Source organism: Oenanthe melanoleuca, chromosome 4 (assembly GCF_029582105.1).
Source record: "Oenanthe melanoleuca isolate GR-GAL-2019-014 chromosome 4, OMel1.0, whole genome shotgun sequence".
In the NCBI taxonomy this organism is placed as follows: domain Eukaryota; kingdom Metazoa; phylum Chordata; class Aves; order Passeriformes; family Muscicapidae; genus Oenanthe; species Oenanthe melanoleuca.
The window spans coordinates 28,872,693-28,944,781 of record NC_079337.1 but is presented as its reverse complement, the minus strand read 5'-3'; the positions used below and the strand labels follow the sequence as shown (position 1 = coordinate 28,944,781).

The 72,089-nt window shown below is 37.9% G+C and overlaps 1 protein-coding gene across 1 annotated transcript; it reads left to right on the top strand.

Moving 5' to 3' along the window:
- The first annotated feature begins 36,921 nt into the window (after positions 1 to 36,921).
- MAP9 (microtubule associated protein 9) lies at positions 36,922 to 53,786 on the top strand. Its single transcript, XM_056490268.1, is given in 12 exon segments — positions 36,922 to 37,101; positions 37,104 to 37,268; positions 38,129 to 38,237; positions 39,483 to 39,881; positions 41,680 to 41,876; positions 42,725 to 42,783; positions 43,244 to 43,403; positions 44,489 to 44,578; positions 45,254 to 45,415; positions 45,862 to 46,007; positions 46,715 to 46,847; positions 52,149 to 53,786. Coding segments are annotated over 12 exon segments (1,923 nt in total). The 3' UTR covers positions 52,272 to 53,786.
- The last annotated feature ends 18,303 nt before the right edge of the window (positions 53,787 to 72,089 follow it).

Genomic DNA, 72,089 nt, shown 5'->3' with positions numbered 1-72,089 from the left:
TAAAAAGTTTTGATTATCTACAACTTCAAGAAACTAAAAACATTGAACATTACCTTGCAGGAAAAAGAAATAAACCTAGAGAAAACATTTTCTTAATATAAAGACACTTACTTTAAAGCAAAAAGCTGAGATATGTAGAAGGATTATAGAAATCTACTTGCAAAAGCCTGCAAAATTATTCAAAATTAAATATACTATTGAACTTGTAGTCTTCATTATGATTTTTGAGACTATAGTGCCCACAAGGAAAAGGACCAACTATAAGCCCCATGTTTCTGAAAAAAAGAAGCCTTAAAATAGTACTTGGCAATTCCCAGTTTATTGCACTGAATGTTAATGCACATTGGGAATTCATAAACACAGAGAAATTATTTAGACTTTCCTTTCCTGTATAACAAACATAGAAGGATGGAGAGGTGAAAAAAGTGGTATATTATTTAAAGCCAAGATCCTATTTTAACCTCAGCTAGCTTCTTGCTCATGCGATGCCTAGGTTCAGCCTCTGAGGAGAGGCTGAGCGAGGCACATTTAGGTCAGCTTTAGTTCAGCTTGTTTGGGCACTGTCATGCATAGCCCTGTGTGCAGACAACACTTGATGAAGATGAGTCCATGGACCCCAGCCCTGGCATGTGGTTGCCTGCTGTGGTCAGCCTCGCAGACCACTTATAACCAGTGCCAATTAATGCCCTCTCAGGGAATAGGCTGGGGGCAGCAAAGGCCAATGATGGCTCCCAGTTGGCACTAAAGGCCTCTCTATTTTGGGAAACAAAGAGAATATGGCTGTGTAGACGTGAGCTGTGTTGAGACACCTGCCCTTGGGGCCAGCATATAGGCTCGGCTTGTTCTGCATTGGCATTGGCATAGCCCACATAACCCAGTTTTAGCTACGTGAACAAGCCCACGGGGGGTCTGGTGGGCTCTCTTCAAAGCCCACACTTGCTGTATTCCCTGCATTAGTAGCATAATTACTGCTGTTGACATTGAGGTAAATCTGTGCGCTGCGGCCTGCCCAGTTAATTCCAGCAGAGCCTACAGCAGCAGTATGAGGAACAATGAACTCAGTGATGAAGCTATTGGCCATGTTAGGTGCTTTATTCTGAGATGGTTAAAAGGGGTAAGTTGATAAAACATGCTCTGCCTTTCATCAAACTGGACTCTTCATTTTCTATAGAAAGGATGTGTGACTGATATCCTCTGTGTATTTGACAGTGCTAATCCCCAAGTTGACTCACTCTGACAAAGCTGCCATGGATCATCTTGACAGCATTTTCCAGTGAAATGCAAAAATTATTTCATGAAAAAAATTCTGGGTGTATACACACACACATACACACGTATGTGCATATACAATACATATATATATATATATATACGTATATATATATATATATATATATATAGTTCCTGATTATTCCTGCATTTTTTTTGTTTCTGTTCCAGGGTTAGATAATATTCCCCCTCGTTAGTTTTATGAATTTGTTTTAAAGAAACATCACCCAAAAACACTGTTGGAGGAGTTAACTTGACATTAGTTCCCTTCTCCTTTCATTTGACATAGAATTTTTGGAAAAAGATTAGACCAGATATTTTTCCATACTGAAAACCTGCGGTTCTGCCTAATTAAAAAAATACCTGTACATTGAATTGTTTTCATGTCATTCTAGTTGACTTAAATAATTTGAAAAACATTCTGACAGATGGGATGAAAAGCTGAAATATAAAGGGACACTCATTCAAATTAAAAATATACTCTCTGCTATCTGTCTGGCTGGTTATATGAAGTTCAGTCAAGTGAATGAAAGTCCTGCATGAAAGATCTGCCCCACATCTTCTACTTCACAGACAGATAAGCAGAAAAATATCCTTCTATCACAGCTTAAATTATGCATCTTTAATCAAGGAACCCCAGGTAATGTCAAGGACTTGGCAGAAGTGGTGTTACATAGCTCTAAAAATTTTGTTTTCTGTAACAGAACATCATGAAAATGCTGATTACGTTTATAGAACATCCTGCAGTGCCATCCAAAAAGATCCATCCCTGGAAGGTTAGAAAAGCATCTGAGCCAACCAGCTCTGCTGAACTGCAAGTAGTGTTAGCAGGAGCAAAAAGTCCCAGCAGTGTGACTGCTGCTTCCCAAGATGAACAGTTCTGCATGATACAGCCTGGCATCCCTAAGATAAATCTTCAGCCTTGTATAAAGGCCAGACTTATTCCAGTTAACATCATCTGAAGATTTGAATTGTATTTTGTGATTAGGAGTTGCTTATTTGTCTGAAGTGGAAAATGAAACATAAACATCCAGTGAATTCTCCAGATTCCTATACTGCAAACCTTGCCAGGTCCATCTTGCTTGGATTCTTACACGTATTTTCAGTGGATTTAGCATTTAGAAACAGTACTTACATTTTTAAATTATTGAATCAGCATGGATTTTTTACTATACAAAAGACTGAATGCATTAAAAAACATGAGAGAACAAAGATTATCTCTCTATTTAATATTATTCTTCCATATAATATTTTAAAGTACTTTTAAACAAATAATTTAAAGTCAAGTAATCCAGCAACCATGATGCTACACTCAAGCAGTGCATAGGATTACATATTTGTACTATTTTTTTACTGCTTTCCCTGATTTTAAATTGGCACCTAGAAGCAGTGGGAAAAACGTCCATGGTGTTTGCTTCACTGGGGCAAGGCCTAGGCCTAGGAGATAATGAAGAAGCTTTTGAAAACACATTTGAAACTTGAGACATGGAACTCAAAGCTTTCCATTGATCTGTATAAATAGGAAACTGAGAACTGCCCAGTCTTATGACAAATGGAAATCCAAAAATGCTACTGCCAACTAAACAGTAGGCATATACAGGACAGTAAACTATGGAATACCCTAGTCACAGGATTAGATATCCCTGTGAGTAGAAAATTCTATATGGTTTCAGTAGAAAAAAAAATTGGTTTTTGAAAAATTCGTGACTTGAAGGAAAAAAAGCATATTCTATTAAAAAAGTCTACCTGTGATGTCTGGTATGTTTTCCTTATTTCAGCATTAATAAATCCCAGAATCAGAAAAATAAGAAATGTCCTCTCTTTCCTTCTCTCTATCATTGCTTTGATTATATAATTTATCTTACCCTGTGTAATGTAATATATCATTAAAGTGGATCAGAGTCCATAGTCCATCACTTGCAAGCAATATCCTTTTATGTATGCTTTTCAGACTCCTAGTGCAAATAATTGTCCTCCCTACTGAATAAGGGACATGAAACAACCATAATTGTCCTCCCTACTGAATAAGGGCCATGAAACAACAGCGACTGCTGCTAGGTATGCTCAAAAGAATTTAGTTTTTATTGTGGTTATATCTTCTGCCTCCTATTTTCTATATGAAAGACTTATTATTAGTTTGGGTTAATGATGTAGCTTCTCCTACAAACCTGTTCTCTTCTTTCCACTAGAAAATGGGATAGTCTTCTAGGGATATAAAGTGTGATTCAGCCCCATCACCACACATCTTTTTCTCATGGTCCTTTACTGTCTCCCACTGTATCAGTAAAGGAATGAGTTTTGCTTCTTACTGACCACCTACAGCATTCTGAATAGCAAAAACTTTCTCTGAACACTGCTCTAAAAACTGTGAAATTATTATCTATGTAAAACAATGTTAGGATAATGTTAAACCCATGTCATGCTATACCCCTTCAGGGATTAGCAAAGATTTAACAGTCCTGTCCTTCCCTAACTTGGTTGCAAAATTGATTTCTTGTGTGTGGTGGCAGGGGTAAAATTGCAACACTGCCTATGAGGAGCAAATAAAACTAGGACAATTTCACCATATTGCTTAATCTACTTTAAACTTGAATTTTTAACACAGCCTCAAACAAGTAACTTAACCAAAGGAAACTCACTTGCATTTATTCTTGCAGGTGTTTGAGGGGTTTTATTCATACATTGCAAGAGAAAAGAAAACAATGTTTAAAAAAATCGACAAGACATACAGCTCTATGAAATTCTTCAGGGTTTAAAACTTTAGGTAAAGTCTCACTCATTTCATGTATGATACAAAGTTGTACAGAAAAATTCTATATCTAAACCAGACTAATTCAACTCTGTAAAACCTCAGCAATAGCATTTCTTGAATTTGCCATCCATACATATTCCTGGTTTTATTTGCCATTTTAGTATTCATTTGAATTCTCTTTTTCTAAGGACTTAAAAAATATTTTAAAAGAGCATTTCTGCAAAACAAAAGTAAAATAAATATATCAGTCTAACAGGATATAGCAAGTCATAAACCAGCATTCTACATACAATTTCATTTTCAGTTTATTGAAATAGAAATCATTAATTTTTAAATAAATATAGAGCTTGTAAATTTCCCCTTGCTTAAATACTTTGAAAGTTCCTTTATGCACTTTAACTTAGAAGGGCTTTTAAAAATAACTTCATCATTGAAAATAAAAAAGATGGCAGGGATTGGAATTTTTACCACTTTTTGCCTGTATTTATTTGTCTGTGTATGTAGTAGCCTGCAGATTATATTTAGTGCTTTTTATCCTCAGGGAAAGAACTCCAAATTAATTCATGTACATTTCTTTTCAAGTTTTGCGTACTTTTCTGACACATGATCATTCTGTGACAGAGAAAAATGTGAGTCTCTCCTCTATCACTTTTCTATAATTTAAATGATTATCTGAATAAAGCATTCAAATTATGGCTTTCACCTCTCTCAGTTAAATCATGCTAATTTAGCTACTGGCAGAGAATTTCAAATAAAATTAGTGTCTCGTTCTGAGACATGATGTTAATAAAAGTATTAATTACTTCTTAGAAGGCATATCTTTTTCTCCAGACTTTTAATTTTGCCAGGAGAAAATCTCTGCTGTATTTTTCCCTCTTCTCCCCAGCACAGAATTTCTCTCACAGTCATAAAAAAGCAAACAAACAAACAAACAAACAAGAGAGAGAGAGAGAAAAAAAAAGGGAAAACAAACCAAACACCACCCAACAAAAAAATCCCCAAAGCAACCAAACAAAAAAAACCCCCTTTTTTTCCTTCTTACTGGAAACCTTTCAATCCATTTCTTCTGTATCCTCACAGGCTACTCGAGCTATCTCTCTTTTTAGGGGATACACTTACTTTGAAAGTTCATCTTTCTACCTTTGAAAGCATACATCTCTGGTGTCTTATCAAACCAAATGCACAACACAGCCTATATTCTAAACTGTTACCTTTCTATGAGAAAGGAAATTTTTTTCTTGTTCAGTTCCATATACTATACCATGGTCATAAACCAGGCAGCTTTGACTAAAATCATAATAGAAAAAGTGCATGCAACAAAAATTAATGAGAAGTGCTGAATGCATGTCAAAGGTTTTGCACAGCATGAACTGTTCACTATTTAGGAAGAAAGCCTCTCCAGATATATTTACCCGCTTGTCAGTATATCTGGGAAACAGAACTATTAAGTCTCTAATCTCCACCTCAGGGATAATGATCATTCCTCTCTTCTATCTGACCACTTAAAAAAAACAAAACAAACAACCCTGTAAGCTTTCAATGCATTACCAATGTTCTTTTCTAGAACAATGTTTTACAATGGGGACATAAATATCTGGTTTAGATTGATATTGAAATAATTGGCAGTGGAAGACATTTTTTGGAAGGCTAACTTTTTTCTTTTAACCTCTGCATTCAGAGGAACATAGATAATAGACTATTTGATTGCAGATACTGTAACAATGCAAGAGGATTTATCATGGACTGGTTCTGTAACAATAAAGCACAATAATAGATAAAAGTAATGTACCATTTAAAATAGTTTGGCTAAGAGATTCAAACTAAAAAAGAAGCAGATACATAGTGTTTTCTGATGCTGGAGAAAGTTATTAGAAAATTGAAGTAGAACACAGATGTACCAGGCACAGAAGTACCAGACGCTGAAAACATAAAAGAATCTGTCATTTTACCTTCATTGTTTTCCAACATTAAAGCATGATCTGTAGACCTCTTGTTTGCTTGGTCACCATTTAATCTCTGCATTTCACTTATTAATACTCCTTCTAAGCAAAACAGGCACTGGGCTATACAGAAGCTTTCATTTATGTTGCCCTGATTTGTGACAGTTTTAACCTTTCTTCACAGTACATTGCTGTACCTCTGTCCAAAAGCAGCAAAACCTTTAGCCATTACCTTCACCCTTTTAAAAAAACATCACATAATATTCTGTAAGGTGGTATGAACTCAATGTGCAAGTGATACATGTGTTATTATTCCATAAGGTTTGTGCATTCATTGTAGACATACCTTGGATTTCCCCTGGAGTGAGAACTAACCGTCCTCTGGCTGTGCCAGGACACTGCAAACAATGTGCAATTGTTGGTGCACATGCAATCCTTGCAATGGAGCTTGGTGCAGGTGCCAGCAGCCTCACTTCTTGTGGGGCATCCACAGTTTCTCTGGGTAACCTAGTCCAGTGCCTCACCACCCTCATAGCAAAGAATTTCTTCCTTAAATCTGATCTACACCTACTGTCTTTCCATTTAAACCCATTACCCCTGGCCTATCATTACATGTCTTGTAACCCTGTAGTTTGTGTCTATTGCTGACTTCCTTAAAAACTGATTATTGTCTTGACTTTTACCCTTCAGAACAATCTTAATTTCTCAGTTACACTTAGCTTTCTTCATGTTTTTTCCAGATTAGGAACATTAAGTCCTGAAACTAACACTGGGCCTACCTGCACTAAATAATAAAACAAGAGTTAAAAGGAATGGGTAAGTCATATCATTGTACTTTATCCTGACAGCAACAGCACTGAGGCCAAAAAAAAGCATGCAGAGTCCTTCTCCAGTTCAAGTGATGTTTATTGGCACTTCATGTTAATTTTAATTTAAATTATCTGTTAATTGTAATTTTAATTCCTTTTAACTTCCTAAATTGTTTAAGAGTCACAAGTAAAAAAGAAAGGATGCCCTGTATGCTTAATCATTATACAGAGATAAAGGCTCATGCATGTGTCCACATACAAGAAAACAGATTCAGACACTGAGAGGAAGGCAGAAGTAAACTTCACTGTTAACAGTTTGGTAGAAAGTTAAGACCAGATTTTATTAAGCTAAACTCAAATATTTATTTTAGAGGGAACATAATACAAAGACTAAACTTATATGATGAGTATATATAAGAATACGAGAAATAATTTTTAAGTAGCTGAATTTTTGCTAGTATTTTTAATTTACAGGGCACCTCACATGCATGCATAGGAGCACTCAACATGGAAAATATGGGAGAACTATCTAGTGAAAGAACATCAGCCATTAATTAACCCAAGCATCACAAAACTGGGAAATGCACAGAGAAGGAATTCAGCAGCCTTAGGTAACCTCTGGGAAGAAATGGAGCCGACACCCTACACGTACTGCACAAAACAGTACTTTAAAGTAAGCAATTTTTCTGATAATGAGTGAATCTATATGTCAGATGTGTCAGTGGTGAAAAGACAAGCCTGTGAGATGAACACAAGATCTCATTGCCTGTAAAATGCAATGCTCTTTTAAAACAAATCAAATCCTCTCCTAGACAGAATGCCAAACAAAAGTGGGAGCTCCAAACGGAAAGCAGCAAGTACATTTCAGTATTAGAAGATCTATTTTTAATCTTCTTTCTGACCACATTTTATAAATACACTAAAAGCCAGTGCAGAGGAATGGAAAAAATTCCAAATTCTTTGGACCAACAGCAGTGATGTAATTAAAAACAAGTATGAATTGCCCCCAGGGACAGGCTGGGAAAGCTGTTAACTGTATCCTAATTTCTAAGTTGCTAGTGTCTCCAGCAGAACTGAGACACCAAATTTTAAAGATTTACTTAGTCCTTTCAGATCTCTGGCCTTACAGATTTTTTTTTTGCCTTGGTGGCCACTCTTTTTATCCATCTGCCAACACGTGGTACTGTGTTTTGATTATTTCTTTTTGTTTTTCACTCCCATTCCTGTGTCTGGCATCTCCATGTATTGCAAAACTCTCAAAAGTTTTTCATTTTTAATTCATGTTCAGAATATTGTTCTACATTTCCCACAGAAGCACCTTTCTACTCGACAGAGCAAATTCCAAATGGGAGGCAATGTGAGTAATTTTTGGATGTTTTCTTACTGCCAGCACTCTCAGCTTTACCATGGAAGCTAAACAACCAAAAAATTCAACATTTCATCCCAGGTATTTAGAAATACCAAATGTAGGTGCTAGGGGTCAAATCAGTAGAACCCTCACCCTCATCCCAATTATAACATGTTAATATGGATTAACTCCATTGCTATGGGTTTGTTCCATGGATTGTACAGATTTTCTCTATTAGCATAAATGAGACAGTATCTTCACAAGAACTCTCTTTTTCTTTTCATATATTCATTTCCATTCTTGGTCAGATGAAATGATAGCTCTGAAATCAGGCTGTCACTTATATAATTTGAAAACCTACTTACTATAGAGCTTGAAACCATACTCCTCCTACACTCATGCACTCCTTTTCGAATTAACCTTCAAGTCAATGAATATTTAATTTTTACATTATTTTCAGCATCTCATCCCTCCACAGTACGTGTTTACTGGATAACAACATAGCTGATATGGTGCTAAATTATTTGAAGCACAAGAGATGAAGTAAAAAGGGCTACAGACCAACTAAATACTCCCGAATACAGAAAGTCCAAGTCCAAAGATTAAAATTCTTTGTCAGGTGTTGAAATCTAGGCAGAAGTTAGGGACAGAGAAACTCAGGAAAGATATAAAACACCCTTTCCAACCTTGACAGCAGCCCTAAAAATGGGCTATTAAGGAAATTAAATTACTGGAGGCCACTACGATACATTAGAAACAAATCAACAGCTCACAATGCCACATGTATCTTCTTTCCAATATTTTTAATAGCTAAACACTGTATCAAGAGGTACAGAGCTATGAGAAATAAACTGATCACTTGGTCTAATGCTATAAACCTAAAAGCAACAAAAACAAAAGTCAAGCAAAGAGATATTACTTATGTTTTAAATAAGCTAAAGACTTTCTTTAAAAGCAGACAAACAAAACAAAGCAAAATCAAACCCAACACAACCCATACCAAACCAAAGAAAGAAATTAACCTAGAAAAAAAATCTGTGTTAAAATTCCTGTTCCAGCCATCTCAGAGCATTTTACAGAAATCTATTGGTCAGATAAAAAAATTCACTTGTACAGTGAATCCACTTCCAGGTTCAAATTTTGACAAGAGCATATTCTACTCCTTAGAGTTAGTCCATGTTCCTATGAACCTCTATTAAGTTCCAATTATTTATTTGTATCAGGCAGAGGAGCAGTTTGACACTGTGTCATTTCTCTGCTGACTGCCCTACTCATTTCTTGGTTACATGGCTTTGGGGCTCTCCCATCTTCCTCCATGGCCTCCAAATGGAGTTGGCTCCAAAACTAAAAACTAAAAACTAAAAAACAAACAAACAATCAAAAAAACCAAAACTCCATTATCAAATTGATATTTTCTAAATGATCCAACTGCAGCTTGAATACCATGAGCAAACTCATAGATTAAATATAAACTGGTGTTTTCACTTATTTGATGTAAAAATGTTTAAGGGAGAATAAAACCAGCAATAACTATAACAGGGAGCAACAGGATGTTCCTGCATTGCTGGGATTAGTTGTGTCATGTTAATTTCCCTATTGAAAGTATTCATTGTGTTTTTTTAAAAGATTATGAACTGCAGTATGCAAATAAGAAGAAAAGAGTACCTCTGTTTCCATCTGATACCAACAGTTGACTTACAAACTCATGAATCCCTAAGAAAAGCAAGTCTTGCAAATTACTGGTGTATTTAACAGATTTCTAAAAGGATTTAGAAAATAGATTTTCATTAGGCAGCTAGGGTTTGTGTTTATTTTTATGTCTGCTTAGGGAAGAGAGTTATTTATACTTTTCTTTTGAATCTATTATTTATGCATTAATTCTCCTTGACATGAATAGCATCTCAGGGAAGGGCTGATCCTGGGTCTAAAGAAGATATGCAAAGCTAAATATCCATGTGTGCAGAAATCTGATTGTTGGGATTTATAGTTATAGCATCTTTCCTTACTAAATGTTTTCGATGAATCTTTAATTTCATGTTATTGCACAGGACAGCAAGAGAAATCCTTTAAAATGCAGAAATCAACATTGAGCAACTGTTAAAATGAGCAGCAATTACACCAAAAATAGTGGTTGGGTAAAGCCAGACTAATCTTCTGTGGCTTCACATGTAACCCAAGACTGAAATTGATATCAACTATTTCTACGTTTACAGAAACAAAGCAGAGAGTATGTGTTCTTTAAAAAGACTACAGTTTGATTTCTATTGAATTCTTCTTTTTTTCTCCAGACATACACTGCCTACCCACAAGGCTACAGGATTATGTTGGAGAGGGTATTCCCTGATGTTACAGATTACATAAAAGGACAATGTTCCGCCTTCCATTCTCCCTTTAGCTATCCAGGGCAGCCATATTTTGTATGGTATAGAGCAAGAATACTGAAAGCATGATAAAAGCAGTCGCTTCTGACTTTCAAGAGAAAATTGTTCTAGTCAGGAAAACCAGCTCCCAGCACCACTCTAAAAGATTGTAGTAAGAAAGTGAGACTCAACACGATCTTAAAACACAATATGTTCCTCTCAGTAAGAAAGTAAAAAGATATCATTTTACATTGAATTCCCTAAATAATCTTGCTGATGGTATTTTTTCAGGATTTTGTTGCTTGTTTGAGTTTTTTTAAGCGGGATTTCAGTTCTACATGCCAAAGGAGATGGGCTGCTGATTAAAGTTGTTTGATCCTACACCAGCAGACTGAAGACCTCCCACTGCCTGCTTAAACTGCTCCCTCACTTTCTCAAATGCATGTCTTCATTATTTTAACTTCATCTGTAGCTTTGTGTAATAAAAAACAAAGTCATTTGTCTGGTATGTATTTACATCACTCTGATACCAGTCCTCTGTTTTCATAAATAGATTTTCAGTGTGTCATTTCCGCGTATGTTACCCTATTGCATATTCCCAAGTTACACCAAAATTATTATGAGGACATGCTCATCCTAATATAGACCTGAAACAGCACTCCTATCGTGGAGGTCCTTTTCAATATATTTTCTGTGAAAAAATTTCTTTGAAAACAGTAATACAGCAAAGTATTTGGCTGGTACTTTATTAATGCTATGTACAATGTCTGTCCACAAGAAAAATTCATGTCAGAATAATTAACAATACATGTCACAACTCATTAGAATCAGCACAGGAAACTATTGCTGCTGGCAACACAAGTGATGCACACAAGTCAGCTAGTGGCAAAGACATGTCAGTTTCTAATCACAGGAGGGAGGGACATGATATCTCTTCTGATCAAAAAGTACTTTCTCCATTTAAATTTAGTACTCATGTTGATGAAACAGTTTTTCACTTCAATCTATTTTAATCAGATAAAAAGATTTTTTTTTTAATTTTTTTTTTTTGTGCCATGTACATGAGGCAGTACCTATAACTCACGGTAAACTTAACAGAATGCAGAATACAGGAAGAAGTTATGTTTGAAAACCAGAAAGCTTTGTAATAAACTACATAATGAAATAGTATCATATATTTATCATAAATAATAAAAGCAGCATGAATATGTGATACCTTTCTATTAAATGGTCAGTGTTACTAAAGTCAGAGAAAAACTACCCCTTTCTTGAGGAGGAAAGTAAGATAGAAATAAAAAGGTAAATGTAGCTTCCTCAAAAAATGTCATAATATAACATGCAAGAAAGCATGATTATAGCTTTTCAAAGTAGATTATGGTTTCTGTACATGCACAGTTCTAGGGATTGTATGAACAGTCAGATCACATCTAACTGGTTATTCAGTCTCACATGCTTGTATGGTTGCAGGAGAGATTTTTGCACACATAGTTCTGTTGCACAAATATTAGCCTGTGCTTCCTGCTGTAAAGGACTGAGGTCATGTCTAAAACAGAAAGTTCGTCTGGCAGAATTCTGACCTGATTACAACTTGACATTGCACTGGAAGGAGAGATACATACTTGCTGAACTGCCTTTGCCAGTGCTAAATATCCTCCATTTAAAGGTCCGTTTTGGAAAAAAACATGAGATATACTCACTTTCTATTGACCCTAACCCCTCTGCTGAGGAGTTCCTCAGGGACATCTTGAAGCATGTTCTGACATGTCCACAAGGAGATGAGGTTCAAATTCTCGCAATTCCCTTTTTTCTAGCCCACTGTGTTTTTTCCCATTCTTTCACATCCACATTTCTGTTGCAGATTTCCAGGATACCTTTACATGTATCTGTTCAGTCACTCAACCAGAAATAGGGCCCCAGAGACCTAAACTCCACAGTAGAGCCTGCTCTCATATGAAACCTCCCACAGGCTCTGCTCCCAAGGTAGCCAGTGGAGTTGTGCTGGACACAAGGTGTAGTAGCTGACGATGGCCATGAATGAAAAAGGCAAGATGTTCTAGACATTTGATGCTCAGCATGGCTCAACAAAACAGCAGGAAGCTAGTGCTAAAGAATGTGCCATGTTATACTGCCCTACAAACCTGGGAAAATCACCAGTGATTCCAAATTTCACGAAGGTTGAAATGTCCTCTGGCATAGAGACACTGGTGACAGCAAATGGAGGTTGTTCATTTTGCAGCCCACAGCCCAGATGTTGATTCACTTGGGACAAGAAAGACCAGGAAGTGTACAGTGAATATAATCTTCCCACAGCACTGCTACATGGGCTCAATCTGCCCTGATACAGCACAGTATCCTCACAGCCATATGGAGGCACACCCACCCTCTTCTTTCATATCTAAACTTTGGCTGTCTGTCCAAGACAGTTACCTAAGGCTGATAGTGGGATGGATAAACCCAGCATGGGAACAGATTGTCAGTCAGGTGTGCCTGACCAGACTGTGGCAGTCAGTCAGGACTGTGGCAACAGGAACAACAGGGAGACTTGAAATAATTTTGGAAGGCACAAAAGTGTGTTGTGTAACCCAGCCCAGCTCACCACATTGTGCCTCTAAGCACACAGGGACAGAAGAACAGTTATGCTGGCCCAGACAAAAGGTCTAACTAGACTCGTACTTTTCTGACAGTGGTCAGCAATAGATGCTGAGAGAAGAGTACAAAAGTAGAGCAGGCAAGTGGTGGCACTTATCCTGAACATCCTTCCAGCCTCAGGACTTCCTAAGTCAGAGGCTTTCACATTGTATTTCATTGTCTTTGATTAATTGCTTTTCCAGTAATTTGTGCTGGTTTTTTTTGAAACTGTGTAAAATTTTAGTATCCACAACAAGTTTTGTTAAGAAATTCTACACATTTTTGGGAAGTTTCCAAGGAACTAAATTAATGAGTTTACTTTGAAGAGTTAAATAATTCAACCTGATGTTCATTATATTTTATACCAAAGGAAATAGCAAAAAATTGCTCAGTATTTCTAGTTTCATGACCATGTGAGATCTCATTGTCTTAGAATCATAGAATCATAGAATTGTTTATGTTGTAAAAGACCTCTAAGATCATCAGGGCCATTAATGCAGGACCACCATATTCACTTGTCCCCAGGTGCCCCACCCACAGGCCTTTTGAACACTTCCAGATGATGATTTCACCACTTCCTTGAGCAATAATTAACTTGGCTTTGAATTTTTTGAAACTCTCAAATGCCTCTTATGAACAGAGTAGATGGTAAAAGCCTGCATATATATATAAATAGGAATGTGATACTCATTAGGTCATTCATGATTTGAAAGTGAAGTTAAATTGTGATAAACAATGTGCAAGCAGCAGTACCCTTCAGAGCTCATGAACTTGAATATTAATACTTCAGTTTAACACCAATGCGTGTGTGAAGTGTTTTCTAACACAGCCTCTATTTTGTCCCACAGGCCAGTGTATGTTTCCTTCTAGTTATTTGTCTTATTCATGAAAGGCCTGTTACACACTTCCGAGACCTCCTACAGCTTCTGCCATTCTACTATTTGTCTTGTACTTTCTGCTTTTTTTCAGCCATGTTGTGCATTAATCCTTTGTGCTTCTTCTTGGACTCAAGCACCCTCAGACATCATTTCATGAACCCTCACCTTCCACTAATTATACTTGAGAAGCAGAAGTGATGTAAACTACCCTGCTTCTTCTGATTTTCTAATCAAGGTCTATTAGTAGGGGACTCTGACTTTGAAAAAGGCAAATATGCACTTTGAATAAAATATCAAGGGAGGAAAAATAAAATTATCTTGGTGAAAATTTGAGAAGTAGTATATTTGCTTTGGGGCTGTTCCACAATTTGAGACATCACAAACATGAAGGCACTCATGAGAGTCCCTGGGAAAGGTGTTTGTGAGAAGAGAAAGAACTGTCAGAGTGAAACCAAATTATTGAAAGGCAAGTAGGTGATGAGCACTGGCTGCTGACTGTTGTTAGCCTGCTCATGACTTGAATGTGGGTTCTTGCCATGAATTCTATGTACCAGCCCGGATCTCTCTGATTTTAAATCCTACTGGTTATCTGAAAGATCCCTTTTCCTCTCCTGCATAAATTCATCATTACTGGGTGCTGCCAGTGTCCTTCTTTTCAATCTGAAATGGTGTCCTCTCTCATTCCATCAGTGGCAACCTGACAAGGTTGGAACTTTTTTGGTAGCCAGAACAGGTAAGTTTTGGAGAGAAGCACTAGATTATCCTTTGTTTTTCTTAATTTAACATGAAAGTATTGTTGTTTCTTGTCCTTGTTGAATGAAGAATTTTGTCATTTGCAGGGGCAGTTTTGCTTTGGAGACTGAAATCAAGAAGAACTTGTTGAATCAGCCTTTAGACAAAAACTTTACAGTGCAAGCTAAGTTTGAGAAATTGCTATAAAACTACTGAGAAAAAAAATCTAAGTCCAAAAGTAAAGCAGAAAAAGGAGTTGTTTACAGTGCTGCAGATCATGACTGGTCCTCTAATGCTGTGCTTTATATTGGAAAGACATTTTGTATTATGAAGACATAACACAAATTAATTTAAGTGTTTATTTTCGGGAAAATTAGAAATAATAGAAAAACAATCACATCTCACTGGTCTGCCATGCTTTAGAAGCCATGCAAATCAAAACAATTAGTAAATCTACATTTTATTTGTTTTACATGTTAATGACCACAACAAAATGTGCCAATTCAGAAATGTCATTCAGAATGTCACTTGAGGGAGGAATCCTGCCAATGATAGCTGTATTGACAAACACAAAACATAAAACATGTACATAGTTTTGATAATATGCTTTATTTCATAAAACACTGTTTCATTCTTATGGATTAATTGACAGGGCAAACATCCATTAAATATAATTATTACTTGACATTTATTAATCTGACTGTATCTTTGTCTTCACCAAGTATGTACATGTCTACCACAACCTCACTGAAGGAGCTGCTAAATTGAGCCTTTGATAATCTCAAAATAATGTTATTCAGCTTTCCTTCTATAGCCCATCCATTCAGTTTTCTGGTGTACTCCATCACCATCCTCCCTCTCTGTAAAGCAACTGTGTTCTGCTTGGCCGTCCGCTTCTATTTTGCTTCCTGCTTGCCGGTGCAGTGATTCACCACCTGGTCTAATCTCGGATTTACAACTGTGTTGACAGTTCACAGTCAAGGAGATGAGGCAGTGAAAAGGACCACCAGGATAAATTAAATAAACCTGGAATTTGTCCATCTTTAGAAAGTGGTGCAAAGTCCCTTAATCTCTATCACCCCAAAGAGTTTTTATAATAATAGTTCCTCCTTCTATGTGCCCTCCTACTTCTATTTGAAAAAAACTGAAAAAAATAAATACAAGCAAAACAATGAATTCAATAAACTCACCAGAAGAAGAATGATACCCCCAACATCAAGCAGAAATGGACACTCCAAGAAATAAGAGAAACTCATTATACCCATTAAGGACTTTTGCAATTAAAGACGTGGTATATCTTGGGTTGCAATACAGGATGTGACCAAAAGTATGTATTCTATCACCATCTATTGAAATCAACTGGGGGAGTGACCCTTATCTCTGTGGGAGATATCCTCGGCTAATGGGCCATCTCTTAAAACCATGTGGGGCAGTGTTCTTTATCTTCTCCATGATCCATCCTTCTTCGAATAAGGTATCTTCTGATAATGGACCATTGAGTCCCATTGTATGACTGATAAAATTACATCATCCCACTGTGTGATGCTTCATCCAGGGAGAGGAGCCAACCATTTCCCACCTAAATAAAATGTGAGATTTGGAACACCAAGGCAGCCTTTTTCCACTGGATTCCAGAGGAAAACCAAACCTTTCCACATCATCACTGGACCTTCAGAGGAATACTGCATCCTTCTACAGGATGACTGCTTCAACAGAACCACATCTGTTACTCCAGGAGGACTGCAGCCACCATTTAATCGGACTGCTATCAACACCCTGACTGATGGGGTGTTAGGTTGTATTCTGCCTCTGTCAGTGTCTTGGGTTTCATTTGGGGTTTTTTTGTGGTTTTTTTTTTTGTTTTTGTTTTTGTTTTTGTTTTTGTTTTGTTTTGTTTTGTTTTGTTTTTGTTTGTTTGGGTTTTTTTTGTTTGGTTTTTTTTTTTTTTTTTTTGCATTACTGTATTTTTATTTTAATTTTTCCTAGTAAAGAACTGTTATTCCTATTCCCCTATCTTTGCCTGAGAGCTCCTTAATTTCAAAATTATAATAATTTCGAGGGAGGGGGTTTACATTGTCCACTTCAAGAGAGGCTTCTGCCTTTCTTAACAAACACCTGTCTTTCAAACCAAGACATGGTATTATACAGAAGGTGCCCCCCACAATGTGATATTATGAAATGCAAAGAAATGAGCAGTAGAGAGAGGAAGATATATGTACATGAGATTTTAACAGACCCAAGGCAACTGGCAGACAGGAGAAAAATTTTCAAATCTTCCTGTAAATATTTTGGGCCTGCTAAAGGTATTAGTGCAAATCAGTCACATTCCCTTGAATTTAATGGCATATTACTGACAAAAGCTTAGTGTGAGCCCATCTGCCCCTTTTGCTCCAATTGGATGGCTAAGAAAATAAGGGGCTGTTTACTCATAAAATTAAACCAAGAGCTATATTTTCTAGGAAAAGTTCCATGGGACAATACATGTGTCATTTCTCTGTGAGCTCTGTGTCCAATCTTTATTCGGCCAGAAAATGGCATCTCAGCCTTTGCTTCTGCCAGTGCTTGATGTTGTCATGAGATTTTACCACAGGAAAAAGAAATGTAAATTAGTGTCCTTTCAAAATTTCTGGTATGCACATACATACAAGCCACTTTTGACAAAATGCTGTACAACCTGCTTTTGGAACATCTCTAGGCTTTGCTAATAAGGCTTTGACTTCAAAAGTACCAGCACAGAATATTCCTTCCTACCTATACTTTATTTTTACCTTGTTGTTAAGTTGTGGAAAGGAGATACAGCATCCCACAGAACTTCGTTTTGTTCCTCCTCCTTCCAAAATTTATATTTGGAACTTTATTAAGAAGAGGGACTTGGTTTTACTTATTAGCTTTCTAATTTTGACTGACTTGGGTGCCTTAATGATCCTTGGCACTTGTGTGCATCTCCTATTATGCTTACTTGCACTTCAGTGACAGAAGTGCACATTAAAACTCAGTCATTTGGAGTTCCTGAATCTTCCCTGAACAGCAAATACTACCTCTATTTATGCTTCACCCCCTCCTACAGAGAGATAAAGAGGCTTAATCTTCTCCTAGGCTCTGCATGATCTTCTTTTATCTCCTTAGCTATGTTCCATATAATGAAAGTCACATCACAGAGTGGCTTTCTGCCTCTTCCCAAATTACTTTCAAATTAATTAATGTCCTAAGTTTAGAATGTTTAGAGGGATTTTAATTTTTACTTGACAATTTTAGATTGCATACACACTTTCTAATATTTTTCTTATTATGTATATTTTTAGATCAGTGACCTTTTGGATGTATGATTCATGCTGTTTTAATTTTTTCCAGCTGGTCCATTTTCACTTAAGTTGATACAGATGTTCTGAAACAGATACTTTTATCATTAAACCACTGATTACTCACCTGTGCTCCCAACTTTTTCATTAAAAATAAATCAATTTTTTTCTCCTCTAGTCTCAATTTTTTTCCCCCAAATTTTCAGTAGAAACCTTTCAGGACAAAAAACCAATATAAAAAGAAAGCCCATGCACCTGTACACTAATGCCACCTGCCACAGATCAGGAGCTATTCCAAATCAGATAATGCTATTTCCTTTATCATGTAACTTCTAAGAATCAATCACATAGTCCATTTATTAATGCAAGTAACTAAGATTTATCATTCTGTGCATACATCAGACCACAATGAGGTATGCCAAAATAATTTTATGCTTCCTTGGATTGTATTCTACACACATGGCTCTTAGATACACTCTCAAAAATACTAACAAGCATATCCATCAGTAGCTGAGCATTCAAAAAGTAAATATCATAGCATGTGATTTGTCCATTGAGGTGCAGATCTGAGCTTTCATTAGGTTTCTTTCACATGTAAATTGTGGGAGCAAAGAGCATTTCCACGTTTTTATTACTGAGCATGTATCCTTTCTTCACTCTTATTTTGTCATGAGAAAAATGTCTATTGTCAGCCCTGGTCCCCACCCTGAAATTCTCCTCTTCCCCTCCAAAACCTACAAAGGCACATAAGATTCACTCACAGTTCACGAATTTGACTTACCCTTAACCTCTGGAAGAGCAATTCCATATTACTTCTGTACTCAAAAAGTCACCTCTTTACTCTTGCATTTTTCTCCATCAAAAGGAGAATCATAAATAGTACCCCAGGAAAAAAAAAAACCAAAAACCAAAAACCAAACAAACAAAAAAAAAAAAAAAAAAAAAAAAAAAACCAACAGAAAAAAACAACAACAAAAAAACCTGTAGCAGGGCTCTGAAAATAAGGGCTTCGGGAAAATTAATGGGGTTTCTCAGTTAAAGCACAAAGACAGCATCAAACTTCCCAATCATATTACATGCAAAATGTTAGGGGGAGAGAAAAGCAGCTGAGGAAGTTTTTGGACTTTGACTGTCAGTGCCTTTTCAGTGTAATCTACAGCATGTAGCAAAATCTCTAAAGATGATTCAAGTGAAATACCAGACATAAAAAGGCACGAGTAATGTTGATATAAACAGATCTTAGAAACTGGCACTTAAATATGCTTTAAACATTTCTGTTTGCAATTCTATTAACAGTAATCTACTAGATTTTTTTTTCTTTTATGATGTTCTCTCCAATGAGTGCAAAGTTGTTAAACGTTTTGTGTTTCTCATAAAGTGTTCCTGTCTGACATGCTTGTATTTGTCTGTTACTTATTCTATGTGAACCATAAACCCAACAAGAAGATTAAAGTACAGACACCCATTGCAGTCATGACATAAATTGTGTATCTTTCTGGAGGACAATGGTATTAAAGACTTTTATTGCAAAGAGCTGCAGATGTTGAGCTCATAGGCCTGAGCCTAAATATACAAAGAAGTGTTGATAGTATTTTCTTGAAAATGCTTTTAAGAATGTCTAAAGAGCTGGTTAAATAGAACAAAAAGCAACCAGTAATCTCAGTACAGAGAAAACAGAGATACTTTCTTCTGGGGAGCAGAATCTGCCCCTTCTTATTTGACTGACTACTCACACGCTATAAACAGTGAGTATTCAATATGAATCTTTTGCTGACCATCTACGGTCTGATTTTTTCAGATCAAATACTTTTAAATAATGGTCACACATGTAGAAAACAGAGTAAGTTTGCACATACTTACCCATAAAAAAAGAACTACAATCACAAAAATCAGTCAGGACACATTGCCCTGTCATCCTTGTTCATGTCAGTGCTCATTTCTTCCACAGATTTTCTGCTCACATTCATGGGATAACCTTCAAAGTGAACAGATCATAAAAATGGTCCTATTTTTTAGCAGAACAAAAGATTTTTGGAGCAAAAGGTGTCATATTTTGTTGTAGCAATAATAATTGCTTGTCCTCAACTTTGAGCTCAGACTACTCTGCATCACAAGTAGGCTTAATACAATTAATACTATCATATTAATGCAAAATCAAAATGGGTAATATAAAGCAATAATGAAGATGAAAAGGGACTCCCACAAGCTATATAGTCCAAACAGCTGTTCAAAAAATGATCCAGCATCCAAGCTAGGCCAGGCTGATGTTAAACCAGATTGAAATAGAAAACAGACCACAATCATGATTGTCCTTTGATACTTTAAAGTTGTTCAGTTACTAAACTGTGCGGGTTGTGCATGAAAAGTCACCTGAAAGGAGGAGCACAAAGCATAAAAAAACCCAGAGAGGCTGTTTCCTCTATGAGAACTTCCTCTGTGAGCTACAGGGACCAATCGGAAAGCTGATTTCATAACTGACAGCCTGGGTAACCAATTAAAAAGTTATTTCACTTTCATGAATCACATTGGTAAAGTTAATCTATGTCTTTTCACTTCCATCGAGGAAGCGGGTAACAACCGGCCCGGCCCCCTCCCCATGCGGTTTGGCTGGGCAGGGGTGGGGGAGCCACCAGGGCCTCCCCTGTTTTTCAGCTAAGGGCCTTGATGGCCAGGGGAAAGTGAAACCTTTGCTAAGGTCTTAGTTTCCCCAGCATGGCCACAGCCCAGCTGGGGCCCTGCCGCTATCTTAAAAGCAGCCAGAAAGAAGAAAAGCCCCCCAGCTGCTCATGCAGCTTGGGAGAAATGCAGCTGGAACAGAGCCCAGCCGAGTCTCCTTTAGGCAGCCTGAGTGGCCTGAAAAATCCTGGCACGGCTCCCTTCACTTTCTGGGTGCAATTTTAACCTTTCTAATGCTTGAATAAGACTGCAGATCTCCTGAGCTCCCCTGAATGAGAGGAATAAAGCAGGGAGTATACTGAAGTCAGTGAAGTGGGAGCTAAGTTTCCAGATGGGAAGAGATTGAAGAGATGCCACGGATAAGTTGGCTGAAAAACCTTTTTTGTAGGCTATGGGGGGACTGGACTACACTGAAATTCCTTTAAATTGTGAAAAACTACTTGGGGGATTGAAGTGCTTGAGAAAAAAGATCCTTTGCCTCGAGGGAATGGGGCTCTTTGTTCTGGAGACTGGAAAGATGGACAAAGACATTTAATGGAAAAAGAGATGAAGAGAATTTTTGTCTTTGAACAGCTTGGCCTTAAAAGTAATACCCCATGTGTGTGGCATAACCCTTAACACAGCTCTGGAAAAACTGTTGTTATATATGTGATTCTTGCTAATTAAATTGTAACAATATTGGCAAAATTGTGGCATTATAATCAATAGAAAAATTGCATTTAATTGCTATAAAGCAAAAAAGAGATAAAGGAAATGGTTAAACAAAGCAGAAAAAAATCATCATCCAGATGTTAGGTGGGAGGCAGGATAGGAAGGGTAGTGGTCTAAGAACAAGTGTCTAGAAATAGGTGTTTGACATTGATCTGGGCCAAATTGGGATGATTCCAAAGAGTTGGTCACTGGACTGAGGCCTCTTGTGGGAATATATATTTATTATATAACTCTAAGCTCAGTGCGCCTGTGCTACCTGCCAGGTCAAACAGTGAACACTGAGGAAAACCCAGAGCCTTCATCAGAAACAAGACCCTCGAAAGGAGGAGAGACCCCACAACCACTGGTGACGCATGCACAACACAACATAGAGACGTAGATTTTAGGAACAGAAACTAGGAGGAGCTTTTTGGAAGATTTCGTATTGATATGCATAAGTATATAAGACAGTATATAAGTGAGATTTTTAGCTTGACTGATTTGTTACGGTGTGAGAGGAATGGCCTTACCTGTACCCCCGGTCGGGGTATCCCCCGGTCGGTTTTGTTTATGCTTTATTCAACCGAACCATTGGACCTCTATTATACTAAACTTGCTGCTAAATTTTGTATTTACTCAAATGTATATAACTCATATATTTTGATTGTATTATTTATATACAATTGCTATTATTAATAAATTACTGCTAAATTTAACTTTGTTGTTTGATTAATTGGACAAAATCGAACATATCCAATAGCCATTTATAACACTGTGAAGATGGGAGGAAGTTCCATGATTTGCAGATTTTCCCCAGGTGGATGCAAATTGTGAAAGTGAAGACACCCCCTATGCCTAAACCAAAAAAAGGAACTTTTCTCTCTAGAGTGAACTGAAATGATTATTTAACTGGAAAATTGACTGAAGTGTTTTCTGTATGTTGTGGTTAAGAATGGAAGGTGCGGGGGGGAGGAGGGAATGATCTGGAAATCTCATTCCGAATTTCTTATTTTTTTCTATTATTAATAAATTTCTTCTACATACCCTTTTAAGTTTCAGGCCTGCCTTGCCTTTGCTTCTAAATCCTATCCCTAAAAGAAATTGAATCTATTGGAATTGGCAAACCCAAATCAAACCATGACATAAACACTCTTCCAAATACCTTTTAAAACACACAAGAGAGTTTACTTGAACAATTCTAAGTTTTTCAGCTAGCTTTTATCACTTTTGTTAAGATCAATTAACCATTGTCCCTTCTCATAGAGATCATATTTAATATTAGTTGCCCAACTGCTAGCACTTAAAAACCCCCAAAGCCTGACTGCTGAATGTGTTCAAGAGGGGTTAAGTATGCACAAGGTCAAGCACCTTAACAAAAACATTGACTAATACAAGACCAGGCTTAAAAGCTTTGTGTAAATACAAGGGCAATGTCTAGGACCGTTAGCACTGGACTTTCAGGCTCCATTTTCTTGAAAAACTCTAGAGACTTGGATTCTTGCCAGAATTTCAGGAGTAAAATGTAACTAAAATCTGGGAGTAGGATGAAAATAAAAACAAATGGAGATATTCCCTGTGCAAATTAGCATCATAACAGTAATAGCAGCCTGATACTGGTATCAATTTAAGCTGTATTTTGTGTATTGCTTATGGAACTTTATTACTGGGGAATAGAAATTAGGAAATTACAGTAAAACACATCAGCTAACATTATTACTGGGGAATAGAAATTAGGAAATTACAGTAAAACACATCAGCTAACAAAGAAGTGGTGACAGCATTAGTATACGTGACCCAGGATGACTGCTGGTGACACAGCTAACATGAAAAACTTTCTAATACAACATTTTAAAGACAGTAACAAGACACCGTTTTATATTTGCAGTGATAATACAGACAGTACTTTATATTTGAAGTGATATTTTCAGTTTACATGTATTTTATTAACTGAGAGAACTGATGCTTTGTGAATTGTAAGATAAGTTATTCTGATTTCATCAACCAGAATCTTTGTCATAAAATCTTAGCTGGAGACTGAATTCTGCTGTGCCAGATCACTAACAATTAATTAATCAGTAGCCCTACAATTAATGATTCTAATTAACAGATTAGGCCACAAAGGGATTCCTACCTTATCAGCCATTTATGCAATTATTTTCTGCACATTCAGGGAAAGGGCACTGCAGGTTTGCTGCAGGTCCCCAGTGCAGATGGACAGGAGGGAGGTGACACAGTTTGAGACTGAGTGCAACATAGCATTTATCTCCATGCAATGCCTCCGAGGTAGAGTGATAACTCCTGGGAGAATTACAGTGCAGCAGGTGGCCTTTCCTGAAGCAGCTGGAAGGCAGGAATAGTCTTCGCTAGCTGCTCTCAGGCTGGGACAGCAACACCTTACTGATTGCTATTGCTTAATTGAAAATTGATGAAAAGCAGTCTGGGTGACTGGTGCTTTTAAGTGACAGCATTTAGCTCTTAGAAGAGGACTTAGGGTAGGATGACAAGCTTTTCCTTCATCTGAAGTTTCAAAGGTTGTTTCACCAGAATGAATGAGACAGCAAAGATGAGTCATGCATCTTTAACTCTTTATTGTTCAGAGCAGACAAACTGTTTGCCTATTTACAATGAGCAAAAAACCCACAAATAAAAAAAAAAAAACACAAACAAAAAACCCCACAAGAAACCATACCACCCAAAAAACAAAAACCAAAACAAACCAAAATAAACGCCACAAACTAAAACTGCAAGAGTTTCCAGTGGCCAAAAATAAAATATCAACATTTGTCACTAGTGTGGTTTAGTGATTTGCATCTGAGCAGGGATCAGAAATGCTCAGTAAGGATCTCATTGCCATTGGAGCTTTGTCTCACTGCATTCCATACGAGAAGGTTTAGATGCTATAATTCTTGGATTAAAGCAAAATGTGTAAAGATAGATCACAAAAGAGGAAGATAAATACTGTCTATATCTGGAGTAAGTAGAGGAATTTATGTCTGGAAAATCATTTCTGTTTCTCATGCTCATATGTGTCTTTCATTTCGATTGTTTGTGGTCACATTGAAATAAAAACCCTTTATAGGAAAATTTCAAAATTATTTGAAAAAAAAAAAAAAAGGTATTGATTTTTGTGTCCTGAGCTTTCAGCCCTGTTTGGGATCTTTTCCTTCTGTTTGCAACCATTTTGCTAGATAGTTGCTGCAATTCAACTAACTATGTATTTTTAAAATTGAAATAGTAAAATGAACTTCCAGAGGTAGCACAGAATGGGAAATGTACTTAAATCACAGTGTATTTAATAATAATTTTAAGGGATAAACTTCCTCTAGTTCTCTGTGGGTAGTTAGCAAGAAATGCTTCTGTTCTTCTAAACTTTCACAGCAACTTGCTCCCTTCCTAGTGTAAATGGACTCAGTGTATACATCAACATCCAAAAGATCGGTGTGGAGTTGCAGGCCAAGAATCACTCCACACACAAATCATTAGCACAAGAATCCATTGAGGGCTATTAAATATAAATAAATATAAATAAGCTGTTACTCATAACTCAGGAACCTGAGCAGCTACAGGATGAGAAAACTGCCCACGAAACACCACTATAGCCTTGCCATGTTCTTTTGGTGCTGGCATGGGATGTTGAAGTAGATAAACCTTTAATACAGAAATGGATAATCATAAAATTTTATTACCTCAACTGTAGTAAATGACATGGACAGTAGTAAAAAGTGTTCAACTAGTGAAATATTAAAATTCACAGGAGTACCTGGATCACAACTTGTCTGTAGTCCTTTGCTACCCACATAAGTCAACAATAAAGACCAAAATGGAAAACCAGATCCAAGATCCAATATTAATTTTTGCCAGTATAAATAGGATGGAATTAAACAAAACTTTTATTGTTAAAGAGATAGAATAAGTGGTTCCATTCCTCAAACTCTAAATCCAGAGAGACAGTTTTACTCTGAGGATGTTTTTAAAGAATGATGTATTCCTTCCTTCAAGTCCCTGCATGTATTTCTAAATAAGGCCATTCTGCAAAGAAATATAAGTTATGAATACACTACACAGCAATCTTGTGTGACAGGTGGACAGAAAGCCAATTAACAAAAAATTCGAAGGATTTGAGAAGGGTTAATGTCTATGTGTGCAAATGTTTCATTAATGAAAGAGTTGTAAAGTGTGTTGAGGAATTTGATTTTTAAAACAAAATACAAGTTTAAAACTTGTCAAGAATTTGGAAAGGCAGCAGCATCTAATCAAATGAGTCTGATTAATTCTGCAAAGGCGTAACTTCTTTAATGCCTCTGAAGTTCAATTCCCAGGAGAAAAGCCAAGCTTAATATGAAAAAAAGGAAGGTCACGGCTGATTGAAAGACCTAAAACCCTGCATGAAGGCAACAGTCGAAATGTCTGTCTCTAATTGTAAGGGATCTGTTCTTAGGTTCACATGATTTCAATAAAACACTGACATCCCATGGTGTAGGAGCAGATACCTAAATTAGCAAAAAGGCAGTAAGACAAACAAATTTGGGCTTTTTGGACTTTGCTGATTAGTAAAAACAAGTGTTATTATTTAATACAGGTAAAGTTCTGGTGCATCAACTGCTCCTTGTCATCTGGAGGAAAAGCAGTTCTGGTCCATCATTTCAGTTCAGAACAAAAAAGCACTGAAGCAATTATGACTTGCATAAACTTGGTTTCTCTGAGAACCACAGCCAATTACCAGTAACGTGATAGTCAGCAGCAAAAATGTACCTGTCAGAATATTCCTTTAATTACAGGTTATTTGAGAAATTGATTAAATAACCTCTCCATTTTGCCATTTCATTTTAAGTGATAACCAGCTCCAAAATGTTCATTTTTTTAAAAGAAAGCCTTTTCTAAATCTCTCAGAAAACTTACTTAGAGGCTTCCTCTAGTAACTGGGATTTCTGCTTTTTGGAGATAACTTCGGAGACACTCTGTTGCCATGGTTAATGAAGAAAGGAATGTTTTCTTAGATGCTGGCTATGCTTTTATAGCAATTGTGTAAACCTGAGTAGTCCCTTTCATGTGCAGGACTAAGATTTTACAATTTAGTTCCTTTCTTAAACCGATTGCCATCTCTAACCTAGAGAAGTATTATACTTTGTTCAAAGACTTAATCCCAGGTTCTGACAGAATGTTTACCTAGGCATTTGCTAAAAAATTAAGTACAGCAGGGTCTACATAATTTAGATTTGATCATCCTCAGCCCAAGACAGCACTTATATCTGCCAAAACCTGCAGCTTTTGAACTGCATGTATATTCCACCAGTCCTCCTTAATAGGCTGTATATTTCGTCATCCTCTCCATATAACTTTAAAGACTGTGGACATGACAAGAACTGTTAGCACACCATTCTCTCTTTTCTCACTCCATGAAAAGACAGGAGAAAGAATCTGAATATCTGGATATTTGAATCAGATATGTGGATATCTGGAAACTTGGTTTCTAATGCACACATCTACCCTTCAAAAATATATTTTACATTAGCAAATCTTTCTAAGTAAGTGAGAGTTGCTACGTAACAGAGGATGTAAGAGAAAAATTAAATTAAATTAAAAGAGACTTAAGTATTTAATCTGACACACTTGGATGATTCCCCATGGAACATGTTATGTTTTTTGTTCCATGTGAAAGGAAGACATAGTAGTTATAGAACATAGCAGTGAGTGAGCAAATAAATCAAGCTTTGCACTGCTGAATTCTCACATCTGCAAATTAACAGCTATGGGTCTGTTAGTGTAGGCTCTTCTGTTACAACAAAATGATACCAAATGTAATAGTTGTTTATCTTAGGATAAGAAGATGTAATTTAAAGAAGTCCATTTCAGAAAAATTCACAGCCGTGGGACTAAATCACCACCCACAGAAATGTGTATTAGAATGAGAGTATTAGCTCAATATGTAATACTGCAAAAGCCCACTCACTTATATCACAAAACCAGCGTATACAGCATGATACAGAAGCATAGCAGTGTTGCAAGTATAATTTCTATTACAGAGGCTGGTGTATGCATTGTATCCTCTATCTTATATGTTTATTAATGGGCATTTGGTAACCTATAGACATAGGAATCTTACAAAAAATAATATATAGCATATATGTATACACATGATTATGTATATGTGTGTTTGAGTGTATGCGAGAGAGAAACAAAGACAGAAAGAAAAACATGCAAATAATCTTTCAAAGAGAAATTTCTCCTGGAGGTAACACTAAAATTTCCATGAACGGAAGCTATGACAAAAGCTTATACACCCAATATACACCCAAGAACCTATAGCATAGAAGTGGTCCAGTCACTTCCATATGTGCAAGCCAGGCTGATAGAACATTCACACTGAAAGATTAATTTCAACAATCACAGTGATCACTAGCTTGTATGGTTCATCCACTTGGAAAACTGGGTGTCACACTGAATTTTTTTCTGTTGGTTAGCATTAAGCATGTTCAGGCAGAAAAGAAAAGAAACACTACAACAAAGAAACATCAATCAGTGTGGAGAGTATTTTTGAGGCTAAATACTGTACTAGACAGTTTATTTTTAAATGTTCATCACAGGATTTTGCTGCAAGTTTCATATACCCTTACTTAAAAGGTAGGTACTATTTACTTGTTGTTACCTCATTTGGGGGGTTGTAAGAATCACTCATTAATGGCAATACTCTGAACAAGTGAAATCCGCTATAATGACACCAGCACTATTATCATGAAGGGAGAAAGAGATCACCCTGAAAATCAGGACCAAACAGCTTTTCTTTTCCCACTATGAAGACTGGAAACTCACATCAATTGTAACTCTATTTTATTATTCAGCTTTGTTTCTCTCTACTTGGCTATTATTTCTCCAGAGTAAGTAGGGTGGCATCATAACTTTGAGGGAGGATTCTCATTACAAGGCATTGTAGGATTACCCCAGCTTTATTTAGCCTAAGTTCAAAGGAACAAAACACAACCACCCATTCTCCCACTTGCAATCATACTCAGGTACTTTACTCCATTGATTTAGAGGTTTAAGCACCTTTCTGATGTTTCATTTGACTGCAACACAGAATAGCTTTCTCTAGACTGCCAGCTTCTCATTTAGCAGAGATCAGCTGTAAATGCATATGCATTGTTATCAACAGGATTCCTGCAACACACAGGGAAGTCTCCGCAGCCCAGATTCCATCAGGGCTTTTATCCATATTAGGTAAGATTAAAGCCAGCTTTGATAGCATGCAGAGGAGGAGCTGAATAGTGCAAGGGCACCCTTTGACTCCTCTGTGGAGGCTCACTGAGCACCTTTCTGTGCTCACTTTACAACTTTGCTGTGCTAAATCCAGACCTGGCTAAAGCCATTCATTACACAGCACTAAGACATAGATAAAATACAGGAGCTCACTATCTGAAGAGTGTTCTCACTGAGATAATGCAGCAGTAAAGAATTAGAAAAACCCTCAGCATTGCTCCTTCAAGGATCATTATAGTTCTGCTGCTAATACGAGTGGTGCAGAATTAGGCCACCATTGAACATCTGGAGTGAATATCAACTGTGTGAATATCCACTGAATAACTTGAAAGCATGGATTAGCATATATTAAAGCCACTGCCTGCTATGGCACTGAATCCAGTTTGCTTAAGCATTTATAATGGACACTGTACTGTTGGAGATTTTTTTTTTTCCCCTCTCCAGTGAGCTGAACACTGACTGGATTGCACTAAAAAGCTGAAAAAACCCAGGACTTCTATAAGGGCATTCTTCCAGGAGCAGGTCACACAAATTAGAACAAGAAGAATATAGATTGGTTTTGGCAGATTCCCACTGATTCCCAAGGATCTCTTCTTGATTTTTAAGGAAATGAGAAACAAAACTAAGTATGTAACCCTAGAGAAAATTCCACTAGATCTATACCAGGTACTGCTGTGCAGTAAGCCATCAGCATCTGTCAGTGTGAACTGTGTTTATTAGCAGTGGATGAGTTGCATGGTGTTCCCTAGATGATCTGGATATACAGTTGACATATTTTACACAAATTATGAGGCAAATAGCCATGTGTTTGCAAAAAAACCTCAACCAAACAGAAGGAGACAAAAGGAGGCAACAATAATGTCTAAGAAACGCACTGCACAATCCATTTATCAATTTGCTGTAATGTAAACGGGTCTCTCACATCATTAACAAAAAGAGATTTTATGAAATATTTCAATTTTGAAACACTGTGTTATAGATGGGTAATACAATGGTTTGCTCTCACAATTAAGGGATAAATATTAGGTGTATATTAAGGTAAGTTTTCTTGATGTATAGTTATGTTATTGTGATTTGCTCTCCCCAGAATCCTCTTTCTCCTTCTCCTTGTATTGTTGCCTCTGGACAGCCTTGGTAGTCGGGGGCATTTGGGTGGAGGGCAGGCTTGTTACTAAGAGGCTCGGCATGGCAGCACCTGACCTCCAATCAAATTGCAAGAAAGTAGTCTCTACCGATGGATGGCAAAGAAGTCGACTGGCAGACTGAGAGGAGCCAGGGTTGACTGAGGCAATGCCAGGGGTATAAAAGGGGGAGCAGCCATTTTGTGTTTGAACATGTGGCTGCCAGTCACAAAAACTCCCAGCGCTGTAATTTTCATTATTCATTCTTCTGTTGTATTTTGTAAAGGTTTAATAAACCTTTGAAATTTTAAAAAGTGGGTGTTGTTTCTCACAACTGCATAAAAATATCAGCATGTGATCACTCTCTTATTTGCTTTCCATTATGCATCTACAGATAAAAAATGTTTTGATACAAGACAAAATGCAGTTCCCAGCTGTATTTTGTCATGAAATGGCTTTCATAGCTCACGGCTCTATTAACAGGAAAAGATTCTCAGCAGCTGGGTAAATACATTTTGCTTTGTTGATGCTGACTGTTAATTTTGCATCTAAAGCTTGCCGATGTTATAGGACTATAAAGCTTCAGAAAATGCCATTGATGGGAAGTGAAGTTGCTGTGCTATGGGTAATTCATAGGCAATAGATTAAAAAGATCATGATGGTTCCTCTCATGAAGTATTCCTGTTTTCAAACTAGACAGTCCAAGACTAAGATGACAGGTGCTCAGGTAGATTTTGTAGCATAAACATATGTGCACATATGTATGGGCTGCTTGTGAGGTTGCAATTTTTAAACACCTTGATTTAAATAGTAAGTTTTAACTTTAGGAAAGAGTTGCCCGGAGAAGTTGTGGAAACCCCATGCCCAGAAGTGTTCAAGGCTGGATTGGACGGGGCTTTGAGTTGCCTGGTTTAGTGGAACATGTCCTTGCCCAGAGACAGGGAGTTGGAACAAGATGATCTTTCAGGACCCTTCTAATCCAAACCATTCTGGGATTCTGTGATTCAGCATCAGCCACTGTCCCTTTAAAGTTTCAAGAATTGGAACTAAGAAAAAAATTAAATAGGTGATGGAAGTTCACATTACAAATTATCTTCCAGAATCAGTTTTTAAATAACATTTTGAAGTATTAATCTTTTTCTACAGTGCTTCAGTGTGATAGGTTTATACCTAGAAATGTCTGCGTGCTTCTAAATGTCTCAGACATTTAGAACATACCTCAATTACATGAGGTATTAGTGGCAAGGGATACCAGCACTATGGCTGAGTTTAGTTCAGGAGTGGAAACAGCACAGCTGTTAGCGTGATCCTACAGTCCTGAAGCCAAACAGCTCTCCTTCCCACTTCCTTAAACAGCCTGGGCGGACCTATGTAACTGAAAACACCATTTCACGCTATGTGTGCACAAAATGTACTTAGAGGAGGCACCATTCCTGAAGAGTACACAGTCAAAAATACTCTGACTCAAAAGCTCGGTTATCCCTTTTCACACCTCTGCACTCCTCCTCACTATGTCCAGCCCACCTGCTTTCTGAGCTAGGATGATGCCTCTTTCTGACTCCCTGCTGCACTACACAAAAGTCCCTCTTGAGAGAGTTTTGACACTCAGGCCCTGTCTCACCCTTCACGTTTCTGGCATGCCCATTAGTTTTTGTTCAGGCTTTTCCTCTGGCAAAAAAGGTTAAAGAGCCTTGGCACAGAGAACCAGTCTTAGGGTAGCTTTAGATAATCCCCTAAACCGGCAACTAATCAATTCGTAAAGAAATAGGAAATGGAAAGAAAGATCACACAAAGCCCAGATTTGGGCTGATGACATTTGCTGTTAAACTGAAGCCAAGTCATCTCAGCAGCTGCAAAATTTCAAATCAGTTGCAAGGGCTATAAACTAAATCACAAGACGGAAGGAAGGAAATATGGAGAATAAGAAAAGATGAGCTCTTAAGCTTCCTTTGCAAATACAGGGTCTGATTTAATGTTCCAGATTATAACTTGGATTATTTGTTTCCAAGTGCTGGGATTAATCAACGCTTTCCATTCACAATTCTGAATGTTCTTTCCATAGCCCTTCCAGAGATGACATAAGAGTACACAGAAATACTAATAATGGGAAAGTGAATATAGTCTTTAATCCACAATAAAAATATCCAAATGGTCACCATAGGAACTCCACAAAATCTGGAGCTTGTATTTTGCAGGTTTCTCTGGTGTTACCTGCGTAGAGCTCAACCTGCAGCCCTGGCTCTGAGTAGTGGACATGTTGGATGGCCTAGAAAGGGGAAAAAGGTATGTAAGTGTGCTCCCTTAACACCACTCTCTAAAGCGGCTGAGTACAATGCATCTGAAGCTATGGAAACCAGGGCTCCAATACATGATATAATAGTGACCTACCCATTTATGAGCTAAAGAAAAAATAGAAAATGCCCAAGTAGATGCTACACTTGTCTATATTTTTGTTCAGCTGTTGGTCTGATATTATAGCTTTTTCTGCTATGTTATCTTAGAATCATGCCTTGTCTCTAGTGTAAACTGAAAAGAAATTGCTCTCGAACAGTTCTTTTACTAAAAAAAGAGAACCACAAAGGGCATCTGTTAGTAAATGCCTAAACCTTTTATCAAGCACTGAAATACCACAGATATTTTTGAGATTCTTCTGCTTCTTCTGCATCACTGCCTCTAATGGTACAAGTTATCATGTGACGTCTGAATTTTCTTCACTGCTTAAGGGTATAAGTTAGTGCAAAACAGGCATGATAGAAGTCCTCAGTTACCCTACCATAGAATTTTTGCATGCCTTTGTGTCACTAGCACAGCTTTTGAGTCCTCTCTCTACATATACAAAATGGGAATAGTAATTGTCTCAGCAGTCTATCAGGGAAAGCTGATAACTCCCTTCAAGATTGGGAAGTGCTTGGATATGGAAGGTTCTTATAGGTGTACTAGACAGACAAAGCAATACAATCAAAAAATTTAACAAAATAGTATCTTATATGGTTAGCTATAAATCTAAAAAGATTAAGTGATACATTCAGTGTGCTTCCAATGGGCCTTTGTTTTGCTACACTGGAGAAAGGTAATCATTCATCTTTACTTGCTGAAGCTCCTTGCACTGTAAAGCTCTATCTTCATTAGGATAATGGTAGAAAAATCAGACCTGGCAGCTTTATTCTCCTTTAAATCTTCCTGCCATAGTGCAACTAGAATAGCACCAAAAATTAAAAGGAGACAAGGGAGGAATATAGATGTAAAGAGCAGAAGAAGACATTTTTATTGCCAGTGAGAATTAGCCAGCCAATCTTTCTAATCACAAAGCAATTTAACTTGGCCTTTTACTGCATCCATTTTCTCTGATTAATTTTTATGATGTCAGGCTTCTCATCCCTTGGGGCTGGAAGTCTGCAGGACATTATTCAAGTCTTTAACCCAAGGTCCTATGTCTGGCTCTCTGGTGATCATTCAGGTGCCAGCAGCTTGGAGGTCTGACACTTCTCAAATGCACAGGTAGTAATCAGACAAGCGTGGTTTCTCTCTCTGTGAAATGTGCCATAGCATTGAGGTGAGTTACTACTCAGCACTTAACAGCTGTTGGCTTCTTCTGATAGCATTAATACAACATTAGACATAGAGATAGTTCGAGAGTGAGAGATGTTTTTCAGCAATTGCAGGTCTGCAAGGTTTCTCTCAAAGATGTTTATTTAACCGAAGCTCACAGCTGCAAGACTTAAAAAGAATGTATCCATATACAAGCTACAGCAGTAGCTTGAGTAATTTGCACACAAAATGACTCCACTTCACATGAAAAGGTTTGCATGTTCTGACTCCCCTTACAGGAAGTCTAATCTGCTGCCACCAACACAAACAAGCTTTTTCTGTTTGAAAAGTTCATTGCCCTGTTACTATGACCAAGCATAACACTGAGACAGCTGTCTCATTCCTCTGTGTTCCAATGCTGTTCCTTAAAATCACATCAAGTACTATTTACAAAAAAAGACAGCTTAGAAAAATAAAGCCTAAAATAACTTTTAAAAGTCAAGGATACATTTTTTTTCTTGTGGGATATCTATGTCCATCTGCTACTTCTAAGTCTAATCCTCAGGAATAAATTAAACAGTCAAGAGCATATGTATTCATAAACTGCCACGTAAGTGATGTAGTTGTGAATTTATTCATCCTAGTTTCTTCTTTATTTTGCTCCATTTTTGCAGTCTGTTCCTTCAGTATCTATATTTTTGTATGTATTAATTTTATCCAATTAAACTTTCCTTGGTTGAATGGCTGAGAACAACAATCTACTAAGTCACGGTTGCATACTTTCTTACCCTGACAGCATCTTCTCTAACTACTTACAAATCAGGTCAAGATGAAAAAAGTGAATTTGATGACAATGGGGATTTCCATCTGATGCCCAAAGTTGATTATATTTCTGGTTTTATTTCAAGATAAGCATAAGGAGAACAGTATATTTTGGCAGGACATGTATAACCCTGCAAAACATGGCACATTGTAATAGACTATTTCATATGAACTGGGAGGAAAATGTGAGAATAATAATTTTTAATGCTTGTGCTTAAGAATGTCTGTGATGGTGACCTCTAGATTGAAGAGCTTTTTGTTGTCTAGAATTGAAGCTACTTGTTAATCTGCTAAACAAATATATGTGCAAGGTCCAAGAGGCAGATGCACTTGTAGACAGTGCCTAATTCCCACTGATGTCAAGAACAGGAATAGTCATTCATGAGCCAAGACCCTGGCAACCAATACAAAAATCACTTTCTATAGGAATGAACACCAACTCAGAGATTTTGTCACGGCATTAAATTTCCTTTCAAGTGTAACTTTGGGAAGGAAAAGTAAGCAGAATATTTCCCTCCAATAAGGGGTTTTATCTATTTTGACTTGAGGTTACATTATATACAATTTTAGAACTTTTAATCTATGTGTCATGTGTTCAGAAGGAATCCCAAAACCTGTCTTACAAACTCTAGATACATTGATAAAATAAACCACATATGGAAGTTGTTTATATGCATGTAAGCTAGCCATCCAAAAATCTTATCATACTTGACTACTTTCTGAATGTAACATCATTCCTGCAGATGGTAATCACACTGCACTGTGATGCTTGTTTTAGAAAGTGCTTTTTTTATGGCTCTGGGCATGGCAAAGACTCACACACCTTTGGTCAGCAGAATAAAATGTTACCTCTAAGTTTATTTAATCCAAATTAATATAATTGCCAGGATCATTTAGAGCCTTATTTTTAATGCTCCATGTCTACTCATGAGAAAAAGTTGTACAGTTTATAGTTGTAATGTATTGGTCAGTTACTAATTAAAAAGCAGATGCTAATGCTCATTTTCATACCATAAAATCTGGGTTTTTGTCTTCAATAAACCTTCATGTTTGGGGTTTTGGATTTTCTAGGGTTTTTTTTGGTTGGTTGAGGGTTGTGTTTTGCTTGTTTGTGGGTTTTTATTGTTTTTGTTGTTGTGCCTGGGGTTTTTTCAAGTACGTCTCTTACACCCAAAGTACTAGATTCATATTTAGGCTTAAGTCCCATCCACCTCAGTGGGTCTCAATGGGACTTTTGCCTCAGGTACGACTAGAAGATGCAGACATGATGTTCATGTGTTTTGACAAAGACATCTTCACACATTTTGAGTTCTTCAGTGCTGACAGTACTGATTTTTATTTCCTGCATCCAACCAACTCAGTGCATTGAATATTTAATAATACAGGTGATATGAGGACCCGTTGTCTGGCTTATGTAAATACCACAATAATTTAAATCAAACCTTCCTTCTCTACATTGTATACTAAGCTAAATGAATACAGTGTCTCAAAAAATCCCATAAACATTGGCAGTAATATAAAAGAAGCTAGAATAAAGTGGACATTTGGAAAAAAGAATCAATTTTTCAATTTTAGAGTATTTTGCTGCCACCTTTTGGAATTTAATAAAATGTTCATATCAGTGGTTTGTAACACAGATATAATTTAGCGCTAAACAACAATCCCTAACATTATTAGAGGAAGAATATATGCATTTCTTCTTTCTTCCTTTTTGGATTCTTAAGTATGTCAAGCTTCACCTTTCACCTTCACAGAGAGATAGAATAGCACAGATTCAAATTTAAGGCTTCACATGTGAAGAAAATATAGGAAAAAATGTGTGTATCAAGCATAATTCTCAACAAATGCCATGATTAGTCAGCAGATCAAGAATTATTTGGCCATAAATAAATATAGGTAAACAAAGAAAGGAGCTGCTTACAGATGATACCTAAATATCAATTAATTACAGGCAAATAAATGTTAGTTTAAATCTCCAAGGTTACTGGTTAGAGCTCAGGGCCTCTTTCCCCTCAGGTGTGTTGTGGCTTTTGCATAATTACACAGCTTTTAAAATATAACTCTACATAAATAAACAAGAGGAAAACAAATCCTAAGGCTCTGGGCTCTGTCCCACATATTCTCTCACTGTTTCTGTCAGAGAGATTTTCTTCTGCACGACTTACAAAACTGCAATGCATTTTGGGGAACATTAATATATATAAATATAACACCAGTATAGAGAACATGTTAGAAGTTCTTTGTTATCACTAAGACAACTGGACCACCAGTCTTATTTTAGAAAACGATCATTTAAACTGGAGGAAGATTAGAAACGTCTGTACCTGTAAATGGTCCCGAAGTGGACGGCTTTCCTTTGATGCACAGACTGGTATTCCCAGAGCACCCTGGGATTCAGATGCCTTCATCGTGGCCCATACAGTGGACAGATGACCTCTAGGACACCAGCTCTGCAGGGACGTGCACTGCTTGGTAAAGAGTCTGTCTGGTCACTGGGGGGTGGGGGGGGAGGGTGGGGGGGTTGTGCTGGTGCTTGCCCTGTGGATCGCACAACCACTGTGGGGAAATAAAAATTGGAGTATCAGGAGGTGCAAGCACCAGACACCTTACTTCTATGCCACTGTAAGTTCTCCATGCCTAAAATCTAATATAAGCTAACACACAGGTGCTATGAGATCTGTGTTCCAGAAAGCACTAAAATGGGTATAGTTCTTACAGAAAGTGCTCACGTCCCAAGTAGGAAGGTTGTGAAAAATTACCTGACTGCAAGAGTGGGGTCGACAAACGTGTATCAGCCCTGCTACGAGTGTCATAGATGTATGGATGTGCTCCTTGTGGGAACAGGGTTATTTGCAGGATAGGGACATCGGTAATAAATCCTGGCAGCGCGGCTTTGGCCCGGCTGAGGAAGTGGCGCTGCAGCGACACGAGGCCATTCCCGACTAATGAAGGCGATCACCGACGCGGCCGTTGCCGGGCGACGGGCGGGATCGGGGGGGCGGCGCGGCCGGGCCCGGCCCGGGGCTCTTTCCCGGGGCTCTCCGCCGGGGATTTTTCCCGAGGCTCTTTGCCAGGGCTCTCGGAGGACTCGGCGGCGGCGGCTGCGGGCAGCGAGCCACCTCCGCCATGTCGGGGGGAGGCACCGCCGACTGTGGGTTGCAGGTGAGCGGCGGCGGTCAGGGCAGGGGCAGGGTAAAGCCGACGCTGGGGAGCGCGGTCTGCGAGCAGGTTTCTGCCGTTGGGAATGAATACGTTAATTCGCTATTACAGGCAGCACACCCGCATTGCTTTGGAAATGGAAGCGAGCAAGCAGGCTGCCATTGGTGAGGACACCAGGAGCTGCTCCCCGTACACAGGCTGGGAGCAGCCCGGCGGCCCCGTCCCTGACAGCCGGGCTGAAGGAGCAGCCCGGCCACCAGCAGGTGCCTCGGGAGGCGCCCAAGGCCGTGACGAGCCGCTGCTCCTCGTGGTTTGTGGGCCAGGCTCTGGAATCTGGAGATACTGGTGCATTTCTTCATGGGTTTACAATCTATAATTAAGGCCAGTGCTCTTCAGAATCACGTAAATGTTTTGTGTCCATGATATCCTGCTGCAGAGAGTCCAAAATATGTGAAGTTCGTCACTGGTTTGGACCTGCCACCTGCTTTAAGCACCTGTCCTGCTGCAGTGAAGAGCTCATCCGTGCTCACCTGCTCTCACAGACCCTCCTCTTGTGTTCTTGCCGATCAAAACATACAAAAGAGGTGTCACGTGATGATACATCCTAAGTACCCAAAAATGAAAAAGGAATTTGCATGATACTTTTTTTTCTTATGAAGAAGAAAAATAAATAAATACATGGAGATTTGGGAACTTTTCTTGATGCGCATATGTTAGGGGAATGGAGATAGAATGGATGCACTATGCTTCAGAATAATTGTCAGTTAAATGGGCTTATCTGTGTTGCTCAGTTTTACTTATATTTATGTGGGAGGGGAGAATTTGTGCTGAACTTTAACAAGTGAATCCTCCCTTTTTTGTAGAAGTTATTTGTGAAGCCATTTCAGGATGAGCTGCAGGAAGCAATTTCTGATTATGCAATAAGCAAGGAAAGAGATGAATATTCAGACGACTTTGAAAGTGATGAAGATGGTACGTTAAATGGTAAAACAAAGTTAAATGTTTTTCCTTGTGTTCTTCTTTTCTTAGCTTATTACTAGATCATAGACAACCTTTATGTGTTGCTATGATTTAGTGTTCCAGGATTTCATATTTTAACGACTTATAAAGCACTGAGTCCTCCTCTGCCATGTTAAGCAGCAAAATTCCCAATGAAATCAGTGGAGGTGCCAGCCTGTTGAACACATACAGTCTGTACTGGTTCCTACCATTGTGGTGCCCAGTCCTCCTCCTTAGCCATCTTGTTTACTTGACACCTGTATGAGACAGTAATGCACAGTACTGTAAATGAAAGTGGACATGGCCAGAGAGAAAGGCAGTGTTTTTTTCTTTACTGGTTTCCCAGTCTGAACAATCAGTGAATAAGGGCTGCAGGACACACTTCCCTAGCAGAGTATGTAAACCAGAAATAAGTTTCATCTGGCTGTTTTTCTTGGAGCAGGATGCATTTAATGTTCACTAATGTTTATGCTTAGTCTAACAAGATTGGCCAAATGACTCTTCTTCCTGCTGGTATGGCACTAAATATTAAGGAAAATAGGAATGTTAAATATGATCATGTATTTTTAAAAGGACTTCCTTTGTGGCCTATTTTTCCTTCTCACCTGAAACATATTTTAACTGTTTGACAAGATTTAGGAGAAAAAGCTCTCCAGCAGAAAATGCATTACGCTACTATCATGACATTCTTTTGTCACCTTGCTGAAGGATTTGAACTCTGAAATTAGGTCAATTAGCAAAAACAGGCTAGAGGAAGAAAAATATTTTTATTAAACATATGAATCTGAGCATTGTAGAAGATACTTCCTTTGAAGTATCTTCTATTGGAATATCTTCAGTAGACTTTAAATGGGGCAGAAATGAAGGGAAGGAAGGATGGGTTCTAATACCAAACATGCCTAGCTTTGTTGTTTGATGATTTGCTTCCACTTCTTATGGCATTGACACATTAGTTTTTAGAAGGGCTTTAAATTGTGTGACAGAAAAGAATTAATGAGTGAATATTTTTATTTGGATTGGGTCCATGAAAATAGATGACGGGAAAGGGCTGTAGTCTGGTGGCTTTTCAGAGATCAGAGGCACAGAAAGAGAAATGTTCAGAAGTTAGTCAGGAGGGTGTTGCAAGAAAAATAGTGTTAAGTTATAGAAGATACAGGTTTTGTGTTGCATTTTTTTTCCACTTGTATCAAATTCAAGCTGGTAATGTACTCTTTGCAGATATCAGGAAAGAACTTACTGAAAGTAATTCAGGTTCTGCAAGCACTGAGAGATCTGTTGCTGGGAGTCCTCTCTTGAATGATGATGCTTTACAAAAAGCAGTAGATTTGGAAAATGAAGCTGCCGATGACATGAATTTATCCTTTCATGAAAAGACACTTCAGCAAATAATGGTTTTAGAAGGTGAAAACACAGAGAATGACAGAAAAGATGATGAAGGAGGATGTTTGGAAGGTCAAAATGAGGATAATGACAGAAAAAATAATGAAGAAGTACTGCATCATAATAGTGAAAGTGATGGCTTGCCTATTAATGAACCTAATAAAAAAAGAAATCAAGAAGAAAACCAACCAAAAGCAAAGCCTCAGATGCAGAAAAAAGGAAATGCTTCAGCATCAGGTGAAAAGAAAGTATTTTACTGTTGTTGCTGTTTATCCATGTTACAGTATTTTGAAGTGTTTTAATTTGGGTTATTTTCTGTGTTAACCGTCATCTGCTTTGGCTTGCAGATAAAGCTTCTAAAGATACACAACCTCTGTATGCCGGGGGTAAACTGAACTAGTGTGGGCCAAGAGCAAGAGGTTCCTGTTTGCCTTTTCCTTTCAGAAGATGAAAAACAGCTGTTTAGGTCCTTAAAGTCCAGCTTTCCATCCAGTGCATGTACATGGAAGGCATGAGAGGGCTGCCAAGATGCCTTCTGTGTGTGCATGGTGCAGAAAGCTGTATTCACATAGTGTCCACAGCATCCATGCACCGTTTAATGGAAAGATCATGAAACTCCTTTTCTGTGACCAGGTGAAGCTGTAATGTAACAGAACGTCAGAAAACGAGCTGTACCCAAAACATTTATGAATGGTTGGCATCTCATTATTTCCAAGTTAAGACTTCAAATGACCTTTTACCTTGAAGATACTGACATACTTTGGATGTATAGTCAAATACATAACCCCCCCCCCCCCCCCCCCCAAACTTGAATGTTTCAGTACAGGAATAGCTAATTTATTTTTAATACACAAAGCAGAGTTTGGAATTCTGCTAATTGACTGTATATGCCAAAAGGCTTCATATTTTTTATCTAATTCCTAATATGAGAGGAATTTGTCATGTTTGGTGTTGAGGTAAGTTTATGACTAATCATTAGCTGTAATGGAATACTACAGCTTTGCAATTGGCAGAGCATGATTAATGGTATCATTTTGGTTTTTCCGTTCCACATGATGGCACCAAAATGCAGCTTTGAGTGTGCAGACACCTCTCTTTCTGGCTAGTGTGCCTGTGTAGTTTGACTGGCAGAAAAGAAGTTGAACTACTCCTTTTCTTCCTGTGAATCAAAGTAGTGCAGTTACATACAGCAATATTGGTTAAAATTCAGTAATTTCAGCATTCTTGTTACCTTGAACTTTCTTTCATCGCTGTAAATTGCAGGGTAAAATTCTTAGATTGTGGGCATTAATGTTTCTTTCTTCAGGTAATTTGGAGTTAATTTGTGATCCAAAATTTCTATTTTTCTAAAGAATTCCATCTAAAATTTGTGGAAGACCTAATTTGGTTTTACTTGCACATTTATTGGCTTCTATCTGAATTGTTTTACAAATTCAGATCTCTGCATTACTGGCAGTTGAAATCTGATTAAAATGTTTTTTAAGTCATACTAATAATGTGTTTCATAATTAACAATTTCACCATTTAGGCATGCATTCAGATTGAGGTGATGTTTTCTTAAAATCCCCCCAGTGGAATTTTTTAGTTTTTCACTCGTGTGTCCCACACTCTGAAGAGCAGCACACAATGAAAGCAGTATTTGTTGTGCAAAGTGTTAACTTCAATACTTCATTAAAAGTTTGCAGGATGTCAGAAGAGTTCTTGCTATGACTAGAATGACTCTTGCTTTTGGTTTCTGCACTGGAGCCACGTCAAGCAGATGGAAACTTTGCCTTTCTCTTGCTCTCACATTCTCTAACATTAGTTCAAGCTTCAGTTGCTACTCCAGTCTTACATTAAAGTACAAGTGAATACTGTTCATATTAGTGTATACTTCTTAGATGAAGACATGCAGAAAATACCTTATACTATATAAAATTTAGTAACAACTTTCATAGACTGGTGGTTTTTCTAGAAATACAAAATGTAAAAACAATACTCAAAAAACAATGAAGTTCTTGTTAATGTGTCCTCTCAATCTTTTTTCTCCCTTTAGATCCAGATCAGAAGACTGTCAGCACTAGTGACTTGAAACTGGAGGAGAATGGTAGGAAATCCCTTTCTGTTAACAGTTCAGATGGAATGATGAAAATAACAGAAGGGCAAATAATAACTGATACAATGCAGGAGGTGTCAGTGAATGATCCATCTGAGCATGGGGAGGCAAAGAACACATCCAAGAATTCTGTCAAGGTATTACCCATATACAGTTTACCATTCTTTGGCACAATGCCCTAGAAGCACAATGGAGAGTTTTGTAAAGTTCCTGTTCATATCTTAAGTGTGTAGAACCCTGGAAAGCTGACAATTTTTATCTGGTTTCTAGAGCCAAGGCTCTTATAAATTCTCTATGGCTTTATGAAAGATATAAGGAATACCTTTTCCACAAATTATTTAAGTCAGATAAAGGTAGTGAAATGTGTTTTCCAGCCTTAAGAAAGTACCCTTCTCAAAGTGAAAATGTCAAATCTCTGTTGTGAGGATAGCTGAATAACAGTGAGCACTCAAGTGTGGGCAGAGGATGGAATCCATGTGTGACATGAATAATGGAAAAGATACAAAGCACTCTATGCTGTATCCTAAAAAGAAAATATGTAGATACATGTAATTATTAAAGCTAAGTAGTCAAAAGATTTAACAGAGTGTTTATAGAATAAATCAGCTGTATTCTTTTTACTTCTTGTTATTTCTAAACCATTGACTGTATTTTTACATAATACAAATGACCATTCCTAGCTGCCATTCCAAAATGATCCAGGCATTCTGAAAGTTTGGTTGGCTGGTTGATTGGCTTGGGGGCTTTTTTTGTTTTGTTTTTTTTTCTCTTACTTTCTTACCCTGTACTATACTCTCTCTTTATTAAGGTTTCTTTCTTGCCTGTTTTTATAACATCATGAGACCATGGAATATCTTGACTTGGAAGGGACTCACAAGGGCTGAGTCCAATTCTCAGTGTCCTTGTAAGCTTGTAAAAACTTACTTCATCCTCATCTGTTGCTTAAGAGACTCTTTAACTTCACTTTTCCCTCTGTGTTTTTTAGAAACTAAGTGAAACAAAGGAGAGAGTTTTAGGAAACCCAAAGACTTCTTTATCTGACAGGTAAGAGAAGAATGCCAAGTATTCGTCTGAGCCATTTAAGATGACTGTAAGCACTCCATCAATGCTGCTCCCCTCTCATTTTCTGTCAGCATTGTGCTTGCTGCTGACAGTCTCGGACCATCTGTGCAAAACAGTTCAGTGCATGTGGCATGTTGTTACGACCCTTGCTCAGGTTTATGTCAGATCAGACTCCCAAATCTTTTGCTAGTGTCTGTGATGAGTGTGTTACTGGAGTCTTTACAGGTTCTGAGCTGTTTTTTAGCTGAAAGTGTAAGTAATTTGTAAACTTAGAAGAGGTAAGTTCTTTCTCCCTTTCCTTTCCCCAGTCCCTGTTCAAGTGCATGTAAAAAAGAGAATCACAGTAACTTTTGGTATGCACTGATATAAGAGAACACTACTTGGTATGATCTACAATAAATTGAAAGATCATTAATGTATTTTTGTCCTGGTATTTTCCTAGGTCTTTTGTCCATTTAAAGAGAAAGGGGAAAGCTGTTCCATCAACTTCACCTGTTTCATCTCAGTATCTGGGATCATTAAAGGTGTTGGAGGATAAATGCATGCAGCAGAAAAGTCCAGAATTCAACAAAGTAGATAACTTAAGGGCAGCTGTTTTTCAGGTAGATTTTAAAAATGAGCAAGCCAGCAAACAAAATTGGGCATATAAAGGTCCTGATACAGGGGTCAACACCTCATATTTTCTTGAAATCAGTATTTTTTACTGTGTTCCTTTCATTGGCTTACAGGTATATTAATACTTTTATTCTGTGCCTTTTCCTCCTATTATGAACAAAAAGCTCAATGAAAGAGACATAGTATTTCTATGTGGTTCGTTATTTATTGTGCCAGACTATTTTCAGGCACATATTTTCTTTTATTTCTACTTCATCCTTAGCATAAGTGTGTACTTAGAGTTTGGTTTTTTATCTGATATGTTCTATTCAAATGACATTCAGGAAAAGAGATAAAAAATCCTGTACTCTTTCCAGAGAATAATCTATATAAATTCCTTGAAGAATTTCACGGCAATTGCTTTCTGAGTTTCAGCAGATTTTTGCTAATCTATTTGAGAACAACTCTCATTAACAGGCACTTTTCATATTGGTATGTGTTTATAATATTAGTTATAGTCCTAAAACAAATTTTAGACCCTCAAATCCATATTTGTATTGTCTCCACAGTTTTTGAAGATAGAATAGTCTTCACTTAGGACACTTTTATCTTTGAGCTGCATACCAAATATACAGTTAATTCTTGAAAATTTACGCCTGATTCTGCAGATGGCTCATAACCTTTTATGGCTGCCTGAAGTTTCACTTTTCTCAGTAGGACTTTATTTTCTTTAATTACAGGTATTTTTAAGAGAGACAACAATTGTAAATAATATTTCTTTATGCTAAATTATAAGAATCTTTATTCCATTCTTCTATTTAATTTGATTAATGCTTACATTTTTGTTGGTGTTTCTATGGAGATGCTTTTTAAAACGTCTTCAGACTTTTTTAGATTTTGTAGCTGTGATTTTAGAACCTTAGATTTTTTTTTTATCACAATGTTCGTGTGATGACAGCTTAGTTTTCCACATGGGATGCTTATTTAACTAGCACATGAAAGAACTAAGAGTAATTTTGGTGGTCATAGTATTGGTGCTGTTTTTTACTTCTACCTTGAAAGGAGTTAAAAAATATTTTAATGATTCCTACAGAACTGGTTGGAAAAGAAAAAGCTCCTTCTACTGGAATTAAAGAGAAGTGAAAAGGAGAAAGCTGAAATACTACGAAACAATACTGAAAAGGTTTGTTTGTATTGTTGTTTTAAAATAAGTTGATAAACTATGATTCTTTGAAGTGTGCTTCCTGCCTAAGTGCATCGCCCTGCTGTTGTAAGGTATCTGGTTTTCTCCAAATAGCACAAGGTGATGTGAAACAATAAATGGCATGTCCCACTTGTTAGGGTTGTGGTAAACAGTGTCTGTCCAAGGCTTCCCTACGCATTTAGATAAGGTGTGTTAAAAATATGCTTCATAGATTAATTTTGAAGTTAGTTTACAAAGACCTTGGGATGCTGAACTCTTAAGGTGCTAAGTTTTGTTTTGCGCATGAGAGCGTGAGGTGTTCACTCCATGCCTCAAGAGATGTTTACCTAGAGAGGACTCTATCTTGGATAGTATCGTGTGCATTCTTTGGTTTAGCTTTTAAGTATTTAATATGTAACCACTTAACATGCATTTCATATCCTTCTACACATATTTTGCGGGAGCAGTTAGTCTCATTCAAATTAAATTAAAAATAGGCATAGAAAAAGAACCCCCTATATATGCTTAAAATTTAATTGTAATAGTTGCAATGTTGTCAGCAAATCAAAGTCTGTTTCTTTATTGCTCCATTTAGAAATAAGTTTAAAGCATGCTATTTCACTCAGAATTTTATACTGAAATTGTTTTAAATGTAGACTTTTATTTTCAATCTAGAAAGAAGCACTTAAAAGAGAAGAATCAATTGCATGTTATGAAGCCTGGAAAAAAAAGAAAGAGAAAGAAGCAAAGAAGTTAAGTGAAAAAAAAAAGCTTGAGGAACTTAAGGAAAACAAACCAGCAGAACAGAATAAGGAAAAAGCAGAAGCAGCACAAGCGGTGACGTGAAATATATACATAAATGTGTATTTGAATGTGGTTCAGGAGATGATAAAAAATGATTTTGATTAATCCAGAATGAGATGGAAATTAACTAGAATGTTAAATCTAGATATGCTTAGTTTTTGAAGGAAGCTTGTATTAGATTTGATTCTGTCAGAAATATGTAATGTTTACTCTTGCAGACAAACAGGCTTTTGTATTTGGAGTCTATTAACTGAGCATAAAATAAACTTCATACAAATACATTAGCAATTAACTATTACCTACTGGAAAAATAAAATTCTTTTTAGGTGTAGTGATACCCACTTCTGAGCAATTCTACAGGCAAATATTCTAAAATTAGAATGTGTAGAAATTTCAAACAATAATGCAGAATAGACTAGTGGAGTATTGACAGAAAGGTTGAGAGATAAGATTTTTCATGGATCTGTGGTTGTCTTTAGGCATTCAAAAAATGGAAAGAAAGAAAAGTGGAATATTTAAGAGAGCAAAGCAGGAAGGAAAAACAGTCTGAAAGAGTGAGGAAGAAGATAGAAGAGGACCGAGTTGCAGAGAAGAGGAGAGTCAGTGTATCAGCAGTTAAAAAATGGTACTTCTCCACTGTGTTTACTATAGCATAGATTCCAAAACCCTTGCTTAAAAATGTAATAGGTGTTCTGTGAATGCTTGATGTACTTGTAATTGGAAGACAGTGGAATGCTTGGGATAGACTCTTCATTCCCAATGGAGGCTAACAGTGAAAACAAGCTGTGCAGCTCCCTTCAGTTTATTAATTTAGTTGCTTTCCTCCCCAAGAGGATAATAACTAAGCCCAGGCAGAGATACTGCAAATGAGAAAATTCATTAAGTAGCATTGTGTCTTATGTGGTTATTTTCATGCTTCATTACTAAGCCATAGGAAGGAATGTAAATCTTTAAAGTGGTATACAATTTAGAATGCTGATGTAGGAAGAGTTGAGATGTGTCTGCTGGAGATATTCTATATTAGTTTTACAAGCCAAGGGTTTTCACAGACAATGCACAACTTAGTGTTACCTACAGGAGTTCAGATTTATTTTTTTTTTAAATAAGGGAGAACAAAGTACAGAAAAGTGATGCCATAATAGATGATAGAATAGTAGATTCATTTATACCTTGGTGATGTATAAAAATCAGCATGGAAGGTTTTAAATGCATATTTTCAATCTTTTTTTAAAAGTATAAAATACATATTTTGACTCAATTTACTTAATTGGTCACAGATGCAGCTTTTAGTCTGTACATGATGACCTCTTGCTCTTTCATCTCACTATGCAGGAATGAAAAGAAGGAAGAATATATAAAGAAGAAGAAAGTAGAAAAAATCCTAGAGAAAAGAAAGCGAGAAATGCAACAGGCAAAGAAGGAAGAAAGAAGTGAAAAGGCTATGGAGGAATATGAAAGATGGCTGGTATGTTTGGTTGAGTTTTTTGGGTTTTTTTGCATTTTGTCAAAGCCAAAACGTTTGATGTAGTAATGAGTGTGAGCACTTGAGTACTGTAATACTCGTGGGGTGTTGCGCTGTTATGAGAGAGGCCAGACGGTGGCAGCATTACATTACTTGTCCCCCATAATTTGTGAGCAAAATGCATGGTGCGCTTGATGTCTGGCATACATGGAAAATATATTCTCCCTACCTACATGTCATAGAGTTTTCCATTTCCGTTAGTCTTCATTTTTTTGCCATTCCATATCAGGAGCAACTACCTCTGAAGGGCCAGGTAGCCAGAGCACAAAACCTTCAGAGCCAAACAGCGTCACCAGCTGCAAAAGTCAGTGCGTGTACATTCAAGGAAGTGCTGAAAATGGAGACTTGGATACCTCACAACTGATAAAAACACTTGTAATGACGTTCAATATGATTTCTGTTTGTGAGAATGGGTGGAGCTGCAGCAATGTCCCAGTTGTAAAGCAGTAAATTAATCCAGTACTCTAGTCCCAAGAATAAAGCAGGTTTTTTTCCTTGCTGCAGAAAGACAAACTGGAAGAGAGATCATTAATATTCTTAGCATGTTGTTTTCTTAATGGTATGTGACTTGCCAGTTGAAAAAGAACCTGTTTTAATTCCCCACCCTGTGACACAGTCTTTTTTCATAATGGTTGTCAAGGTTTTTAGTTAGAAAGTGTTCCTTCTGTTGTCTCTTTCATGTGATTTCTGGCATGTCTTTTACATATGGTCTCTGTTGCCGTTTTTAAGAATGGGATCTTGCAACCCAGCTGAATTAAGGTCCTTACAATATTTCCTCTATACTGTCAATAGCTTAATTTTTTTTTAATCTTTTTTTCAGGAGGGAGAGGCAGAGTCAGGCAGCTGTACAGGTGTGGGACAGGTTTAGAGAGCAATTGCACAAAACAGCAGGAGCCTGCATGTTTTTCCTTCTCTCTGTTTCTGAACTTGTTTAGTTTTAGGTTTAGATCTTGTAAGATTTTTGACCTGGTTGAAATACCTCTCATTTCTGTAGTCACTGACAAGAAGGGTTTTTTTCTGGTTGTCATTGTCAAGAGATTTTCAGCTCAATTTAGCAGATGATTAATGTCTGATCTTAGGTTATTTCTTGCTAGGTCAATATTGCCAACTGCCATGGTGGGGAGTACTATGCTTTGAGCAGTAACTAATGCACTGCCCTGGTATGCTCTGCTTACTGAGTGTCCTAATTAGCTCAGTTGTACCAAAGCAAGAATGTTAGTTCTCATTGTAGATTTGACTTTCTTGCTGTCCTGGACTCTGTATGAGTCCAGGAAAAAAAATTACCCCTTTTTTTTGGGAGTGAAAGATGCTACTGAGAGGCTCCACTGTTTAAACTGTCTGTAAATTCCTGAGGTCATCATTTCAGTAGAATTGCTAATAAAAATTTTAATGGGTGGAGGAATGACTAACTGGATATAAATGTGCCTACACGAGAAATAAGCAAGTGTAGGATGGGGAAGTACTGAACTTCCTGGCAGAGTTACTGAACTGGTTGGCAGAGGTACCTCTAAAATGATCCCATTTTCAGTGTCTGTGTCCAAATGTTGACTAATGTGTCTCATGCCCAGTCTTCACATTTTTGCTTTCAGAATTTGTGCTGTCTTTTTGCAACTTACACACCTTTATTTGAGAAACTATATTGGGAAATAGCTCTGTCATAATTTTTGGTATTTAACAATATTGTCTCACTTTGTGCAGTTACAGAAAAAAAATAGCCTTGAAAAGGTTATTAACGCTTGTAAAATGCAGACATAAAAAGGATAATCTCGAGGTGAGATGCTTTACTATTGCCTGGAAATTCAAGCTTCTGATTGTTTTGTTTCTTTCCTGTCATTTGCTTCTTGCTACTCACCAAGAACTCTTCAAAACAATCTAGCTTGATAAATGATCTTTTTTTACTTGCTGCATAATACCGGTGTCTGACACTTGTCATTGATATGAACCTATCCTGAGGACAAGAATCATGTAGAAAATTTATAATGACCGATCAGTTTAGTTTCCATTATTTCTGAGATACTAATCTTTATATCTCTTTACTGTGGATAGAAGTGAGTATCATCTCTAGTTCTGTTGTCTGTTTTCTTTGATAAACATCAACCTACCATGAGCCACTGAGAAGTAAAGCTGATCTCAAATAGTTCTCGAGGACCAGGATAGTAATGTTGAAAGCCTTAGAAGAAGTCTGACATTTTACCTTGAATTTGAGCCTGTGCAATGTCTATTTTATGGCATTGTAAAGCTGTTTTAAAACATCAAGAAAGGATGTACTGGATAAGTCCCATAGATTTGTTGCTTTTCTGCATTAGAAATAGCTGGAGTGGGTTATTAATTTCATGTAGTTTAATAGGTTCTCTCTGAAAATACTTTCTATATTGCAATTTTCATGGCCTGTCATTGCAATAGGTTAGAAATAAGGCTGCTGTTGTTACTCCTCTTAAATGTTGTCAGTCTTCTGTAATATCTAAAATTCAATTTCTTTGTGCCAGCCAGCCATACTGCTAAAGAATGTGCTCTTCCCAGAATTAGATAAGTGAAAAATGTATTAACCTTACTAGGCTATTAAGTAGGAAACTTCCACAGAAATCAAGCCATACAGTTGAGTCGATCTTGTGTAAGACAAGCTACAGTTATTGATTTAATCTTTCACTGTTTCTTCTTCAATTAGTGCAAATAACTTACTCTTTATTACTCTATGGAATACTTAGATCAGTTATGTTTTGTGAGAATTTGCCATGTAGTTACAAGAAGAACATAAAAACTTCGTGTGTTGAAGACAGGGAAAAGGTCAGTAGATTTTCACATTGAATTTAATCTTTTAATAAACAGTTAAATTAACTCAAGACTCTTTCCTTGCCATTAGGATTCATTAATGAAAATTGGATCTTCAAACCTAAGCGTTCAAAACTGAAGCACAGTTAAAAAATCCAAAGCAAGTTTCGTTCCTTTCCTTGGTGCATGTCTGCTTTATTTTTGGTTGTGGTTTTTCATACTTAAGTATGTAGTAAGTAAGTAGTGGAGAGTGCTTGATAAACATAAAATATGCACATTCCTTTGTAGTGTGCAATTTCTCTAATGCTTGCAATACTGTTGCAATAAGTCTTATTTTTAATGAGTTTTCACTTACCGGTCCTGATGATATACATATCCTTGTAGAATATAATTCTATTATTATAGGTACAGGAGCATATATCATATATGTATTCCATTAGAACATATTCTTCTCAAGCACATCTGTACCGCTTGACATATCTTGATGTCTCTTTTGAAAAATATCACTGATAATGCAGACTACTTTTCTCTTAGGGTACTAAACAGTTCCCTTCAAGAATTTTAGAGTATATTGAATTTGTTCTAAGGACCGAAAGCCACTAGTTGTGTTCATCTGACGAAACCTCTATGGAGGGAGAAAGAAGGCAAAAGTGAAGGATGAGAAGAGTCAGAACGTCACAGTGCTGCAAGCCTAGTTTGCCTCAATTACTCAATGTGATCCAGAAAGATGCAGTTTGTACAGAAAGATAATATTTTTATTAGACTGTGATGGGCTTTTGTATTGCTTATTTTAGCAAAGGGCATTCCTTTTCTCTGCAAACCCTGCCTTGCTTTTAATCAGTCTTACTAGCAATGGCATGAAATTACTGTGTGTTTAGCCAGACTAGATGTTCCTAACTGAATTGGATCTTCAGATTTATGTTGACAAAGAGCTGAAGGGCACAGATTAAAATCATAATGATAGGGCTGATATTTCAGTGTGTTGCTTTGCTTTTTACAGTTTTTGGGCATATTAGTAGTTTGACTGCTATATATGTGTAAAACAGGAGAAAGCTTCACTCAAGCTCCCTTTTTTACAGTAATGCTTCCACACCCATTTTCCACTCTACTCCCTCATCCAGTTAACTCACTATTTCGCTGCTCATATATGAGTAACATGCAAACACTGCCAGCATCTTGGGAATTTGCGCACATATGGTATCCAGAGGACCAGGATCATGGGTTATATGAGAGTACCGGCTATCTTACAGATGTCCTCAAGGAGCAGTACTTTCACTGTGGTGCAGTTCATACATGTGAAAATACAAAACTTCTTTGGTTGCTTCAAAATAGTGACTGATGGGCTGCAAACAATGAAAGAACCAAGGTTGGATGTGGCACAGCTGGTGATGTTTTTAAGTGGGCATATCCACATTGCATCTTTGCTACTTTATGTCTGCCAGTTGTTGATCTTAGGAATGAATGTACTGTTCATGTGTGAGAAAGCCATCTACTCAAGGACCTCTTACTGACCCACCACAGAGGGCACTGTAAATTGTGCTCTCACCTATATAGTCAACCTTTATTCCACCAAGAGAAAAACTACTTTTAAATTAGTAAGAAGTATGCACCACAAACCTGCAAGGAAAACTTGCACCCATAGAGAGCTCACCAATATACTAAACTGCTAATGTAGATGCACCTTTAGGTGCTGGTCCTCTTGAGGGTGAAATGGCAGTCATCTTTGCAAAGAAGAATGTTTTATGTAGAATAGAACTGATTAGAAATTCAAAAATAATTATAAATAATTGCAGCTTAATTTCTGAATGGCAGGTCTCTTGAAAATCATTAGTTAATGAGACAAAAAGCGTTGCAAGTATCTTGCTTATCCCTCGTCATCCTAATTGCCCCATTGCTGTTTGAAACCATAGAAAATAGAATTAGAACCTTGCAGTGCTTATAACAGAAGTTAGATAGAACTTTGTTTAAAATGAAATAGTTTAATTACCAGTTTGTTCTAGTACATGACAAGTGTATTTTAATAAGTACAGAAAGTTATGATGCATTACTGTTCTCATTATATGAAAATAGCATATTTTACATTGTGATTTAGGTATCCTCTATTACTTCTAGACAAGAAGTAATTAATATGAGACTAATTACATACAAGACCAATACAGTTCCTAATCCAGTAGGCCTTCTGCTGGGTTTTTTTGTTTAGACGGACAAACCCAGCCCATCCTTTAGACAGACGCTGTATTTGTAAATGACACCTAATGTGCAGCCTTTCTTGTTGCATTGTGCAATGTCTGGGACTGAACCTCTAAAAGAGATGTGCCAAGCTGCAAAAAGGCAATTTTCCCTTGCATTTTTACTTCTCATTTTACAAAAGAAAGGCATAATAATAATTGCAACTTTTCTGTTAGTAGAATTGTTGTTGCAGGGAAAGGGGTGGTTTTGGTTTAGGCTTTTTTTCACACATCTTTTTATTCTCAGGAAAACAAAATTGGGAGACAACAGCTTGAGAAGAACCAAAAGAAGTTGCAGGCTGACCATCGGAATGAAATGAGTCCTCCCTGGAGGCCACCTGGCAAAGTCACATATTCTAGTAGTTACTGAGGAGTTTATTGTCTTCCAGAAGAACAGATAGTCTACAAAGTTCTGTAGATAGCCAGTGACTCTTGTTATCAGCTGATTTTCACTGAATCCATTATATGTGTTACATTTTTTCTTTTTAGTTTATTTGATGTCTGCACTTTTAATAAACCTGTTACTTATTTGCATTGCTTTAGAAAATGTAATAATTTTTCAAATTCCACATATAAATTATTTTGCTAATTTCCATGTTATGTCCTACATTTTTGGCAAAAATTTATATCCAGGATGTATAAAGCTGGACTCTGGCTTCCTTTTTCACCCAGTAATTAGCAGAATGGTTATTTTTAAGTTATTAGACCACACTCTTGAGGAGTAAATTCTTGAAGAAATGATATGAGGAGGCTGTGGGGTAAATAATGGGTAAGGAGATGTTGGCTGTCATGTGGTGGTAGATAGCAAAAGGTAAAGGAGCATGAAAGCAGAATGTCATTTTCACACATTAATATACAAGATACAGGGCAAATATATGTATTGCAGGTAGGTGAATATAGGGCTTTCATAAGCTCCAACTCTGGCTTGCTCATGGCAGGCCAAGCATTTTTTCCAATAGCAGTGGAGAAAAGAGAAAGAATCTACTGCCAGCAGAAACTTGCAAGAAGCTGAAAAGATGCCTAGCCGGAGCAGCTTCAAAGGCCCACCTAAGAGGTAGAGTAAACTTACAGCCAGCAGCTGGAGAGATGAGGGACTGCAGCCACAGCAGAATGCAACAGAATTGCCAATTCGAAAGTGGCACGTCCAGATTTTATGAGAAATTACTAAATTACTAAATTACTTCAGGCCTTCAGATTGAGGTGGTGGTGTGCATCATTGGTGCTCTGGGCTTTTAGCACGTGGAGCCTTGAATTTTGGTTTAGTCTGTTAAGTAACTCCAACTGTAGTATCACAGGAGGATGAAATGCACAGCAGGCTCCAGAGTTTATTGTACAACAGACCTGGAGAGTCTGAGGCAAGGCAGCCTGTGAGAGAGGTGTCATATGGATCTTTTTTTTAGCAGTGTCCATCTAAAGAAAGCAAGGAAGGTCCTTATGCTGACAGGTTGTGCTTGAGAGAGGGAAATAAAAGTGTGGTAGAATTAGTGGCAGATATCAAAAAGTTTGTCAGGTGTTTTCCTGAACTGAATGCTGCATCCTTACTGACTTTAAGCCTTTCTATAACTGGATAGAAGGTTTTGACAGAAGACAGAAGATGTTGGTGACATCTTTCAGAGGAATGAAGAGTAGCTCACAAATTCACAACTTCTCAATTAGGAAAAGATGCTGAAGTCTGTAGACAAGGGGAAAGAGCTGATATGTTTAACTATTAGAATAAAATTTGGGGAGCTTTATTTAATGTTATTTTGTAAAAATTAGGACATGTTACAGCATAACACAAATGTCAGAAGAATTAGAACAATATAAACATATGTACATTAATGTATAAGAATATACATATATCTGTACAGATCCTATCTCTATGTTTATTGATGACAGAGGGAAAATATTTCATATTTAATAAAGTATATTTTAGTATAATAGCCTCAATGTTTTCATTGGATTTTAGTATACACATCTTTATTTAAAGCTTTAATACATGGAAATTAACTAGGCAGTGTCTCTAAGCACAAGGTATTCTTTCATTATTGTTAACATGGCTAGTAGATAGGGAACTGTATCCCACTGAAGGCCAGCTTCTACAGCATTCCATCTGTTTCCTCCAGCTCCTGACACTTGCTGACACACCAATGCAGACATTCATTTAAGGAACATAGTTTCTAAACAGTAACCTAGAAGATGGTTAGTATCTCTAATTTTTTTTTCAAAGTATTTAGATTAGGCATTAAGTTGCTCCATTGGTGCACTAAAGGCACAGGCTGATCATAAATGATTTTCTGTTTCAAGTCTCTCATTCTGGGTAAGAAAAACTGTAAGCTGTTTTCCATTGTATCCTTTTTTTCTTTTATATTATCCTTTTTTTCTTTCACAAAAAATGAGATCATCTTACTAGGTCTGTATATCATGGACTGCTTTGTTTCACTTGGTTAATTATGTGTTTAACTGAGTTACTTGACTCAAACTAAAAGGGATAAACTTTTCTGGGCTGTGAACACTGATGGCAGCCTTAGCTACACATCGAAACCTGGACTTGCTCCAGTTTGTCCATATCTTTCTTGCACTGGGCCGCTGTCTTGGTTTAAAAAGACAGGTGTTTGCCAAGGAAGGCAGGAGCCTCTTTTGAAACAGAAAATGTAAACCCCCTACCTCTGAATTATTATAGTTTTGAAATTAAGGGGCTTTTAGGCAAAAATATGGGAATAGGAATAACAGTTCTTTTCTAGGGAAAAAAAATACAGTAATACAAAAAATCCCCAAAGCACTGACAGAGTCAGAATACACCCTGACGCCCCGACAGTCTGTGTGTTGGTAGCAGTCCGATTAAATGGTGGCTGCAGTCCTTCTGGAGTGACAGATGTGGTTCTGTTGAAGCAATGATTCTATAGAAGGGTGTAGTTTTTCTCTCAAGGTCTAATGGTGATGAAGATGGGCCTGGTCTTCCACTGGGAATCTAATGGGAAAAGGCTGCTCTGATGTTCTAAATTCCAGATCTAGGTAGGAAATGCTTGGCTCCTCCCCCTGGGTGGAGAATCTCACACTGGGGTGATGTAATTTTATCAGTCATGCAGTGCAGCTTAATGCCCCATTAACAGAAGATATCTCTCTGGACAAAGGATGGGTCATGGAAGAGATAAGGAACACTGGCCTATCTGGTTTTAACAGATGGTGATAGAGTACATACTTTTTGGTTAAATCTTGTATTGCAGCCTAAGACATGAGCCCAAAACTGAACATGATGCTCCAGATGATGTCTGACTCCTAGCTACAGTACCACACATGCTAAACAGAACAATCCCTTCCATCAACCTGCTGAGCACACTCTTAAAGCCCACAATGCCACAATGCCATTGGCATTTTCTGCTGTGAGAGTCCAATGCTGGCTTATGCTCTTCTGCTTCTCCTCTGGCATTCCTGGGTACTTTACTGCAAAGCTGCTTTTTGACTGCTGGGACTCAGGCTATACTGTTGGCATGAGGTAATTTGGCCCCAGATGCAGGATTTACTTTGCCTTTGTTGACCATAAATGTTCCCACCATCTCCTTCTCCGGCTTCCTGGGAAATACCCTACTTGGCAATACCCTGCTTGGCTCCATGGATTTAGTTGTGTCCAAGTAAATGAAGTGTTCTCCTGTTCTGAAAGTGCAAAAAGCAAAAAGGCCATTAAGCAGCTTTTTCCGTGTCCTGTATCACTAAGCCACCTGGCACCCTGAGGAGCAGGACCCCATGTTTCTTTCTGCCCATGTACTTCCAGAAGCACCTTTTGTTGCCGTTTGAGTCCCATTTGAGCTTTCAGTCTTGCTGAACTTTGGCTTTAGTAAATGCTTCCATGTTTTAGTGAATGTAATGTCTCTGTTTTGCTCCATTGCGCAAGTACTCTCCACCATCTATGTGCTTGCTTACTCTCTGAACTACAGCAGGAGAGCCTGTTCTGCACACTGGCTGCCTGCCCCACTTGCTTGACTACACACATGTCAGAATGGACTTTTCTTGTTCTTTGATGAGGATGTCCATGGAGATCAACTAGCACTCTCGAGTCTCTTTGCCTCACAGGGTAGCCTCCTGTGAGACCCTGCGAAACAGATCCCTAAAAAAGCCATCCACATCCCCTCCTCAAGCCAAGGTTGTGGTTCTGTTTCCTTTACTGCTTCTTACATGATTATGTTTCATATTCTCAGACTTAGGGCAGCCAGGAGGTCATCAGCTTTCACAACCCAGACTAGTTCATCCCTGTAACCATCCATTAGCTAAGGTCAAGTCCCAAGCACGTCTTAGGGCATCAGCACTTCCACCTTCAGATTTCTACTTACCTGTTGACTTTTAAAAAACAATTTCTGAGATTTTAACAATATTTATTAGTTAGATTTTCCCTTAATGGGTAATAAATTAATTGTAAAATTCTTACCTGATTATTTCAACCTGGGGCATGGAGAAGTCTGCTCTTATTAGCAGATTGCATTCAGGCAGGTGAGCTATTTTCAACATAGCACATAATTTTAACACCTACACTCAGAGGAAAAGTTCTAGTGAAAATCTTTATTACTGCAAGGTACTTTTCTCTTTTACTACTATTTTCTTTATGAATTCTCTTTCTCTGTGATGCTTTTATTTCTGGATAGCTTCAGACTAGAACAATTGAAAGCTTTTTTTCATGTGATTTTTCAATTAAGGAAGCATCAAGAACTCACATTGTATGTTAATAATTTTTCCTTAATAGAAATACAAAATTAATATATATTAATGTTCATTAATTATAAACTGGCTTGTCTGGTCCTCAATGACAGCAAATGATAGAAGGATATTATCAGTAACTTTCAGCATTTAACTGTTATAATGCCCAGGTAGACCACTGTATTAGCCATACCCTGGTTAACTTTTATTTTTCTTTGCATCTTTTAACATACTCTCATACATTGAGTACCCATTCCCATATCCGGATTTCTAGCCAAACAATGACGGAAAAACAACAGGAAAAAATTCAGAGAAAGGGAAAATATTTTAGCTGTTCCCTATCTGTTTCACTTTCTTGGAGAAGCATCTGGAGAGTCATTGCAAATAAATGACACTTTGGGAAAAAACTTTCTTAGCTACCCTGAATTTTTCTATTCTTCTTAGCACTTCTAATACTGAATTATAGTGAGGTATGCAGAGGTGATTTAGCACTGAGCATAACTGCTGGACTATGTTCTTGGTTGAAATGAGAGCCAGAAAGATTTATGTTGCAAAAGATCAGGAAGCAAAACGAAGAGCAGTGAGAAAATAAAAGCAAATGGTACTCTCATTATTAAATTTATCATTTGTAGAAATATTGGTGGTTATGGACTTGATGTTGGATGATGCACAAGCAAAATGTAAAGATGATTTGCCGCAGAAGGCTCCCTATCCCACAAAATATGCAAAGAGATTTAGTCAAAAACACAAGGAGAATGAGAAAGGCGGCTGTGGTATAATTGTATCAACAGCTCCTGGCAGTTTGGTTTCACAGTCCACCAGCAACTGTCCTTGCTTGCTCTCTTGCCTTCAGCAGGAACACCAATGTGCTAATTTTCCCCTTGACTCTTCTGCTGACTATGTGGTTAAGCATCCTCTCTCTGGCTTCCTTTCTTCACATGTACCAAATTTCCTGTCTTTCCTGCTTAAGAGAACAAATAATCTGTCCATTCTTGCTGTCATAGGGCACCTCCAAAAGAGATGAGTCTGCTCAAGGGATGAATCTGCCGTCCATATTGCTGTACAATTTAAAGAATTATTATGGCATTAAACCCTAACATCAGCTTGATTCTTATTTTCCCTTAAACAGATGGTAGTGCATCAAGCTGTTAAATTTCACTGCAACAAAACTGATATTCTGTTTAAAGTTTCTATTCCTCATGTGAATCAATAAAATGTAGAAATGCTGCACTGGAGGAATATTCTTTACAAGTGGCTATGCATTTGTAACCTATCCAAAGCAGAGGCTCCTGATAATGACCCCCAATTTTCAATGGTTTGGATCATGAAGTATCACTAGACAGGGAGGTTATGTGCAAATAAATCAGGACGATTACAGGAGGAAACAAACAGGATTAAAGAAGACTAAAGAAGGCTATGCTGAAGACTCAGCATAGCAAGTGCACATTAAGTGTTTCACAGACTTTCTACTGATTTGCAACTCAAATACACTTTACACTCTTTTCTTTGTAATTCACTTTCACAGTTTCTCACACAGATTTTTTTTAATAATCCTGTGCACCAGTTAGAGCAGTCATAAGAGAAAGAGTGGAGAGAGTTTTTTGTCTATATAAAATTCTTGCTCCCAGTCAGTAGATGTAGATGTAGAAGTACAATTATGAAATGGATGCAAAACATAAGTCACTTAATAAAATTGAACTAGCAAGACTGTAGCACTCAGAAATACTGCCACGAGGGAAGGAAGTGAAATCCTGCAGTCCAGAGTGCAGTCAGAGCCTCTGCACTGGATGCCACCGGACCTCATTCCCATCTGCCATTTTCTGCGTATCAGGTTTGTGCCAAAAATCCATCAGGCTTGTGGGGCCATGTCACAGGGCTGCAATGACATCCCAAGCTCTTGCATTGTCTCACCACTGATGGGTAAAACAGAGCAAGGACAAGACTGGCCAGTGGGGTTTTGTACAGATTTCAGTCTTTCATAGAGGCTGAGCATCCCTGTTCTGATCTGACAATGTTTGGAAAAATACCCTGAACAAGCTTCTGCCCATACATGCCAGAACAGGATTTACAATAAGCAGGATGTATTATAGTCATGGCTGGCAAGGCTCTATTTTCATCAGTTTAAACATATAATTCCTTTAAAAAATTAATAGGCTGTTGCCATAATAAAATACTTAATGGGCAATAAGTGAGTCTTACTCATCTTTAGCAAAATTGGCAAATAAGAATAAACACACACATATTTGTGACTTTTGTATGAGGCCTAGATTGCACTGGAAAACAAAGAATATTTAAGGGAAGAAACAAGGGTTGCTGTTTTTGCCTCACTTAAAAATCTTAGTAGCTGAAGAACAGATCTATTTTGCCACATAAATTCTGAACTCTAGCTCTTTAAAGCAAATTAAGATTTTCAGGTGCTAAGCATTTAAACTTCCCATAGATTTCACTTGTGTTCAGTCCAGCCATAGCTGGAATAAATTAGAGCACGCAGCTAGTGTGGCAGGGTAATCATTAAAGAGATGCTCCCAGTGTCTTGGGAAGAGGTATGACTTGATCCCCTGTGTTAGACAAATGTGGCTTTTCAACCCTGACTCATGACCAAATCAGGGGTCAGAAAACACACATTCTTAACTCCCAGATCTGTATTGTCCCCTGCAGATGTTGCTGCTTTTTATATAAAGTTTTAGCTGTGCAAAGGTCCTCATAAAGGCTTCAGCTTCTGCTACATTGGACTGTGTCACCCCCGTCCATCACATATACTCTTTGGTTGTTGAGGAAAATGGGAACTTATATTTCAGATAATTATAGTGCAATACATTGAAGAGCTACATATAGGCATTGAACAAACCTCAGCAACCATCCCAGTGTGCCTTAAAAGATGCCGTAAGTCCCAAATTCTGGTGGTGTTGCCAGTAGCCTCTATCACCCACGTTTAGGAGAAAATTCAGTGCCTGAATATTAACACTTAGTTGCAGATCCACCAAGTGAAGGTGACATACTGTTGTGCTCTAGTGCAGCTCACAACACCAGCTCATAGGAGTTTTCATGGAAAAGAAGTTAGAGACAAACCTCAGAGCAAGTACAGAAACCCCAAAATTGTTCATTGCAATGGACTGTTGCCAGTGTGACTGGCTAGACAGACACACACTGAGACTTGAGGGAAAAGTTGAGAAAGTACCTGGACATGGGTAGAGGAGACTGTTGCACCATCTGACTCTGTGTTTGAGTAAAGTATGTATTAAAGTGTTTTAGGGGAAGAGGCAACAAGCTATAACCATGAAGTCATAACCTGAAGTTCCCCTCCATCTAATCACGAGAACACACCACATTTTACAGAGAGTGATTCACGAAGCCAGCAAGCACAATCCCTTACCACAATTGTAGGGTGGACATCTTCCTGTGATCAGCACCTGACCTGCCCCCAGTGCTGCACATGGGCAAAAGCTGTAGCAAAAACCATTACCTTTTCACCTTTTCCATAGTCTTTAAGTTCCAGATGGAGTAGGAACTTTCATCTCTTTCATCTGCCTGCTTTTGGAGTTCAAGCTGCTGGATGCCCTGCCACAGCTGTGTTCCTGCCTGCCTGGCCCTGCTCCCTACAACTCCCGACTCTCACTCTCTATAGCCCTTTTGTCTCTCCCATAGCCTACCACCCACATAAGATCACAGCATGGACTCAGAAGCTGCACACCTGCTGGGGAGCCTTAAAAGCATTCATTACACATTTATAACTCTGCCCTGATGCAGCTGCTGGTGTGGCTGTACCTCTGGGATGGATGGGGATAGAGCAAACAATATTGCAGCAGGGAGAGGTGGCACAGGGCTCAGTGGAGCCTGCTGCCAGCAGAGAGGCTTTCTGCTGATAAACATTACTTCTGCACAATTACATTTTTTAATTACTCCCATCAGACATGTTAGAATATTTCTTGTGGCCACTGACCCCAACAAACTAGGTTTTTTATCTGGCTCCAAATTTTTCAACAAACGACACTATATGTTATTTCACTTCTGGTATGGTATTCAGGCCTTCAGTCCCTCCTGGGTGCCAAGCCTTTTGTAAATATGATTATGATAAATATTTCAGGTGCATGACATGCAGTCCATTACACAAAACCTTGCGTTACCAGGGACAGGGGCTGATAGGGCAGATAGGGCCAGCAGCTCTCCCAGGCGACTGCTCAAACAGGACTAAGTGCTGCTGCCAGCTGGTGCTCTGACAGTGAGGAACAAAGCAATTTGGGCAGCTCAGTAAACCCAAATCTCAAATTCAAGTATGGGTAGAGAATGTCTGTTTTGACTGAAAACCTCAAAATAGATAAATTTAGTTTTCTAAGTGAGAAATCTTTGGAAATGTGTTATTTTTGCTGCTTTACAACCTGGGATAAATGCTACTGGGAAGCTAATTTTCAGCCGAGATTCACTTTGCCAGCTAATGAAGGAGGTTGCATTAAACGGCAGTATCAGCAACAGGACACGGTGCATCACCACGCCCCTGGAGAGCAGCCAGGAGGGATCCCACTCAGCCTCATCTGCACCTGGGGAGCAGAGAATTGCTCTTTGCCCTGAGGGTCTCCTTTTACCAGCATGATCCCACAGGGACACTCTACTCACTTATCTTCAGCTCTTGTTGACAGCAGTAACACACAAAGAAGTTGGCATGAATGTTTTACCAAAGGAGCTTTGGTACAGGTAGACCTTGGAAACCTAATCTCTCTGGAGCAAAAGAGCACACATATATTTGTCACTAAGTTTGTGTAGAGCATCAGAAACTGCTTATTTTTCTTCATTCATGCTTTATATTGATTTGTTGAAAAAATAGGTATTTCTGTAGTCTTACAGCAAAGAAAATTGCCAAAAACAGTAAAGAAACCAGAGACAGATCTTTTATTAATGCACTGAAAACATTCTAGATGTGTGTCCAAAGTGCTGACTCCTGCAACCCAGCAGGCTTGTGGTTTAGTATAACTCATCTCTTGTATTACTGTCCCCTGTATCCTTGCTAAAATGCTAGCAAGCACCAAACTAGTTGAAAGTGCTTCTCTAAGTGGGAGGGAGGGGTTGTCATCTAGGCCCATGTGTGATTTACAGAGCAAACTTGGGAGGTCTGGAGCTGCCTTCAGTGTGCTGCTGAGAAGGCCTGGTGAGCCAGCTGGCACTGGTGCTCAGTATCACCCCAGCGAATCCCTCGGGCCAAGCCTACACATGCTCTGCCAGCTGCCTCTCCTGTGGGACCCTCACAGCCTGGCAACAGCACAGATAGAGGAGATCACCCAGATGTGCTTTATGGGGTCATGGGCACTCAACTGTAGCTGGAGGATTCACATATCTAAAGGAGGAGCAGGAACTTGGGAAGGAGGGTGTTGCTAGAGAGAAAACTCAGAAAATGGGGAACCTGTGGCAGCTTCCTGACCAGTATCCCATCTGTGGGAACTGAGGAATAATGGGAGCTTTTCAACTGGATTTTCAGGTGCACTCTAACCCTGAGTTCCACTCCTCATGCTTGAAATTTTGTGGTGCATATTCTGACCACTCCTGAGTTGCCTCTGAGATGTTGCTTGATCTGGGAGACACTGGGAGAGGAGGAAATCTGAATGGACAATGCCCAGGGAAGCGTGGGTGATGCTGGTGCTGCACACAGGGAATGAGAAATGGAGGCTAACAAGAGAGGTTGCTAAGGACCAGGATAGGCAGTATCAGTGAAAACAATTGAGTGGCACAAGTTCTTTCTATCCACTCCCATCTGTGTTCTTTTCTTCTGGACACTTTTGCCAGCATTAGGGCTTTATGTTTGGCCATTGTAATTTGCAACAGCCTTGTATTTCTACATAGGTTTCCCTGATGGGTATTTATTGTTTGTATATTATTGCAGAAAGGCAATGAGACTCAGATTCCTCCTGAATAAATAAAATCATTATTATTACTGTTGTTGTTATTATTTATAATCTACTCCGTGCACTTTCAGTGTAATTCCTAAATTTCAAAAAAGGAAGCACACAGATGGGAAAGGGACAGACAATCCATTGTAAATACCTGGCAAGTGATAGGGAAGAAATATGGTGCAGTAACTCTTGCAGTAGGCCTTGCCAGAGGGAGTACTTGCCATGAAAATACAAAACTTAAAAACAAATATATAGCAACAAAGGAAGATTTAATTAAATGAAAATACAGAGCAAGCAAGAGAAAAGCTGAATTCTGGCACCTGAACAAAAGCATGAAGAAAAACTTAAGATAAAAACAATACTGTAATTAACAGGAGACAGAAAAGGGACTAAACACAGCTAAAAAAAGGTTGGTTGGAGTTATCCACTCAAGAACAAAAAGTCTTGGGGAAAATTTGGCATGCTTATGCTTGCTGGAGGAGCTGTAGATAGTGGCTCTGGATGTTTATGTCTGCTCTCCAGAAACAGTATTATTGTAAGATTATTTTGCTAATCGCATTGCATTCCATAATCTGTTTTTGCTAGACATGGTACAGCAACTGTGATGGTATCAGTCAAGATTTGATTGTGATGTTTAAATGTCCTCAAAAGCATGGCTCTTCAACTGTTTAAGAGCAAACTCAGAGCATTTGTGGTGAAATAGTCTTGTGGAAAATGCAGTTCAAACTGCTAAAAGCCTGCTTTAAAATTCAAGCTAGTACTTGGCACTGTTAAATTACAACATTGCACCCTAGAAACTGACACTGCCACTTGAAAATAGATTCTCACTCACCGAAGTATTGTTTAATCGAAATCTTTGATATCAGAAAGGTTAAAAAATTTTCATAGTCAGGGGAAGTTATGTGCATCCATGTAAAGTATTTTGTAAAATATGGCCCAAGAAATAGAGTCCTCTTTTAAAGTGATATTTTTTTTACTTCAGTGGGTACCTTACAAAACAGGGGTATCCTGTGAGGAAATGGGAAGCCTCAAGATCTTCACTGGACATGTGCCCTGGACCTCAGTCAGTTCTAAAATGGACCTTCATATTGCGGGGTAAGTTCTGGCTACATCAGAGAAGATGCCTGAGCACAGCCCTATGCAAACAAGCATCTTTGCTCTCCTTTTTTCCTTCAGCTCTTCAAAGCGACTTGGAAGCTGCTCACTGATCTTTAAATGTGTAATCAAGTTAGTCATAATTGTATGGGCATCTTCCACTATGTGGCTCCTACATGTAAACACACTTTGGTGTGGGAGCAAGATTAGAAATGATGCTGTGTAGGCATGGGGATCCAAACTGCACTTTTTGAGGTACCCCTCTCCCTCCTGTCCTATATATTATTGGAGTTACTCAGTGGCAAAAAACTGAGCAAGGTGGAATCGTTAAGGCTTAGTGCACCTTAGCACATTCCTTTCTGATGTTTAAGGTGTTGATTTAAGTCATGCTTTTAATTTAGAGCAGTTCAAGTAAATTTTCTGATAGTCTCTGCCAGCATCTTCAGTCAGCTATATTCATATTGTTCTTGACTTTGTTATCATCTTCCCTGCCCATCAGCCTCCTGCTGAGCACAGTTACAGGCTGGTAAGGTCACTGGTCCCATGCCTAGCATGAAATAACCTACCTCTGTATAATACTGTATAATAACTTGTTAGTGCTTCCATTTTCTATGTTAAAGCAGCAGGAAACTAAATTAATGCAAGTCTCAATTCTCAGAGTGGCGCAGGTGGATACGTGATGTCACCCTTCAAGGGCACTGAGGTACGTTCCTCACACCTTCCTAGCTGTTACACTGCTTGTTTGATATTAAAGGCACCAGGAGAGTGCAAGTAAAATACTAAAAGTATTTTCAATCTAGATTAACTGGAGGCAATGCCAAGGGATGCCCCATCCCTGGAAATGTTCTAGATTAGATTGGATGGGACCCTGAGCAACCTGATCTAGTGTTTGGTGTCCCAGGAAAGGGTGTGGGGGGTGGAACTAGATGATCTTCTTTAAGGTCTCTTACAATGGAAGCAATTCTGTGATTCTGTGATTAAGAAATGCACGAGGGGTAATTGTGTCCAGTTTTCTGATAGAAAATATTTTGCCCAAGTATTTCTATACACTGTAGCCTAATAATTGTATTCCTGGCTTAATTTAATGATTACATGATTCAGAACAGGAATTCTGTCCAAACATGGCTCTTTGCCCCAGTTCTCTCTTCGGGAAGCTTAGATGCCTGACTGTCTGGAAGTTATTTATAAACCAGTAGGTTTGTATTTGGGAGTTTGAGAGTAACTTGCCTTCTGTTAGCTGAAGAAGAAAAGTACTTCCTTTGTAGCTCATGCTCTGTTTGTTTCTAATCAGTCAAAAAAAAGACAAGATTAAAGGCTTGGAGTACAGTCATTACTTTTATGGAAAGCTATTCAAACTGCAGTAGTAGAGATTATAAAGAATTTGAGTCTAGAGAAAGGAGAAAGAATATGAAAAAATGGGGCAGCTCTTTCTACAGGGCAACTTTCTATTTTTTTACCCTTGAAAATAGTATCTGTATTATTAGGGTGATTTGAAGAAAAGAAAAAATCAGAAACTGACATGCTGGGGTCTAGCTGCTTAAGTGTGTTTTGTTCAAATGCAAATGCCATTGTACCACAAAGCTGTCTATTTCTGCAGGGTGTTTAAGGCTACCCAGGGTCTTCTGACTGATAGAAGGTTACGGTGAGCTTGTGCTTACTGCAAGGAATATTCCCTAATTCCTCTAGCTTGATGTTTCTTACTAGTGAACGTTTAAAGCTGGAGAGATTCTTGAATCCCCTTTTAAGTCAGCAGGGAATTGGGGTCTTTAAATTTGTCTGCCAATTAGAGCCCAATGCTCTTAGGTTCAAGTCATTTGATATCCCTGGCACCTGTAGATATACACTCAGCAATACTGATCAGCACTGACAAGCAATCCATAGAGCAGACCACTTGGAGCTTTCACAGGTTTTTCACATGGCACAGAATTATGGAGCTATGCAGATATTCAGGTTGCCCTCATAGTTGTTAGTGCTGTGGTTGGGAAGAGCCACAATGGCTTCTGTCCTGATTTTGGTGCTCCCATTTCAATTTTTATTCATCTTCATTGTCCCTTTTCCAAATATTTTTTTATTGTCAGGAGTTCATATCCCACCCCCCTTTTGTTTTTTTCAGTTATCAGCTACTGAAATGCGAGGAATCTGCATAGTTAATGCTCACATTCATTTTTATCTTGGGTTTCAGAATATTTATTTTTTTTTAACTAAGCAAGGAAGATTTTAACCACGGTCATTTTTCAATCTGTTTGTAGGAAAGCAGAGATATAGCAAGTTATACCCTACCTATATCTATAATTCTGACTTTGGAAAGACATTTTCGCTAAGCAGGTCATAAATGTTTCCTGGGAGATGGGAACATGTTCCAAGCCAAAGACTCTTTGTCTGTGACAGCCTTTTAGAACACCACAGCTCTGAATTTGGCTGCTGAATGGACTGCAATCATTATTATTGCATCTTTTAGTTATAGAGAGAGACACAATAAGTGAGTCATGACATTTAAATCAATGCCTACCAGTTATACGAAGGAAGCCTTTGGGCAGACCTTTCTTCTGTAAGGGATAAGCTGTAGCAGAGTCTAATTTTATCCTGCAGACCATACTGGGCCAGCCATGGCTCCTGCCTCTCCCCCTTTCCCTTCTCTGTCTGGGACCTTAATGTGCTCCCTAGGGCTTTGCAGAGCTGTAGCAGGGAAGTGGGAGGAGAAGGAGGAGGTCATAGAGGGGCAGGATTTCAAGGGTGTTCCTGTGGCTGCAGTGCTGCTCCTCATCTACCTTTACTGTTGTGACTGGATGCCCTTGTCAATGGGCCCCAAGTCGTGTGGCTGCTCCCCAACACACCGTGTAAGAACATGGCATTCTTTCCCACGTGGCATACCTGGATGGAGAGGCAAGGCAAAGAAATCTACCTCACTTTTCTCGTTCATAAGGAAACATCTCTATCCCTGTAAATAGAACCATTCTAAATTTTCTGTAGTAAAATGCTGAAAATTAAATTAGCTTTATATTCAGGGTAATCGTGTGATACTTCATGAGTGTCCAAAATCTAATGTGGCTTATTTTTCTTTCTTGTGTTTTGGGGGGGGCACATTATGTACACTGCAATAAAAAAACAATCAAATTCTGAGTATCAGGTTAGGTAAAAAAATATTCACATTTTTAGGATGATTGCATAAAATTATGTTTGGTACTAGATTAAATATGAAAGAAAATACTAGATCACAAATCCTTAAAAGGAGAATTCATTCTTTCTGTGGAAAAAAAATTGTCAGAAAAATAATAAAACCTGACGCAATTCTGAAAATTCCATGTATTTCTTTACTGTATATAAAAGTGACAGAGGAGCAATTTCTAAGCCTCTGATGAATGGTCCTTTTTGACCTTCTGAAATGTTTTTCTTCTGAATAAACATTAGAAACCGTAGATAAGTTTTAATAAGAATTAGGATATATTGCCCAAGGTGCACTCATGAGTGATTAAATGATCGCTAAACTGATTTGCCATGCATCTGACTTGTGTGTGGAAGTAAGTAAGTAAATGGCTTGGTGCACTGATAATGGGACTACATTTTTATTACAAATTCTGTTGAAATCTAAACAGGCTGCATTCTTCCAGATACCAAAGAACTTTAAACAAATTCCAGAGAGAAACCAGGTCTTACCCTAGTACTTGTCCTAACTACTAAGCATCAACATTTTTCTATTATGCTGCCTAAAACTTACTTTCTAGTTAATGAGCCTTTTGGCTTCTTTGGATAGTTAAATTCTGTACTAAAGGCAGGCAGCTCCAGAAGCACCTCACAGGTCTAAGTGAGGGGAAAAAAAGGCACACAGTCATCAATACAAATTACTCTGTTAAAGTGAAGTGCTTCTAAAGAAAAAATAATCGTGCTTGTGGGATGCTGAGCTCGAAACTGGCAGTTGCAACACCAGGAGGTGATGCCAAAGTTGCTGGTTGTGTAGAACCATAGGCAGCGATGTGCCCTCAGAGTGCTGGGTGTTGGGAGTTTGGTGAGACTAGACTGAATACTAGCCAGGTTTTTCCTATCAGCATCCCATACCTAAGCTATGTTTACTTACTGTTAAACAAGCAGACACAATCTTCCAGCACTGTTGTTGAACATTAGAATATACTAGAGTGGTTGCAATATCTGTATTTCCTATAACCTGTAGATTTCCTTGTATCCAGATGACAATTTGCTCTGCATGATGTCTGTATAAAATCCCTGGGTGAGACACCAGATTGACATTGGGTATCATGTGTTGACCTAGGCTTCTAATATAGCCTGCAAACCCCACTGTATTAATTGTGAGCCTGAACATTATATGCTATAGTGACTAACTCTTAGGTGCCCATATTCTTTGTGGCTATATTTCTTCATATTGGTAACATTTGGTGGTATATGCATGATCAGTTTTGTTTTCTTCAGTCTCGTATCTTGCAGAGAGGTGTCAGATGCTTATTGGGATGTTTATTGTGATGGCTGGATGGTTTTATTGTGTTTTTGGTAAAGGGCTGAAACCCTGACCGTGCACTGAGATTGAACTTTTCCCATCCAGAAAATTTATCTTCTGTACTACCATAGTTGGATATGAGTTACTAAAATTCTGTGTTCACATAAAACTTAATGCTTCTGGGGTATAGATTGAATAGGAGAAGTGGTTTTAAATATGTATTCCTGTGTGTTTTCTGTGGCAATGAGAACAATTAGTTTGTCATATGTCAGGTTTGGCATATCTCACAGTTACAAATATAAAAAGATTGAAATATCCATTAATTAAAAAACAAATTGTTTGAAGTTTTTAAATAGAAATCTGGAAAGATAACATTTATTCCCCAGAAATTAGGATTGAAAATATATGCATAATTTAAAGCTACTGTCAAGTGATTTCTTGCTTAATTGGCTGTAACATATTACCTGAGTGTTCTACATTCAGCCGTCAGTAACAAAGCAGAACATGCATACTCCATATTATGCAAAATATGTAATAAATAGTTATATATGATCTATATTATGCATAATTATTGCATAACATGCATAATCTTTATCAAGACAATCCATTACAAATACATATCCAGATTATAGACACATCTTCTTTCATTCAATAGAAAACGGTTTTGTATATTTAACTAATTTTCTTATTTCAGCAGCAGAGCAACACATTCCCTAGGTTTACAGGAGGATATAAAAGTATCAGCATGTCTAAATCTGTGTATTTTTCATATCAGTTATAAGAAATGTCTATCCTCATTTATCCAGATATATACAGAGATCTGCAGACACTCCCATTCTGGTTATAGCTTTATCTGATGAATCTTAGAATTATGGAATATCCTGAGTCAGAAGGGACCCACAAGGATCATCAGGTCCACATTTTGGCCTTGTACAAGACAGCCTCAAGAATCACACTGTGTGCTGATTTTGACCAATGACTCTGTTGTTTTCCAGGTGTTTTTCAATACCTCTCAGAATAATCTTCTCTATGATTTTACAAGACACTGAAGTGAGACTGACAGGCCTGCAGTTACCAGCTCAACTTTCTTGCCCTTCTTGAAATTTCTGACAATGTTTGCCAGCTTCCAGCCAATAGGGACCTTTTCAGATTCCCAAAACCATTCAAAAATCATTGACAGAGGTCTTGCAATGACTCAGACAGGTCTTTGAGTAACCTTGGATGAATCCAATCACAGAGATGAAGCTGGAGCAGCAAATCCCACAAGTTCAGTGTCCACTAGGTGTTTATCAGTCTTGCAGTCATGGTCCTGCTGCTTGAGGACCCCCTGAGCCTGTCATCAGTGCTGATGGCTGAGGCAGATAAAGGATTTGATATCTCTGCTCTGTGTCCCTGTTTGTGAGATGACCATCAAGTAAAAGGCCAATGTCTTTTTTCTGGTCTGCCCTTTGCCATTAATATATTTATAAAACACTAAATTAGATATCTGACCTCTTAAATTCTTATTTTTCATTGTCTTTTTTTTGTTCACCACCTGGCCTGAATTTTCATAATTTAACCACCTCTGATTTTAACTCTTAACTTCAGAAACAGTGATAAAAAAGGCTTTAGGAAATATTATGCTATTTGACATAAGTAGACATAACCACATTCTTTCAAGATGGAAAACAGAGCTTGCTTATGCTTTGATACCTAATATCTTATAAACATGTAATCACCTTAATGTAAGGAAAATATTCTCCTTCGGATGGTTCAGCTGGCACTCAACCATCAATCCATGTTTTGTTTACACTAATTCTTTATACTTGCCTGACACCTCTGTTTCATTTAAAGATAAATCTAGCAACACACTTTCTAAATGCAGGAGGATGATGCAGGGGAGGCATCACTAACTGTTGGTAAGCATATGTTCTGTGACAAGAATGCAGTTGTATTATTTGGTTGCTCGGATCTGTTTTGAGTGATAATCCTAAACAAAGGATCTTTTATGGTACATTGAGTTTAAGAACCTGTATTACACTTGCACTAGTGGCTAGTACCTGATGTGACAGAGAAAGATGAAAGGAGACAGATTACGGCAGCTAAATGAAGTGTACCCTCCAAACTATTTATTTGATTTATAATAGCGATCAGGTTTATTATAGCCTGAATCATGATCTGAAAAAAGATCTAGAGGGGTCTTACCAGAGAGAAATTTTAGTATTAAATACAGCACAAGTCTACTGTCAAATGTAGCTTTTTCACCTTTTAAAAAAAGTTAATCAGAACTGTTTAGAGAACTAAAAATTGCATTTTTGTCATGTGTCCTCTTTTTCTGACACTATGTGGAGCTGCGCTCTATGTTGCTATAATATCCAACATATGTAGCAAGTTAAATCATTAACATTTATTTCTGCTGAGTTCTAACATGGTGGAGTGTTTTCATTGCTTGAGATGTTATTTTGGTGCTATCATATCACACAGCTGTGTGATCATAGGAGGTATTAAATTAAATAGGATGTATTCCCTAATTTCTCCAGCAGAGCTTTTAAAGCTTTGATGGAGCAGATGACATAATGTTGTCTTTTGATGTCTGGAATAACATTTAAAATTCCAATTTTGCATTCATTGCTAGAGACATAGAGTGACTGTTGCTCCATCAAACAGAGATTCAGCATAACTGTCAGATATTTGGAACAGTCCAGATTTGTTGACACTCAACCACAGTTAGGAAAGTAAGTCAGAGATGATATACATTTCTGCCTCATTCCTGTATTACACAACACACTAATAAAAATGCAAAGAGCATGACAAGATGTCTGCAGTCTATAAGTAAGATTGAACTTTGTGTGAAGTAAGAAATTTTATTGGTTTTGAGACCAGTTGCTTCAACCAAAAGGGGAACAACAAGATTTTTATAGCAAATAATATAGTGAAGTTGATTCCATCTTTGCAGACTTGAAAAGACTGCAGGGTGTTATGTAATTTGGATTTGGAATTTCAAAAGACGTGCTAAAGAAATAACAAAGTTAGAAGAGTCAGTGAAAGATGACGTTTGTTACTTGTAAAGTTTGTCTGTTCATCTGTGATAGAATCTTTTGCTGGAGCATCTCTTTAAGCTAAATTCTTATATTTTTGTTCTGCAAGAAAAATGTAGGTAAATCAGTTGTTGACAACATTAATAAATATGAATGTAGTAAATGTGGCTTCTAGGAAGGCAATAGTAAAATCTAAGAGGATGTTTGTGGTTACCTTCATACTAATTACTTTCCTACCACAGAAATTTATCTGCCTCAGAGAAAGGTGAAATAGAGAATTGATTATTTTCTTCAGACCTACTCTTTAATCACACCTTAATTGTTGCAATGCTGAATTCTGTAAGTCTGAGAATCTTTCTGCTGGCTTTCATGAGGGGGGATGAAATGTGAACAGTTCTGCCCTCAAGACCAGGACATCCGTATTCATCCAGATCACCTGTTCTCTAGGTGAGCTTTGCCTGAGCTGGGCTGTGCCTCACTGTGTCTAGTCCTTGGTTCCTTTTCCTCGCCTCTCCCAAGAGCCTCTCCCCTCGGCCCCATTTTGGAGGCACCATTCCCTCACACACCAACCTGCCCTGTGACCACCATCACTTCCAGCATGGGTCTGTGGTGACTCAGGGAGTGTCAGTGTAGTGGTGGCCAGCAGCAGTGGTGGTACTTGTGCTAAGACAGCAAAAAATAGCAGCCAACGAATCATGCAGATGTCATTGCAACTTAGAGCCTGAAAAAAATACCAAAATATACTCAAAAAAAGAAATTTATAGGTGTCTGGAAAATTATAAGGAAATGAGTAACAACCAGCATGGATGTACCAGGAACAAGCCATGTCACTGATTTAACTTTCTTCTCTGACAGAGTGAATAAGGGAGATGCAATAGAAGTCAAATAATTTGATTTTTATGGATTTTTATGCTCCTTCACTGTATCTAAGAAATAGGAAAATATGTAGTAGGGGAGACTATCAGGAAATGCAGAATTGGTAAGAAAAATCTTCTCTAGAATAGAAAATTAGTGCTTTAATATCAAATCAAAAGGCAAAAAAGTATATCAAACATGATTCAAAGACCTTTCTTGAGTCTAGC